The 70,717-nt window shown below is 40.6% G+C and overlaps 8 protein-coding genes across 9 annotated transcripts in view; 5 read left to right on the top strand and 3 right to left on the bottom strand.

Moving 5' to 3' along the window:
- LOC306735715 (carboxyl-terminal PDZ ligand of neuronal nitric oxide synthase protein-like) overlaps window positions 1-8,172 on the top strand; it is a gene marked incomplete at both ends in the record, with an annotated part of 13,024 nt that extends 4,852 nt beyond the window's left edge. Inside the window, 5 exons of the mRNA XM_079217236.1 lie at window positions 1,202-1,331; window positions 1,818-1,945; window positions 6,045-6,182; window positions 7,079-7,247; window positions 7,661-8,172. Coding sequence (XP_079073362.1) covers window positions 1,202-1,331; window positions 1,818-1,945; window positions 6,045-6,182; window positions 7,079-7,247; window positions 7,661-8,172 — 1,077 coding nt within the window. The remainder of the gene's footprint in view (window positions 1-1,201; window positions 1,332-1,817; window positions 1,946-6,044; window positions 6,183-7,078; window positions 7,248-7,660) is intronic.
- Window positions 8,173-14,105: 5,933 nt separating this feature from the next.
- ddr2b (discoidin domain receptor tyrosine kinase 2b) lies at window positions 14,106-21,791 on the top strand. Its single transcript, XM_079231788.1, has 15 exons — window positions 14,106-14,200; window positions 14,549-14,786; window positions 15,559-15,706; window positions 15,904-16,006; window positions 16,232-16,415; window positions 16,862-17,102; window positions 17,264-17,329; window positions 17,837-17,973; window positions 18,643-18,853; window positions 18,943-19,166; window positions 19,441-19,568; window positions 19,672-19,890; window positions 20,161-20,395; window positions 20,799-20,948; window positions 21,144-21,791. Exons 1-15 carry the CDS (start codon window positions 14,121-14,123, stop codon window positions 21,276-21,278), a joined length of 2,499 nt encoding a protein of 832 aa, XP_079087914.1. The 5' UTR covers window positions 14,106-14,120; the 3' UTR covers window positions 21,279-21,791.
- Window positions 21,792-22,813: 1,022 nt separating this feature from the next.
- Window positions 22,814-26,873, top strand: LOC306734279 (3-keto-steroid reductase/17-beta-hydroxysteroid dehydrogenase 7-like; the record flags this gene model as incomplete). Its single annotated transcript, XM_079215634.1, has 9 exons — window positions 22,814-22,848; window positions 23,507-23,710; window positions 23,825-23,917; window positions 24,066-24,180; window positions 24,599-24,793; window positions 25,484-25,588; window positions 25,687-25,743; window positions 25,823-25,921; window positions 26,124-26,873. 9 exons carry the CDS (start codon window positions 22,814-22,816, stop codon window positions 26,202-26,204), a joined length of 984 nt encoding a protein of 327 aa, XP_079071760.1. The 3' UTR covers window positions 26,205-26,873.
- Window positions 26,874-28,521: 1,648 nt separating this feature from the next.
- serbp1b (SERPINE1 mRNA binding protein 1b) lies at window positions 28,522-36,134 on the top strand (the record flags this gene model as incomplete). 2 transcript variants are annotated; one of them, XM_079228400.1, is made up of 9 exons in its annotated part: window positions 28,522-28,777; window positions 29,580-29,769; window positions 30,556-30,702; window positions 31,114-31,185; window positions 31,609-31,683; window positions 32,610-32,787; window positions 33,450-33,515; window positions 33,818-34,078; window positions 35,834-36,134. In XM_079228400.1, 9 exons carry the CDS (start codon window positions 28,522-28,524, stop codon window positions 35,891-35,893), a joined length of 1,305 nt encoding a protein of 434 aa, XP_079084526.1. In that variant the 3' UTR covers window positions 35,894-36,134. The 2 variants fall into 2 exon arrangements, with proteins under 2 accessions (XP_079084526.1, XP_079084525.1); XM_079228399.1 differs by having other exon boundaries at window positions 33,815-34,078.
- Window positions 36,135-38,219: 2,085 nt separating this feature from the next.
- Window positions 38,220-41,513, top strand: LOC306744417 (nucleotide sugar transporter SLC35D2-like; the record flags this gene model as incomplete). Its single annotated transcript, XM_079227043.1, has 13 exons — window positions 38,220-38,395; window positions 39,252-39,285; window positions 39,375-39,461; window positions 39,574-39,641; window positions 39,723-39,794; window positions 39,879-39,947; window positions 40,047-40,149; window positions 40,239-40,331; window positions 40,442-40,509; window positions 40,597-40,675; window positions 40,768-40,850; window positions 40,935-40,987; window positions 41,111-41,513. 13 exons carry the CDS (start codon window positions 38,220-38,222, stop codon window positions 41,119-41,121), a joined length of 996 nt encoding a protein of 331 aa, XP_079083169.1. The 3' UTR covers window positions 41,122-41,513.
- A 229-nt stretch (window positions 41,514-41,742) lies between these two features.
- mier1b (mesoderm induction early response 1b, transcriptional regulator) lies at window positions 41,743-47,406 on the bottom strand. The gene is made up of 11 exons (XM_079229927.1): window positions 47,290-47,406; window positions 46,908-47,093; window positions 46,643-46,772; window positions 46,466-46,533; window positions 46,002-46,074; window positions 45,742-45,893; window positions 45,426-45,507; window positions 45,198-45,292; window positions 44,741-44,868; window positions 43,968-44,089; window positions 41,743-43,547 (listed from the first exon to the last, which is right to left on the bottom strand). The coding sequence occupies exons 1-11, from the start codon at window positions 47,389-47,391 to the stop codon at window positions 43,234-43,236; spliced, it is 1,452 nt and encodes a 483-aa protein (XP_079086053.1). The 5' UTR covers window positions 47,392-47,406; the 3' UTR covers window positions 41,743-43,233.
- A 3,875-nt stretch (window positions 47,407-51,281) lies between these two features.
- Window positions 51,282-52,530, bottom strand: dynlt5 (dynein light chain Tctex-type family member 5; the record flags this gene model as incomplete). Its single annotated transcript, XM_079219721.1, has 4 exons — window positions 51,282-51,485; window positions 51,584-51,708; window positions 52,140-52,231; window positions 52,418-52,530. The coding sequence occupies 4 exons, from the start codon at window positions 52,528-52,530 to the stop codon at window positions 51,282-51,284; spliced, it is 534 nt and encodes a 177-aa protein (XP_079075847.1).
- A 3,827-nt stretch (window positions 52,531-56,357) lies between these two features.
- Window positions 56,358-64,846, bottom strand: sgip1b (SH3GL interacting endocytic adaptor 1b). Its single transcript, XM_079214058.1, has 20 exons — window positions 64,819-64,846; window positions 64,102-64,274; window positions 63,958-63,969; window positions 63,410-63,421; window positions 62,911-62,935; window positions 62,346-62,409; window positions 62,145-62,215; window positions 61,953-62,027; window positions 61,787-61,855; window positions 60,931-61,701; window positions 59,160-59,281; window positions 58,902-59,052; window positions 58,690-58,746; window positions 58,260-58,371; window positions 57,825-57,980; window positions 57,536-57,668; window positions 57,238-57,440; window positions 56,878-56,948; window positions 56,583-56,741; window positions 56,358-56,472 (listed from the first exon to the last, which is right to left on the bottom strand). The coding sequence occupies exons 1-20, from the start codon at window positions 64,829-64,831 to the stop codon at window positions 56,450-56,452; spliced, it is 2,472 nt and encodes an 823-aa protein (XP_079070184.1). The 5' UTR covers window positions 64,832-64,846; the 3' UTR covers window positions 56,358-56,449.
- Window positions 64,847-70,717: the final 5,871 nt, after the last annotated feature.

Genomic DNA, 70,717 nt, shown 5'->3' with positions numbered 1-70,717 from the left:
GTTGCTATTTCACTGGATTGAATTGCTTTCAGGCTTGACTTACCTTGACATATTGACTGAATGCCTCGAGGCAGGATCATCCTCCAGAGGCGGCTGACAATACATTCATTGCAGCTCTCACTTCTGCCACTATTCAATATAGAAAACACAAAAACTCATCTTTAGTGAGATTGGGCGAGGACATAGACTGCATATTACAGCTTGAGAGTGCTGCTGTCTCAAAGGTCACATTGAATTTACTTGCCTGTGTGCCTCATTTAAGCCAGTACAAAAAAGATATATTCAATCTATAATACTACTAATAATATTGATGACCTGATATATACAGAACCTTTAAAAGCCATTACAAATACAATAAAGACAATTTAAACACATTAGGACTGCAACTAATGATTATTTTCATTATTGATTAATAGTCACAATGCCCTAAACGCCAAGGTGACGTCTTCAAGTCACTTGTTCTGTCTGACCAGCTACCCCAAAGACATGAAGAAGCTGTAACTAATGTTGGACATAATTCAATCATTAAAGTAGTTGATTTATTTTCTGTTAATTGACCAATCCATTCAACTCTTCAACACAAGTTAAACAAGCCATACCTGATAAACATACACACAACTACAGCGAGGAAAGTACAATACATGTTGATGGGAAATATGGTTATTCTGTAATTTTAAGTAAAAGTGTACTAATTTGTTTAAGTTATTGCAAGTTAAACTGTCCCTAATTGATGACCTGATGCTGCTGACGCACCTACTGAGCCTCCAGCAATAACAACAAACTCAATCTTCACTCCCTCTGCATTCAAAGTTACTTGCCTCTGAAATAGACCAATCCATCACTATGACAGCAGAATGTATACAAAGCAGATAGACAAGGACAAACTGCTCGTAATATCTTCTGATTTAAATTTGGTCTCGATCTCCCCTCCTCTTTTTCCCGTCGTCTTCATTTTTCACCTGCCAGTCTGCACAGTCCCCATTTCTTCATGCTACTATTTTTCATATTTTTTCTCTGAACGTGAGCACACACACACATAAGTTCATCTATCCACTTCCTGTGCAGCTCTTCTGGCATCTCATTTTCTCCCCAACTGTGCCCGTTCATTTATGCATCCTCCCTTGCTGTGCTCCGGCTGCTGCTTCCCCCGCCCTGCTCTCAACACCCCAATGCACTTTTTCTCTGTGTCCTCGCTTTACAGTCACAGGCCATGAGGATTGTGCGGACGGTGGGGCAGGCGTTCGATGTGTGTCACCAGCTGACCCTGCAGCAGAAAAGCGATGACCAGGAGGATGAGGAGGGGAAGGTGGAGGAATCGGAGGCAGTGCCAGGTGACACACACACACACACACACACACACACACACACACACACACACACACACACACACACACACACACACACACACACACATATTTCATCCACAAATCTCCTTCAAACACAATCTTATTTCATCTCCTCACACAGCAACACACAAACTTCCAAGGCCTTCTCTTCGTCTCTCTCTCTTGCTTTCTCTCCATCACAAACAAAACCCTGAGCGCCTACAGAAACATGGAGTGGCAACTGAGCACACGAAAAAAGATGTCATTATGCCCCACTGCCGATCTTCTTCTTTTTTTTTCAGCAGCTGCAGCTGTGTTTTGGTGGGTCGGGGCGATCCATTGATTAAAGACCTTACTCGTGTGTGGGCTTCTGCCAGCTCTTTGCCTGCTGCTGTGATTGTCACTGCCTCTAGATATGTTGCAAACTACAAAGCCAGTCAAAGAAAGAGCTGCATGCAAGTTCTCCTTTATATGTATCTGGTCTCTCTGCAGCAAAGAAGAGGTTTGCATTGTCAGAAGAGACCGACCTTGAAGCCACTACAGAGGAGAGCATTGAGTGTGTCTCCTCATCCGACCTGGAGAAGAGCAAAAAAGACGAGGCCCTCGGTAACAATGAGAAGGTAGAGCACAGAAGTCCTTTCAAATCATTCCAGTGTTTCTTTTTTAAAGAGATGAAAACCACCCTGCAATGTCTAATTGATGGATACTTATGTCTCCACCCTGTGTGACACAGCAGCTACATGTCTGCAACAAACACATTCGTATTACCAATTATCATTAATAAGCGCCCATTTATATTCTAAATTATTCAACCAATCGTTAAGTCTAGAGAGTGGAGATAGTTAAAAGATGCCCTTCATAATGTCCCAAAATATAACTTTACAAAATCAGTTGTTTTGTGCGACCAACAGTCCACAAACCAGTCTTCCATATATTATCATAACAAATACTATACTATATATTTCTAAACAAACCAGCCACCACTGTCCAATATGTAAAATACTAAATAACTGGAGTCTCCCTTTTTAAATGATTAATCAATTACATGTCTGTCGACATAATAATTCATTGACTAATTGTCTAATTAAAAGTCCTGCTCCTGAGCTGCCTCATTGATGCTCCCTCTTCCACCCCAGACATGACACAAACAAGTTAAGAGATCCGTCTCGTGGTCCCTGCTGCATTTACATATATTCATTCCTTCTGAGGAAACATCTGAGTATTAGCAGGTTGTATTTTGGCAGCGCATATCATCCAATATTCTGGAACATTTTTGATCTATAAAGTCAGAAATGTCCCAGTAATAAATAATTCAATGGTGTCTTTAAGGCTTGTTTGTGAAGAAAATATTGATGTGATCATATGGTTTATTAATTAAAAGATAGCAAGGCTTTCTAGCATCGCTCTGCTAACCCTGAGATATTGAACAAGCAGCTATCTGCTCTCTGATAACTGTCAGACTGTGCCATTTTCAAACCGAGTCTCTGTGGCGCTTTATAGTTTTGTGTTGGAGGTTTAAATTGATGGATATTTTGTTTAATTAAATGGTTACCTGAAAACAAGAATGCATGCCTTTATTATTTCATTATATAAATAACAAGACTATTATAGAATTCTGCCACAGTCAAACAGCAGTATTTCATATGTCAAGTTCTCCTATGCATTTCATCCCTCTCCTGTGTGTAATCTGAAGGTCAAGTGTCCTTCACAGTCAAAGATTTATGACAACTGAGTCCACCATATTGATCTCCCATCTCCGATATATAACAGAGATAAGTCGTGTCATTCAGGGCTGCTCTTCTCATAGCAGCACTCTAACATAATTGTGAGTCATAATACCTGTCCAAGCAGCAGCCCATCCAGTCAATCTGTAGATCTATTTATAGATTAAATCCCCATGAACACACCATCTTCACAATTAGATTAAATTATGCTACTCTGGACCAGAGATTAATTTGACATGATGAGAGCAAAATAACTGACTTGTCATGCTTGTGTTGTAGATCCTCAATCAGTGCCCATCTCTTAAAATGTTACTCTCAACAATTAGAACTCAACTTAAAGCTTCTGTAATCAATAGCGTTATATTAACAATGGATCAAATGGCAACATGCACATGAGAGGAGTCCCTTATAATTATTTTACAATTACTCTACACACCTAGCATCAGACACTGTTAGAGGCTTGCGGGTGAAGAAAGTGGAGCATTTAGCATCTAAAGAGCAAGATGTTTTCACCGGGGGTATCGAGACCAAAACAGAGGTAAAATGAGTAAATAAATAGTGAGTTAATATTGTAGATCAATAAAATGTGTGTCACGTCACATTTTTCCACTGTCCTTCTTACTGCACCTTCAATGGCAGCAGAAATTATTTAAAGGTCTGAAACAACAGTAAATGTCCATGTATAATGTACTGGAATACTTTAATCAAGTGAAATATCCCTTTAAAGACATTTTACTCAAGTCAAAGTAAAGTTAGTTGTGTAAAAAATGTAAGTAAAACAATAGGTCAGTTTAAATGTATGCTATTATGAGTAAACGTTACTGCTATAATGTTACACCTTTAAAAGTTATGAGGGGAAATAAAATATAGGATATATAATATTGAAGAAGGCAATTATGCAACATAATAGGGGCATTAACATTTCATCTTACATCGCACCACAGAGCCCTGAATTGCTTTTGTCCACAGACACATGGGAGCCTGTGCATACAGGTGATTATATATTATATATAAGTGTTATAAATAAGCTCATATAACTTATATTATATGTAGGCAGGTGAAATGTAAGCTCATTAGTGTTAAGGCAACACCGAGGAAGGAGGTTGTAACCGCAATACGACAATGAACAAGTATGAACCACAATAAATAATTATGGATACTACAGCGGGGGAGCCAAAAGAAATAATAGCCTGAGCCACATAAATTAAACAATCTGACAATTCTTGCAGACAACATCAGAGTGAAACATCACGGAGCTGAACATGTTACACACATGCCCACATTTGCACATGGGCACACACATCTTTGTTGCCTAGTACCCGCTGGCTTCAGCCATGTTTAATATCTATGGTAACCAATATTACAGCGAGCTCGTTGTACTCACCTGTCTGAAAGAGAGAAGTCCTTCTCAATCTGCCTCGGTTCAACTCCTCTGCTCCTTCTTTCTCGATCCATAACATATCCGGTCCACTCGGTCTCCGTGTCCCATTAGGCTACATCCAATCTTTTCTTGTTCCCTAAATGTAGGTACATTAATGGTGCTCAATCACGCAACTGTTTATTATATTGCATTTCTGTACTGGTAATAAACTGTTAGTCCCGGCCCAGGTGCCTCCTCAACACACCTCGTCACTCAGCCGGTGAAGTCTGCCCTCCTGTGGCTGCTGCTGCTGCTGCTGCTGCTGCTGCTTCTTCTTCTTCTTCTTCTTCTTCTTCTTCTTCTTCTTCTTCTTCTTCTTCTTCTTCTTCTTCTTCTTCTTCTTCTTCTTCTTCTTCTTCTTCTTCTTCTTCTTCTTCTTCTTCTTCTTCTTCTTCTTCTTCTTCTTCTTCTTCTTCTTCTTCTTCTTCTTCTTCTTCTTCTTCTTCTTCTTCTTCTTCTTCTTCGGTTACATCATGACTTTATGTTTCCTCATTCAAAGACAATATGTTTAATTAATCTGCTGCAGTTGCAGTTAGTTGGTCAAATTAGACCTACTAACGTTTTTTGGAATACACAAAAAAAAGTGTGTTCCAGTACCAAAAGTACATTTCATTCTTTACTTCCACCCCTGGGTGTCAGCCCCTCAAAGCCAAAGACCAAACTCTTATTCCTACACACACCTGACAGTTCAAGTTGAAATCTATGACAAAAGCAGATAGCAATACAACATTCTATTACAGCAGCCCTAATCGAGAAACCACAGTGTCTATATTGGTCTTCCTTTGGTGTGAAATACAACTAATCCTTCATTTAGTCTGTATTTATACCACTTGATATGCTGGATATAGCATTGATCTCTCTGCAGCTTTCTCCTTTAACTACATAGAGAACAAAGGAACCCAATTTTTGTGCTGTGTGATCTACCTAAATCTACCTAGTCCCTCCATGCAGGTAGCACTGCATGGAGGGACTAGGTAGATTTTAAGGATTCATCACAGAATGTCTTCTGGAAGGCCGTGAACATCAAGCAGTCCTGGTGATATCTAATTTGTGGATTCTTCCATCAGAATGAAAGGAGACAGTCTTGCTGCTGTCGGTGCAGCACATCTTCACTGCCTCTTTCCACAAGGAGCTCAGACCGGCACAGAGAGAGAGAGAGACTGTCAGCTTTTAAGGCGCTTCTTTAGATGTGTTACTATCCACACAAGCTTTTCATGATGTTTTACTTTCCACTGTTGCTACATTACTTCGGATTGTTGGCTATCTTACCCTACACTTAACTGTTCTTTTCTTTCCATACAACCCAAACACTGCCATATGTACTCTTACTGTGATAGTGTTTTGTGTTTACTTTATTTAAAGTTGCAATATGCAAAATACTTATACTATTGCCCCAGCAAGGTTAAAAAATGACATAGCAATCCATTTCTGGATTGCGATGGCTTCTTTTGTATTTCTCAGGATGAGTTGTAGTCTTGTGGGTGTTTGATCACTCCAGTGAAACAGAAAAGAAAACCTCAGTTAAATTCTTGATACCATTAGAAGTAGATCCACATTGACTGCCATCCGTGTTAGGTGTCTGGCGACCCGTCTCTCCTGCTGGGCTCCCCCATCCTCGGGACCTCTGTGTCGGGTCAGTCGGCAGAAGAGCTCCTGCTCCTCCAGAAACAACTGCAGCAGCAGGAACAACAGGCACTGGCAGCTTTAGAGCAGGTACTGATGGCAGTTATTGTGTCCTGTGGAACCACACCTGTGATGACATACAGTATTGGTATATATATATATATATATATATATATATATATATATATATATATATATATATATATATATATATATATATATATATATACATCCTGATGAAATGCCTAATGGCCTCATTTGTGTGTACAGTTTACTGGTTACTAAATGTATTCAAGTGCAATCACCAAAAACATTATTGTTCCTCCTGTGGAAGACATAAATGTGTGTAAGTTTGTTGAAACATTACACTAAAACCCACAAACGTTAACCTGCATAATCAGGGGATCATCAAAGTTAAAGGTATTTAATCTCTGGGAATCAAACATCTCAAACTTTCATGGCAATCCATCCGGTAGTTGCTGACATGACTTTAGGACTTCAGTGGTATTAATTAAGATGCATATCAAAATCCCCTAATTAGGATTCTTGGAAAACGCTGTGAAGCTCGACACAAAACGTTACAGCGCATAATAGAGTGATGCACTGTTTCCATTTCTAATCAGTGGTGTGTTTATTGGGATGTTTACATGATGATTACATTCTCACCTCTTTCATTCCTATGAACACATCAAATGAAATAGTCGTGGTGTCATGGCCTTTGAAGAATTGAAGCAAAGCATCTTTGAGTTTTAGAGTTTGCAGCTTACATTGGACAATCCCATTTACAGATGTTGACTTGTAATGCTAATTGATAGCTGCAGCATGTCTCCTTTAATATGGCCTCTGGAGAAATAAAAAGCCTTTTTCTTTAAATCATTTCTGTCTAAGGAGTGAAACTTTTGACCTTGCAAACTCCAAATTTAGGAGCCGTCGAGGAATTTAATGAGCAGGTTGCCTCATGCTGGTGTGTGTGTTGGCCTGTGCAGGTCCATGTCCTCCAGGAGCAGCTGTCTGTGGAGGTGTGTGCGCGGACTGAAACCCAGGCCAGAGTGCAGCGGCTGCTGCAGCAGAACACCGACCTGCTGCAGCACATTTCCCTGCTGGTCAAACAGATCCAGGAACTGGAGCTTAAAGCTGCTGGCCAATTAACATCTAGTGAGTGGAAATCTGCTTTCTTTCTAATTTACAGTATATATTTTATTTTCTTCGGTTGCCACAAATCATCATCTATTTCCAAGTTTTCTGATCTACAAATTTCTGTCATATATCGTGTTTTTCTTTGCCCTTCATCACTTCCAGCCTCCTTCCTGTCATTAAGGCTTCTTTTCTCATCCACTTCGGGCACGTAATTAATTTTCCCCTAGCAGCCCTCTCAGAGGATTCAGTAATGCTCTCTGCTACCGTGTAGTTATGATTTATCAAATCCTGTCAGCACAAACGACATCACTCTCACATATAATCTCATCGTCTTTTCGTCTCTCTTCTCATGTCTTGTATCTCTGTTTACATGTGATAACTCCCTGTGTTTTGTTTCATCTTAGACATTGGTATTTTCTCTCTGTCCTCAGTGGGCTCCCAGGACAGTCTTCTGGAGATCACTTTCCGCCCCAAGCCCCCCAGCTCTTCTTCATCTACGGCCCCTTTTGCAGCTCAAGCCCAGGTCCAGATTAGTGACAGTCCCTGGGTCTCTGCCCTCCTCGGGCCCTACTCTCCAGGCATCTTGGGCACCGACACCAGCCCTCTGGGGTTCAGCAGCAGTGGAGTTCGGCTCGAGTGCTTCCGCTTCTCCTCTCGCGGGCTGGACATCCAGGAGCAGGGCCTAGACACAGGGGAGACTCCCAGCGACGGAGCCCCGGATGAAAGCTCGCTGCTTGGGGAGCAGGTCTTGGGAGCCCTGGAGCTGCTACGGTTTAGGGAGTCAGGTATCGGATCGGAGTACGAATCTAACACAGATGAGAGTGATGACCGGGACAGCTGGGGTCAGGGGGAGGGAGTGGGGTCTGACGGTGCAGCTCGACTTTTAAACGTGCTGAACACAGAGTGTCTGCCGGACTGCTTAGGGGATGAGATGGCTGTGTAGTGGTGCTCTTGAAGCTGCACATTGCCCTATGCACCAGCCCAATGGCAAACAGCTGACATTCTGAATCTGAAGGACTTCATGATTGTGACATCAGTAAACTGCATCGTCGACTGACCCACTCACCTCCTGTTTGGATTTCCTGTGCACTGAGAAAATGTCCCACTTATATAAGTTGAGGGAGATTTGATAATAGAAACAGAGATGCAGAAAGTATAACTGAATTGATACATTTTATCCTATAATGTTTAAGTCTGTAAGACTCTAATGCGGCTCTAACACCCCCCCCAAAAAAATGTAAACAATCAGGTGTGCTTCTAGATAGGGATTTGGCCCAGTGCAGCCTTATTCAAACCTGTCAGAAAGTATAAACACTGTAGTGTTTCAGGCTCTGTCTCTCTGAAAACCTCTGCTGTCTGTTAGTATGTGTGTTACATACTGTGTGCGTGTCAGTTTGATGATTGTTGTACTTTACATCCGTTTGGTTTCCTGACTTGCCGGGCTTGTTACACTGTGGTTGTGTCTGTGTTCATGGAGTTATGACAAATCCGGTTTGAATGTGGTCGTTTTTGCTGTTTTCAAACGAAGATCTGTGAAAAAAAGACCCCTTTGCCAAGTCTGTCTGGTTATGCTTACACATTTTTTGTGTGAAAATGAAAACCGTACTCTGCTTGCAATGACATGTTATCTGTAATTACACGTGGGTTTAAAAATGAATATGTATCTCTCATAGTCTTTTTTTTCTCTTTTCAATACATTGTATATCGTTTGTTTAACTTATATGCATTGTATAAAATGCATGCCATGATTTAATTCATACTATTCTCAATAGTGTTTCATATTATTAAAAGACCGCTTTCTGATTAGATGATGCTGAGTCTCAGAGGCAAACATCTCACTGTGTGCAGGTACCACTTACTGTAAGTATTATTTGTTAATGCTGTACTGCGGCAACCATAAACTGCTTGGTCACTGTTGCTCCACCCTTCACAGGAATTGCTTGAAAAGTCCTGAAGTACCATTTCAGAGAAAGATGGAGACGTATGAGACTCCTGGACTCCTTCACATTCTCCTGGCCAGCTGTCGCAGCAGCTCCACCTCGCTGACTGTGAGCCAGATCTCTGAATCACTGAATTGGGGACGTGTCTTTGAGCTCTCTCCAAAATCGATTAATCTCTTCCTGGCCGTCCTCTCTCCCTCTTTCTCTCTCTCCCTCACTCACCTCTCCTCCCCTCTTTTCCCTTAAGCTTGTCACCTCTTCCCCGCTCTCCTGCGCTCACAATCTGTCTGCTGTATCCACATTCCTCTGTCATTTCTCGCCAAGTTGTGTCTGTTCACATGAAGTGTACTAAGAATTAAAGTGCACTTAAATCAATGTTTCTCCTTGTGGATTTGCATGCCTATTATCAAATGCTGTCTGCTGTCACGGGGTGTTCAGTGCATTTGGTGTGAGTTACTAATTGCTGAAATACATCTTTGGGTGATGTAATCAGACATATGTCGAATGATAAGCAGCAACAGTTCCTGGGCTGCTTATCATTTTTTTCTCATTAATATTGACTACTTAGAAAATGAGATGCGGGCATGCAGATAGTCTTTTGTGGGAATGAGGGCTCTCTCTCTCTATTATTGTCAGAGATACAACAGTGGTTGGTAAATAGGAACATCTCTCATTAGGCTTACTGTGTGTGCAGACCGCGGCAGCTTGATGTAACGCTGCAGATAAACTGGAAAATAAAAGAATAGCAGCCATTACCCACCCACATCCAGCCACAACACCCTGCAGGGCTGCTGACACAGATAGTGGGCGGCCTCCAGGACGCGGCCTCTACTTTTGCTCACTTGATTATAATAATAAAACATGTATATAAGGTCATTCTGCTCACACCCTCTTGTATTTTGCAGGTAAAATAAACATTGTCTCACATAACATTTGTAGTGCAGAGTCTATCCCTTGATTTGGTCTTTTTAGCAGACCAGCACTGTGCTGGAGAGATGGATAGGTGAGTCGGTTGGTCCACCACTTTAGTCCAGACTGAAACATCTGAACAACCGTGCAATGGATTGTCATGAAATGGTTTAATATATTAATAGCTTAATATCAAAGAATGAGTTGGCACAACATTTGTACAGACATTCATGGATCCCGATGCATTCTTATGTCTTTGGTGATCCCATTTTTTCCTCTAGCGCCACCATGAGGTGACATGTGATTTTGAGTGAATGTCTCAGCAAGACAGCAACTATTGTACATTTCATGTTTCCTTAAAACTAACTAATACCTGCAAAACTAATGGCATCCTATCAGCCTCAGCTGTACTTTGCTTAGTGCTAGATTAGCAAATGTTAGCATGCAAACACAAAGCTAAGAAGGTGACCATCAGAGTACACTATACCTGTAGCATTGTCACTGTGAGTATGTTAACATGTCGATAATATAGCGGTTAGCTTCACAGAGCTACTCCCTGTAGACTCTTATGCTTGTCAACCTGCTTTCCCAGTACATCCTTATATATTGAGAGCATGTCTGTTGTGATATATGTTTTGTCATATTGGCTTATCCATGAGAACATAAGGCATATAATATATGGTCATTGTGTAGGTGGAGCCAGCAACCTGTTAGTTTAAAGACTGAAAACAGGGAAATACCAAGACTGAAAGAAGGTAACAAAATCTGCACAGTATTCCACTCATATACACTAAATATGAAGCTGCAGGTTAGCTTAGTTTAGCACAAAGACTGGAAACATGGGTATGACCTATTTTATGAGATGTTATTTTATCATTACAAGTGCTGTACTTTTACTGATTAGCATTTAGCAGTCAGGGAGCAGATATACTGAAAATACTTAAAAGTTAGTAAATAAATAAGTGTATTATAAAAGGAACGTGTTGCTTTGCATGCACAGTAGTAGTGAAAGTCTTTTTTTATGTTTCTGTTGTCATTACATGTACACCTCTCTTTGTTTTAACACATAACATCCTGTGGAATATTTATATACTTGGGTTGCTACTGCAGCAGTTTGTAATGACTGTGAGTAGAAAATTAAATGTTTTTACAGTTCAATTCTGTGTTAAAACCAATGACAGTTGTGGTTAAAAACACAATACAATCTCTAAGTTTCTGTACAACTTTTTGTATTGTATGTCTTTGTATGATAACTGTAAGTGTTGAGTGCAATACATTGTTACGAAACATTTGCACATCATTTTCAATACATATTGTGTGCTTTTCCATACCAAACTATGTGATTCACATATTGATTTATGATAATCAGAACACGTTTTTGCCTCTTTTCTGCTTCAGCTGCTGTGTCCATTTTAATCCCAGCCGTGACTCATTTTGTTTGTATGCAGTGATTTTTTTTTTACATTACTAATTAGCAATTAAGTTCTCCTCTGAAGGGAAAAATGAACTCCAGTCTGTTTTTGTCAGTAACATGTGGGAGCTGCCAGAGACTGTTGCTCTGTGGGCCATAATTGAAACCATTTGTGGATCAGGTGGAATTCTGGGATTTTGGCTTCACCTCAAAATCCCAAAGGGTGTTATTTTCTCTGTTTCTTTCCTCCAGCCAGAGAGACTGTCACACCAGCCTCCGTTTCCTCTCTCTCTCTCTCTCTCTCTCTCTCTCTCTCTCTCTCTCTCTCTCTCTCTCTCGTTCCCATTCCAAGAAAGACCTTCCGAGGAATAAGAGGTCAGCAACTAACAGTGCTGCATGCATCAAGTCACAGTAGATGTGGAATATTCCCACAGACAGATGGTTTGATAATAACAAGAGAAGAACTTGACAAAGTAAGTCAAATCCGTATTTTTCTCATATCTATTATCCCCAGTGTCCACGTTGCACATTGAAGTTTGTGTCAATTCAGCTCTGTCTAGAAAGTGACATGATACAGGAAAAAAATTATACAGATTTCAAATAAGTTGAAGAAAAAGGTATATCTGTAAGCATGAAGGTGAAGAAAGGCTCAATATTTGTGCTTTATTTGCCTTTCATTTGTATAATTTGAATCTGTGCCTCAAAAATATACGGGGGAAAAGTTATTCCACTGGAAAGTTAGTCAGCAATCATGTCAGCTCTCCAGAAATGGACAGACAAATTCCTTTTCACTTCTAATGAAGAGTGGGCTAAGTTCTTGTAGACGACAGTGTGTTCGAGGCATAAGTCAGTGAGACCGTCACAGGGATTTTACAAGGTAAATATAATGCAGTACTGTGGTGGGAGAGTGCAGGACTCTGGGCTGAGAACTGTGTGTGCATTTGTTACCGCTGTGAGTGGCAGTTCAACTCTAGAGAACTATTTACAAAATCCTACTGTCCTGACTTAATTCGTTTACATTACACATATTTTAAAAAGTTTAACGTTTTTACTCTAATAATGTAATTCTTATTATTTAAAGCATACTAGTATTCTAGTACAGCTTTAAGAGTACGCCACCCTGCATTTCAGTCAACATATTGTGTGTGTGTGTGCGTGTGTGTGTGTTTGTGTGTGTGCGTGTGTGTGTGTGTTTGTGTGTGTGTGTGTATATGTGTGTCTGTATATGTGTGTGTATGTGGCAAATAAAACCTCTGAATCCTTCAAAAGATCTCAAATTTGCTGTGGAGAATTTGTTGACATGATATATGAATACAAATAATTTAATTATCTTGATGGTTATGGCCTCAAGTGTATTACTAATCTCATCCACTGATTTACAAGCTTTTAGGTGTGCAACTACGTGAGAAGAGGTGAGGGTCATGAAGGTTCAACTGTTCTCACACCATGTCTTCATTATCCTTCTGGCTGTGACTGTACGATCTCAAGTCAACCCAGGTAGGGGCTAAATATCTTGCTCAAGGACACTTTGGTAGGGCCTGTTGTCAGGCAATTAATGATATGAGTTTAATTTGATGTAAGTGTTGTTGTTTTTTTACATATTGATAAAGTATGAGCCAGTCAATGCGTCATACATAAGTTCAAAATAACCTCCTCATATTCCTGAGGGAGAGGCATGTTGACAAGATGGAGAAGGGAAGCAATTTTAGGTGGGTGGGCTTAGAATGCAATAATGTAATGTACTGTGTGTGTGTGGTGTGTGTGTGTGTGTGTGTGTGTGTGTGTGTGTGTGTGTGTGTGTGTGTGTGTGTGTGTGTGTGTGTGTGTGTGTGTGTGTGTGTGTGTGTGTGTGGTTTAATGGTCAGACAGCAAATATCCTCAGAACAGGCAGACCTTTCACAAGCAGAGGACATTCGTGGAAAAAAAATTGTAGGCATAGGTGTAGGTAACACGCACACACCTACACACGCTCTCTCACTCACACATGTGCTCATTTTGAGTTTCCCATTTGGAATATTTTCACAGTAAAAGGCTTATTTGTTCTGCTGCTCTCTCAAAGTGCATGTCAGGCATTCAGTGTGGGAAGGTGAATGCAACACAGACGTGCCTTAATTACCACATAGAGATGTTGAAAATAAACAGTGACACTCTGGTAGATGCAGTGAGCAGATGTACAATTTGGTCACTGCATCATATTAACACTATAACGTGGCATCTGTTGCTGCCAAACTTATCTTTATTACATAAGAGATAAAGCCAGATGCCAGAGCTTTAAAAACCCCAAATGTCTCTCACGTGGCTTGGAAAGATTATGAAAAAGGATGAAAAATGAAGAGCAGGCCGCTCAGAGGACCACTCCCGACTCATTTTGCTTAGACTGGTGCCGACACAGTGATGCCTCTGTTTGGCTTTAGAGGCCTTGCAGGGAAGCAGGAAGTGACTGTGGGGGGAGGGACTAGACCTGACCACTCCACACTCAACCCCTCACATCCTGCAAACAGAAATGATGAAAACTCGTATGGCGTGTGAAAGAATACAGGTCTCAGACTCACAAACATAATCATAGTGTGAGCAGCATGTGTATCATGGATGCTTCTTGTGTTCGTAGAGCTGTGTCGATATCCTCTTGGTATGACCGGTGGACAGATTCAGGACGAGGACATCTCTGCCTCCAGTCAGTGGTCGGAGTCAACTGCTGCAAGATTTGGCAGGCACGTCGCATGATGATTTATTTCTGATATCTTAACTGAATTTGATTTGCTTTGGGTAACACATTTATAACCATTAGTCATTAGTTAGTATGGCAGCAGACAACATGCAATGGGGTTAGTTCCAATACAAGCAATATATCATAGTGCTGTTTTAATAGCTGTTGTCCAGCAGCAATGTTGAGTAGTTAAATATGTTCTCATGCAAATATGAATTATGCATAGTGACTATATTAACTCACCTTACAATGTCTTCTTCCTCTATTCATATCATGCAACATGTATTTCCCCTTTTCATCTCTCCCTATAAATTGACATGCTCCTCTCGTCTTCTTTCTTCCACCACTTCAGACTTGACTTGGACAACGGCGACGGTGACGGGGCCTGGTGTCCTGACATCATGTCAGAGCCAGACGGCCTCAAAGAGTATCTCCAGGTGGACCTGCGTTCACTGCACTTCATCACACTGGTGGGCACCCAAGGTCGCCATGCCGACGGTATGGGTAATGAATTTGCCCAGCGATACAGGATCAAGTACAGCCGCGACGGCAGCAACTGGGTGGGCTGGCATGATAGGAAGGGAAGGCAGGTGAGCGTGTCTCAATATGACCATTTGTCATTGTTTCTCATTCCAGACGCACATGTATAATTACATTTAGGTCAACACATTATCAGGACATCTTAATGGCATCAGATGAAGGTGTATAGAGGGGCAGAAGCAGGGATGCCTTAGCGACTGGGTTGACTTATCACTTTCTATATATGACAGTTTTCAAACAGGACGTTACCACATTTATTTAACAGCTTTACTTTAAATCTGACGTATAAGACATATGATGAACTCATTACATTTTGTCCAAGGTTATAAACTACCCAACAATATTTAAAATGTAAAATATTCAAATTAACCCTAGCTTGACCAGCTACCACAGCAAATGTATACTTACAATACAAAAACAAAAAAGGAAAACCAATTAATGCATAGATTATACCAATCACATGGTCAATTTTTCTGAAATATGACAAAATAACCATAGACTGTATATACGAATAAATAACACATTTCACTATTACAACTAAGGTCCTTTTGCTATTACATATCATACTATTACTAGTTTCACTAAATTAAAGAATCTGATCTGAATACTTCCTCCAACACCGTTGGGAGAGGACAAAGAGATAACATCTTCTTTGAAGCAGACAGTAGCAGAGTTCATGGGAAATTAAGACACAGCAGAACTAGCTGCAGCATGAGATAAAGGATACCAATTGATTCACAGATTTGTCCAGATTTGAAAATAACGTATATGCTGACACGTTACATTCTTTCTTTTTGTATGTCATACACACTCCTTTGCCAGGTCATTGAGGGGAACAGGAATGCATATGATGTGGTGCTGAAGGATCTGGAGCCTCCCATCATAGCTCGTTTTGTCCGCTTCATGCCTGTGACGGACCACTCCATGATCGTGTGTATGAGAGTGGAGCTCTACGGCTGTGAATGGTTGGGTTAGTCATTGCTTCCCATTATACAGAGTGCAACATCCTCACCTAATTGCACTAGCAACATAGTTAATCTTTCTTTTTCTTTTTTATAATTACCAAAGTTTGAACACATTTTTTGTAACTTACCAGTTTATTATATCCTATCAGCATGCAGTGAGTAAATCAATCACAACCTCTGACCTTTGACCTGCTCCCTGTAGATGGCCTGATATCTTATAGCATTCCAGATGGGCATCAAATGATCTACAGAGGCCTGGATGTCTACTTTAACGACTCTGTGTATGATGGAGCATCAGCTGAAAGGTCTGGAATTTACTGCCACAATTAGGGCTTATGTTTCTTATATTATAATTTTTTCGCTTTCCCTGTGTGAGTGGCGCAGTAATTTGGTCCAAACTGATTGAAGATGGGATTTCATTTTAGCTGACATCGCAATTATGGAATAAAACATCTCTGCAATGCTCAGTGAATAGCATTTTAAATATTTGTGTTTTCTATCTTTGTTTCTTCCATCCATCTCTGCACTAGACTGACAAAGGGCCTCGGCCAGCTGACAGATGGCACTTGGGGTCTGGATGATTTCCTCCACAGCCACATATACGGCATGTGGCCCGGGTACGACTACGTGGGCTGGAACAACAAGAGCCTCCCCAAAGGTTACGTGGAGATGATCTTTGAGTTTGACCACATCCGAAACTTCACTTCCATGAAGGTAAGAAGCCGGAGAACTTCATTCATCAGCTAAATAGTAAAAAAGTGGAATTTTGCTGAGCCAACACTAAACAGACGCGTCATGCCAGACAAGCACCCATCTGACATATAGCCGCTGCAAATTTTATTGGAGGCATAAAATCATGCAAAGTAGCCTCACAGTGTAAAAATCACATTCTCTGTATAATTAGTCATGGGTACGTGCTGTGGCCAGAGATCAGAGATAATGTTTTTTTCAGCAGAGATTAGTCATCTCTACACCTGCTCCTGCAGCATCTTCCCCCTCCATTCTGACTGTTTGGAACACTTTTGCTCCCGTTTAGTCATCAATGTCATAGGTAGAGAACAAAATGCCCCTGTAGATATTAACAAGATAACTTTGCGAGAATTTGCGAGACACAGTTTTCAGTACTTTGATCATGCTTGCTACACATTCCACCTCTCCAGGTTCACTGTAATAACATGTTTAGCCGCGGGGTGAGGATGTTCAGACAGGCCACCTGTTACTTCCGGTCAGGATCAGACTGGGAGGCTGACCCCGTGACCTTCAGGCCCACTGTTGACCGCGTGAGCCAAGGCGCCCGTTTCATCACCGTGTCCCTCGGCGACCGCACAGCCAGCGCCATCAAATGCCGTTTCCACTTCAGTGACCTTTGGCTGTTGTTCAGTGAAGTTGCTTTCCAGTCAGGTAAGATGGGATCTGGAGTGGAACTTTGATTTGAATATGTATCCCGTTTTTTGGGGCTTTTGTCCACCATTAAATGTAACTGTTGACGAGAGCTACTGCACCAAAGCTCTCTCCTGCCTGAACTTATATCCTTTAGCTTTGTGTTTTTCTTTCTCACACAGGCTCAGCCGTGTACAACACTTCTCTGAGTCCTCGCAAACATGGACACCCCACAAACACACTGCCAGGTCAATAACTAAACCCTATCTGATTGTTTTTTGTGGTTGTAATTTTATTGAATTTGCTAATCAGGCAGTGGAGAAAAATGCTGGTGAGAGCGTGTGCAGGCTGGTTTGATATACGGCTGCATGGAAGCAATGTGGTGGTAAACAAAACACGGGCCAAGTATTAACTCCAGTCAACCACAAATATAATCAAAAACCTATTTATACTTACAATATCATTTATTTATGATTTTCCGTCATTAAGCTTGGAATGGTGTCATATAGCTTACTATAATGTATAGTGCTTCATTAGTGAAGGCAATTGCTCAGTTTCAAAGACGGTTTAACTAAAATGTTTTCTGGTTACACAGTGCCCTCTGCTGATAGCATCAGAAATTACCAATTATTGAAATAAATGACATTTCTTACTTTATTATGCAATGGAAATATGATTGTTATGGGATTTATTGTCATGTCAATTTGAGCTGTGGTGGATTTAATGAAGTCTCAATTCTCATCTGCTTTTGTTAGGAGAGGATCCTACTCATAAAATGGATGACAGCAATACCAGGATTCTGATTGGCTGCTTGGTGGCTATCATTGCCATCCTATTGACTATAATAGTCATCATCCTCTGGAGGCAAGTCTGGCAAAAGATGCTTGAGAAGGTGAGGAGAGAGCATTTTTGATTTATTTAATCCGTTTGTATGAGATCGAACAAGGTTTTAGAATATTCAGGGGACAGGGCTGTATGAGGGCGATGATTACAAGGTAATGTGATGAACACTATGGTCAGGTATACAATGAGATGCCAGTCTACTTCTATTGTGTTGTATTATGGATAGGTGGGAATGCAAGTGAGGCTTGCACATCTGATGCTGGTTTTATCTAAACAGATAATATGTGCCATGAATTATCATCATACTCTAAGTTTGATACCTGTCAACTATCAACACAATGTGTATCATTCTCACTTAACATAATAATACAAGCATCAAAGCACTGCAACCATAAATGTATTAAGAGCAAGGAGACTCACTTTTAATCTCAGACCAACTGTGGCCAGTAGAGAGCCTAGAGTTCTGCTGCAGGTCGTGCAAAGGGCTCGAACCTGAACTCAATCCCATATCAATAGCCAGGCTCCTCTCACATCCTGCTCCATCTCAGACAGCTATATTTTTGTCTGCATATAAATAGCCTGCTTCATGTTCACCAGGGAGTTTCCCTGATGAAGACCTTTTAGGTTGAAACGTTGCATGAATAAAACATTTTTTCGCAGATTATGTGACCTAAACGACAAATAACACACCTCCACTCTGGCCTACTTACTTCCACAGGCATCTCGTCGCCTGCTGGATGATGAACTCACAGCTCGTCTTGCGGTCCAGACCCAGGCCCTCTCCTCCAACCACTCCTCTCTGTCTAGCGAGAGTGGCTCCACCTCCAACTCCACCTATGAGAGAATCTTCCCTCTCTGCTCCGACTACCAGGAGCCTTCCCGCCTTATTCGGAAACTACCCGAGTTTGCTCAGTCCACCGAACACCTTGGTAAGATGGTAAAAACATAATTCAATAAATACTATTATTTCGGTCGCATATATAGCGGCTGCTGTGTAATTGTTTGTCTACCACATCAGGGCCGAGCACCTCCTGTAGAGCCCTTGCAACCAGTGTTTCAGACGGCGCCCCTCACTACGCGGAGGCAGACATCATCAGCCTCCAGGAGTCTTCAGACAGCAGCACCTACTCCATCACAGCTGTCAACATGAATCTCTTTGCTGGCACCGATTCATCCATGAGAGAGTTCCCCAGAGACAAGCTCACCTTTAAGGAGAAGCTGGGAGAGGGCCAGTTTGGAGAAGTATATTCTCTTTTGTAGCTCCAATGTTTGTTGGCATCGATTTGGTATTTTAAATATATTAGATTCATCAAGCTGCTCTCTCCTTCCTCACCAAAATTATCTTGATGTCTTCTTTATTGCTTTCATTTTTAGATAGTTATTGTTGTGTGGTAAAAGCATTAGTGTGAAATGCAATGGCTATACAGGGCATGCTGACAAATAGGCCACACTTACTTAAACAGTTGGTTTGTGGTGCCAAGTATATGATGGACTAACAAAGTGCTTTTCAAAACAGGTGCACTTGTGTGAGGCAGAGGGCATGCAGGACTTTTTGGATGAGGATTTGTCCACAGAGGGAAAGAGGGACTCACCGCTGCTGGTTGCTGTGAAAACACTGCGGGAAGATGCCAACAAGAATGCAAGGTAAAAGCAGTTTGTGCAAAAAAAAAAGACAAAGCTGTACAATACAAAGGTCTGCCGTCAATCAAGCAGTAAATTACAATAGTTTGTCCCTGCTGTGTTGAAGGAATGACTTCCTGAAGGAGATCCGAATCATGTCTCGCCTGAGGGACCCCAACATTGTCCGTCTGCTGGCCGTGTGTGTGGACACAGACCCACTGTGTATGATCACTGAGTATATGGAAAATGGAGACCTGAACCAGTTCCTCTGCAATCTCAGACTGAAAGAGGCCGCTGATGAAGACAGGGTGGACCCGGGGGAGACAGAGGGGGAGAGTATGGTCAGGTAGGCTCATATGTTGACATTAAATTGTTATGATTATCTTGGATTACTAGAGCCAACTAAATAGCCCTATATATAAATACACTATCGACCTTTTTAAACTTGACAACCTAAACAAACTGTGTGGGTCCCTTTTGTATTTCCTGTTGCTGTGTTTGTTAATGCAGTAGCTGACAGGAAGTAAACTTGGACCAAAGCAGAATGACAATGAAAAGGTCTGGATTGTACTTCTGACTGGTTTTCTCTTTCTTTGTGGTCTCTTCTGGTCTTCAGCTACAGTAAACTAATTGGCACGGCTGTGCAGATTTCATCTGGTATGAAGTACTTGTCCTCTCTTAACTTTGTCCACCGTGATCTGGCGACCCGCAACTGCCTGGTGGGTAAGAACTACACCATAAAGATCGCTGATTTCGGCATGAGTCGGAACCTGTACAGAGGGGACTACTACAGGATCCAGGGCCGGGCCATCCTGCCCATTCGCTGGATGTCCTGGGAGAGCATCCTACTAGTGAGCGCTGTGTGGAGCTGGACACATTTGGAACAGTTACACAGTCGATAAAAACATATTACAACACAGTTTCCATATAACAGTTTGCACATACACACCTTCTGACGATGGGGACATGTTGCACAACCCCATGGCCAACATCCTACATTACCTGTTAGTATTTAGGATCTAAATAGACGTGTTTATAATGGTGCTGCATGCTCTACGGGACCCTGGATCTTCTCCCAGAGTAAGAGCTGGAACTCTGGTTAGAAATTGGGAGTTGGATCTGACCCAATCCCAATGCTTATCTGATAATATACTTTATTTACAGTTTGCTAATAATTTTGCAGCTGTCATCAACCAGCATACACATGAAGTCTTTACAAGGTTGTATTTGGATTTAAGTTGTCTGTTCTCTCAGGGGAAGTTCACCATGGCCAGTGACGTGTGGGCCTTCGGTGTGACTCTGTGGGAGATTCTGACTCTGTGTAAGAAGCAGCCCTACTCCCAACTCTCTGACGAGCAGGTCATTGAAAACACAGGCGAGTTCTTCAGAGACCAGGGCAAGCAGGTGAGCATCATACATATTTAGGCTGACAATCCTCCAGAGTACAATCTCATTATGAACTCAGTTATGTTTTTTTTGTGACACTCATACAAAGTATCCCATATTTTCCCTGCATTTATATCTCATAGTGCCATGCTCACGTATACTACTCATAGACCTTTTAAACTTTAATGTTAATATTTTGTCTCGTGCTCCCAGGTGTACCTGCCAAAGCCTCTATGTTGTCCTGCCAGAGTCTACAATGATCTCATGCTGAGCTGCTGGAGGAGGAACGCCAAGCAGAGGCCGAGCTTTCAGGAGATATACACTCAGCTGATGGAGAGCCTGGCGTAGTAAATGGAACAGTTGATTTCACTCTGACATAAACCGTGACATTTGCTCCCTTCAATCTGGATCTAATTTGTATACATTAGGAGACAGGAAAACAAAATCTAACTTTTTTTATTAGTTTGAAACTGGCTTGCCACAATTGTGCTGTAAATAACAAGACATGAGGAGAAGGTATATACTTGAACAGAGCCTTATATTGTAGATGTACAAATTAGCACTATTCACACTTCTGTGTATTTATTAATTTCTTCTTATCTTCTGTGCTATGTTTATTTATAGAGTTCTATGGTAATAGGATTTGAAACACAATTGTGAATATTTGTATTTCTTTTCCATTTATACACCTAATTATATTGCACATTAATTATAGGATGTCAATACAGTTGTGTGATTTTTATTTGGTTTATATTTTTTGATTATAATGAACATGTTTATGTCCTTTTGCAGAAATGTATTAACTGTATATTGTTGAATAGTAGCAAAGAACAAACCAAGGATCCCTGTAAATAAAGACAATTATGGCTCACTGCTGTGTGTTTTCTTCATAGACTAAAATTATTAACAGTGGTGGAAAGTAACTATGTACATTTACTCAAGTATTGCACTTAAGTAGTTTGAAAATATTTCACAATACGAGAGAGACAGCAACAGGCTACAAGTTATCGTCAATGAAAAAGTGACAAATATGATGCGCCACAAATCAAAGTGCATACTGTCTGTTGCATGAAGTATGCATTCAATTAGGACACACTACTTCATCATAACACTGCACGTTCAACGTTGACCCTCTTGCTCATATTCTCTGTGCCATTATGTTGACAAAGGTTCTGCAACATATGAACATCAAAATTAAAAAAATGGTGTAACCCCCCTTGTTCATATATTGCTGATCAGAGGATTGTGGGTCAGAATAGCCAGAACAGAAAGGCTGTCTTGAAACTGCAAAATAGGACCGGATGCAGTAGGACAACCTGGTATGTTTGGCATACTGCATTTTACATATTACTCTTTTCCCAGCATACTAAACAGTATGGTAGTCTGGGCATTGCAACGCACAGCTGGTCGCAACTTTCCTCAGCGCTCCAATGACGCGGTGAGGCTTCAACCAATCACGTGTTCACCCTGTTCTTCCATCTAAAAACACGGTTCCCACAACTATTGTTTAACACAACTACTCTACCAGCGCTTGAGCAACACATTAACGACGACTAGCATGTAGTTGGCCACACGTGACCGTTTTGATGCTTTAGTCTGCCGTAGTATGAACATAGCATCTCATAGCTTTGCTCGCAACCGAAGCAGCGCTTTCAGTCGTTGCGCCTTTTCTTTCTTCCGTTTTGTGCCTCTTTGCTCTCCGTAGTGGGAGCTGATTGGCCAGTTGTTTGTTGACATTCAATCACACCACGTATCTGCTCGTGCACATAGGCTGATGTTTCACAGCGGAATCGGACGATGGAGCCACGGTTATATTCATAACTGGTTTCAGACTTTGTTCTGGTCCCGTCTTCGCCTACAGACGCTGCTAGCTCCGGTCAGACATGGAGAAAGTTGTTCTTGTAACCGGCGCGAACAGGTGGGTTACTTTAAACTGCGTTATAATGATGAATATACACTCGTTTTGTCACGTTTTATACAAAGTGACGCCTCTGACGAGCTAATAAACACTGAAGTTAATATGTGTTAACTTGACAGAAACATTGTAGCGTCACGGAGGGAGTGAATACCTCTTGATGAGAGATTAACTGTAATACCAAACTGTAATAATGCTTACTAGTTGAAGTTTCTGTAATCTATAATGTTCTTGTATGTGCCTCATATACATAAGAATAAATGCATATTATAAAAGTAAAAAACATTTGATATAAAATATATTAAAAGTGAAGAAAAATAAAACGTGTATAGACTATACACAACTATACATCATTTTACAATGTTGACAAGTTCAGTTATCTTTGAATGCACTTGCCTGAAATGTTTCGATAAAAATGATGTGCATGGCTAATAAGACATTTACAGTTCTGTAAATGTATCTCAGTGCATTAAAATAATTTAAAACTGGACACCAAATGTTTCTTATCTGCCTTTATTATGTCTTCTCCAAGTGTTACTCTAAACCCTCTATGTTTACTGTTGATATTATATACATTTACTGTACATTTGAGTAATGACATAGTTCCTTAGAGAAGTTTGTTTTCATGCCTGTGTTTTCTGCCATCATTCACTTTACCCAGCGGCATTGGTCTTGCCCTGTGTGAAAGGCTGCTGACTGAGGACAGCCAGCTTCGGCTGTGTCTGGCCTGCAGAAACATGCAGCGGGCCGAGGCCGCCCGATCCGCTCTCCTGGCCTCGCACTCCAAAGCACATGTAGACTTATTGCATCTCGACGTGGGCTCTGTGCAGTCAGTGCTCACTGCTGCTCAGGAGATCACGGCCAGGTACTGATACCAATATATATTGATGGCATGAGGCGGGGGTCCTACCTGTCCTTACCTGAACTATGATTATAGAATTGAGATTGATCTTTGATGCATATTTGTGTTTTTCCACAGATACAACAGAATTGACTTTCTGTATCTAAATGCGGGAATCATGCCCAATCCACAAGTAGATTTTAAAGCTTTGTTCAAGGGTCTGTTCTCCAGGTAAAGCCCCTAAGCCAGTTCCTGACTGGCTTTACTTTGATTGATTGATTTTTATTTCACAAATGTGTAATAAAGCATGATGGCTGTATACTAGTGCAAGCTGTATATTGTTCATGTTGTTGTGCAATAACGTATCCCCTGACTGCAGGAACGTCATCAACATGTTTGCGACAGCAGAGGGTCTCTTGACCCAACAGGACCGGCTCAACTCAGATGGTCTGCAGGAGGTTTTTGCCACCAACCTCTTTGGTCATTTTCTCCTGGTACACATGAAATCTAAAAGATGATAACACATTCTTCAATTTGGCATTATATATATATATATATATATATATATATATATATATATATATATATATATATATATATATATATATATATATGTCATCCTCATCATTATATGTTGTAACATTGTGTAGTAGTATATGCATACAGTATGGTATTGCAGATGGATTTAGTTTGTGCATATGCCTCCGCATATAGAACGATTCATTAAAAATAAAACTGTTGGGATGGATGATGTGGATAAAAGCAGCTCTCACTGTTTGAAAGAAAAACATCTTGCGGTGTAGTATATTTTATAGAAAATTCAGATGTCTGTTTTTGGCATAAAATCAATGACATGACAAATTATATTGATAGAAAAGTCTTGTCCCTAATGTCCTTGTCTCTGTGCTCTAGATCAGGGAGCTGGAGTCTCTGCTGTGTCTGGCAGGTCACACGTCCACGATCGTGTGGACCTCCTCGAGTAACGCCCGCCGCTCTGCCTTCAGCATCGAGGACATGCAGCACAGAAATGGGATGGAGCCCTACAGCTCTTCCAAGTATGCATCAGACATGCTCAGCCTGGCACTCAACAGACACAAGAACAGCCAGGTTTGTCAGTCACACAATCGGCAGATTATTGTTCCAGGAGTGACTACTTGTTGACATCCATCCAGATCCCAGAATTAAAGACTTTGCTCTTCCACGACCTTGTGAGATTTAGCAGTGTTTACTTCTATCCTGCTCTGAGTGTTTGGAGGATTTGCCAAAAGGAGGATGAAGGTTTGTTCAGAGGAAGCACAGAGAAAGCTTTGTATGTCATGCACATAAAATGCCCACATTTTCCTGTCACTGCATTTTCTTGTTGTGTTTATGCAATATCAGAATATTTTGCAATGGCAAAATAAAAAACGAGACAATTTGTTGTCAATAAATGATCATCTGATGCTGAGCAGCAGGAAAAAAGGGAAAAAAATATTATACCATGTTTTTTACAGAGCCCGCTCATTGTTTCTTTATTCCTCTTAATGTGAAGAGACCTCAAAAGCCAGGGCTTCATCTTTAGTATATAGTCGGTATGAAGTTGATGTTTTTGATGTGTAGAACACAGACATGGCTGCAATACATTTTTTAGCTCCTTGTTTTCTTGTTCCTTGCAGGCATAAAACAATCCTCCCCCCAAAAAATCAACTCACACCACTTATATGGCATGTTTTTTTATCAGAAAGTAACAGTAAATTAGGAGGAACTTAAACATGCATGTGTTATGTGAAATAAATGTTTTTTTTCTCTTTGTGACAGGGGCTGTTCTCCTCCGTTATATGTCCAGGACTGGTGATGACTAATCTGACCTATGGTATTCTCCCCTCCTTCTTCTGGACCCTCATCATGCCCGTCATGTGGCTGGTGAGTGAGGTGTTTACTCTACTCATCTCTGGTGATTGTTGGAGTTGCGTATGAACAGTCTCTTGTTATTGTGATACGTTTCTTTCTGTGCTGAACAGATTAGGATCTTCACCAACACATTCACGCTCACGCCATACAACGGAGCAGAGGCGCTGGTATGTTGTCGACACATTCTGTTAGCATCTCCTCAATGAATGCACCGTAAACACGAAGTCCTGCTCTGGCTTTTTACAGCACTGGTTATTTGTACAAAAACCTGAGTCTCTTGATCCAAGAGCAAAGTATCACAGTTTAACTTCTGGACTAGGAACCAACTACACTCAGCCTCGACAGGTGAGTAACCAGAGATCCTGCTCCACAGACATTATACTGCTCAAGTTTTCTATGTGAACCTCAGATTCAAATATTTATGAGTGTGATTAGGATCAGTTGAGATGCGTTTTATGGAATACCCAGCAGGAAACCTTGAAAGGTTTTAAACTGAAAAATGTGATCTACTTTAAATTCAAATCCAACATTTTTGTTCTTGTTTCAGATGGACATCGATGAAGGAATGTCTGAGGACCTCTATTCAAAACTTATTGAACTTGAGAAAATAGTCAGAAAGAAAGAGTGAGGAAAATGCTGACAAGGATGCAAATGGACAGTACTTTAGTGAGAGAGTAAATGTGAGACGTATACAAGGGACAGTTTTGCTTTTGGGAAATGGACAATTTGCACTTTATGATGAAGAACAACAATCCTGATATTATTCTTTTCAGTCTTGCAAGTTGTACCATTGCATTATGTTTCTTTTCTTTTCTATCTATTGTATTTCCCTCGACTCAAAGTATTTTTTTTTTTAAATGGGTCTTTGGTTAGAAATAAGGTTTCTGGTTAACACAAGCTGGAGAGATTTTAACATATTTTTCTATGATATAAAATACATCAGTAAATATCCCTCTCATGAATTTTGAAGCTTTTAATGTCTTAAAACAACGGTTGCTAACAAGTGGCTAAATCAGACTACAAGACATCATCATGCCTTCACAATCTTGTTGTGTAAACTCTCGCTAATGAGAAGGTTTGCTTCAGGTGTTTTCATTCACGCTTCAAAAATCATAAAAGTGGTGTTCATTTGTGACGATTATCTTGCTGAACAAAACATGCAAGTATCATAAACCTGTTTGCCTCAAAGTTTTTTTTCCTGCAATAATCTTAAATCCAATGGAAAAGTCTGATTGGCTTTTTGTCGAGGGAACCAGTGCAATGCTAACTTCCGGGGTTGGCCTCCAAAAATAAAGCATCCCTGCAACACTGTGAGCCTTTTTCATATTTGTATACATAAATACCAGTAATATATTTTGTATCTCTCTAAAGGTTGGTCATTCACAAATTTAGTATGCCCTGACCTCCCACTGTGGGTAGATCAATAACCAGCAGGAGTCTAACCGGTTTCTTTCTGGTTGTCATGTGAAACCACCGCCTGCTGCATCTTCACCTGATATCTGTATCATGTTTCTTCTACAACAGGCGTCAAACTTGAATTAGCGGTTTGTGTCTGGTGGGGTTTACTGAGGCCATCAACCGACCACCAGCACCGCCGTCAGCTGTCATCAGTGGTTTCCTTTACCACAAAGCATAAATTATGATGCAGTTAGGTGAAGAGAATGGGACGCTTACTGCTGAGGTCTGTAATGGAGCAAACAAAGTGTCAGAATAAATCAGATTTAAATGGCATAGTGTGATACAACCCTTCAGAATCTTATATGCACAGGCTTTGTTTTACTAATATCCTTGGAATGAAATTATAAATTGAACTGCTGTGGTAAAAGACCTTGCTGGATAAACAAGTTCCTTTAGCGTTAGCTGTTCCTGACATGCACAGCTGTCACACTAATTTGCAAGATATCTTCGACTCCTGCTTCTTTCTTCTTCTTTTTATTCGGATTAAAATATCTATTATTGCTTTATTATGGAGATAAAGATAAGGGTAAAGTAGAGAAAATGTACTTTGAAAGTCATTTCAGAAAAATACAACTAAATAACGTAACCTTTATCAGGGAAGTATTATAGCATTTATTATGCAATGGTTTCATTGCACCTCAGCATTTGACCTTGAGTGCAGTGCTGTTCTGTAAAGGGCTGAGGAGAAAATGAGCCGGGGGTCATAAACATCCTGCATGCCCTGGGCCCTCATGGGGTTTTATTATTGTATTTAAAATTAATTACACCCATGGCTTGAAAGTTTCAAGTTACATGAACAGGTGCCTGAATGTATCGGTGTGTGAAAGTGTTTTCAGTGCGCTGAGAGCTGCATGTGCAGAGGGCAGCTTGTCAGACATGTTACCACCAGCTGTTACTCAGCATACCCCTGCTGGCCCTCACCACAGAATTTGATGCTTTTTATTAACTGACAAATCCCACTTAATCTTATGCCTGTCTAGTATCAGCAAAGAGTTGTAGTTGCACATGTGTCACTGGGGTTTTTATGAGCAATACTTGTGTAGCATCCATTGTGACCTTACTCAGGCACTACGAACAATAGAGCTATTTGTATGATTTAAGAAAATATAAGATGCACTTCTTCAGGCAAACCATGGGTTAGTATGTTCTTACGTTATTGTGCTTTGTGCAGCATCATTTTTTACAAAGCATAACTGGTCCATCCTAATGGGAGACTATTGGAAGCTCATCTTGCATGTAATTTCCTCTCAGAAAATTAAAACCCGGATTAATTCTCGGAGGACATGACAGCAAATAGTTACATAATGTAAATAAAAACATTGCAGACACCTTGTGCTCAGATTGGTGCGCGCTGCGCGGAGTCCCGGATGGTGCTCGCACCGGAAGAGAAGGGGCAGCTCTCCCAGCCATCTTGTGGCAGCATCCAGCGATTTGTTCGCATCAAGCCTCGTAGAATCGGAGGTGAATCCCGCTGAAGGGGCGCCATCATGCCCGGACACCTGCAAGAAGGCTTCGGCTGCGTCATAACCAACCGGTTCGACCAGTTATTAGACGACGAGTCCGACCCGTTCGAGATCCTGAAAGCGGCTGAAAACAAGAAGAAGGAGGGAGCCGCCGCTGGCTCCGCCAAGACCGCGGCTCAAGCCGCCAAGCAGCCGAAGAAGGAGTCACAGAAGGACCGAAAGAACCCGCTGCTGGACAAGAAGGAGGAGTCCCAGGCTCCAGTCCCCCTGAAGAAAGAAGGTACACGCATCCACCTGCCCTCTTGCTTTATGTGCAAGCCTGGTTCATTTGTTATCTTTATTTCGCATCAACTGTCATGTGCATCTCCTGTTCGCTACGTTAGCGGATGCTGACCCGAGAGAAACACAGCGGGAGGTCAACCTGACCGACTGAGGTGAGCGAGGAGACGTCTGCACCGAGGAGGGACGCGGAGCAGCTCAGGTGTATAGCCCACCTGCAGGGGTTCGGAGCAGAGCCTGCGTCGCAGCCATCGTTTCCCCAGCATCCTCCAGGAAGGTGTAGTGCTACTGTCTGCTGGAGGATGCTGCTCCGTGCACTGGCTACGCAGCGGCTGCAGGCTTTGCATAACGAATGCGCAGAGATGTTCACCTGCGCACGAGACGCACGGCTCTTTGTTTGAGTTGGACTCCCTTCAGTGAATACTTTTTTTTTTTTTCTTTTTAAAAGCTTAGTCCTCTAAAATGGAGAGAGAGAGACTTTGAATGACAGTCTGCCCTGTATGGGACAGTGGTCCTTGACGAGGTGGGCGTATCACTCGGTAGAGTAGTTAGGAAGGGAGGTGGGTGTACCCTCCTACATATTTATGGGGCTTTTTGGCTGATGGGGGGGTAAACTGACTGAAAAAGAGGCAGGTATACCTGCATATATCCTCCACTCTATGGTTCCTGCACATACATGGTTTAAAACGGCAAGAGTTTACTATGAAGCAGCCTCAAAAGACTACATCAAGGAGTTATTTCTCTCATACAAATTACTGCCTTCCGGAGGTTTGACTCCATTTGTATGGTCCTGTCGTTGTCAGGTATCAGGCGAGTGGGCCGGAGACCAGACCAGCAGGGCCAGCCTGGTTCCCAGAATCAGGGTGGGCATGGTGGGCAGGGTGAAGGGCGACCTGGAGACAAGAGGCCGGACCGGAGACCTCCTCGCGAGCGCCGCTTCGAGAAGCCGGCTGAGGACAAGCCTGAGGGAGGTGGAGAGTTCTCTGCGGACAAGTGAGTAGCTGGGGTGAATGACAAAGAGCCTATTGAAACATGCTGATAAGGTGTGATCACAGGACCAATGCAGTGGTGTATGCACGTGTTTGATATAATCTTAGCTAACACCGCACAGCCAATTATACATTTTTGTTTTTTTAGGCTTTTTACATTACATTAGCTGATGCTTTTATCCAAAGCGACTTACAATAAGAAGTGCATTCATCCATGAGTACAAACTTGTAAAAGTACAATTTCTTCAAGAGCGCCAAACTACAAAGTACTAAGTACTAAGTACTAAGTAGTAAGTAAATGCCATGTGCTACTAAAGTGCTACTTTTTAAAAATGTTTTATTCCAGTTAGTTGTATTCTATTCTTTTGTGTATATTTAGAGAGATATATATATATGTTTATATTTTACTTTATTTTTATTTTATTTTATTTGTGTATATCTTTCATCCCTGTTGCTTCTTTATATATTTTTATCTTTTATCTTGTGTGTTTATTTGTATATTCAAGTTGTACGGCACTACTATGACAAGAAATTTCCCCTTGGGGATTAATAAAGTATATATCTATCTATCTATCTATTCAAGATATAGTCGGGAAAAGATAGTCTTTAGTTTGCGGCGGAAGATGTAGAGACTTTCTGCGGTCCGGATGTCATTGGACAGCAAACAGTCGTGACTTTTTACTGACATCATTACAAGCTCATGTGACAATCATGCAAATCTGCTCTTCAGTGCTGATCACGGTGAGGTCATATTTACGGTACACTTTTTTCTTTTTTTTTTTGCTTACAGGCCTTCTGGAGACCGGCCCCCGAGAGGGCGTGGTGGCGGACGAGGTGGGCGAGGTGGAGGTGGAAGAGGACGAGGCATGGGCCGAGGTGAAGGCTTTGACTCCCGTGGGAAACGAGACTTTGACAGACACAGCGGCAATGACAAATCGTGAGTCAGTCTTCATCCGAGACCTCAGCAGAGCAGAGAATATATATATATATGTATATATAGAAGCATCCCGTTCTTGAATCTGTATTTATTATCAAGAGGCCCCGTCTGGATTGCCAAAGGTTTCCTGGACCAGGTGGCACTTTTAACATATATGTTTATTTGAAACTGAAGTCTAACCAAACTAAAATGTTGAAAGGCAGTTATACTGTACACAGTTGTACTTGCATTGAATAACAGTCCGACACTAATGGCATCTTAAAGTGTTTCTTAATGACGTCTCAGTTAATCTACAGACTTGAGGTCAAAGGTTGTCTTTGTTTTTTTTAGAATCACTGTTCGTTGTGGGCTGTGAGTATTTTATTTTAGGCTACATATCATTGTTTGTGTTTTCCTTTGCGTTTGCTCCAGCAGTCAGAAAAGTGAGGAAAAGCGCAGCGGCAGCGGATCACACAACTGGGGCAACGTGAAGGAGGAAGTGAGGTGAGTTTTCCAGACCAGACACATGACCTGTTTATCTGAGCATTACTGTCTGCAGGATAATGATGCACCGCTGAAACTACAGACTTTGTTGACTACGTGTGGTCTATAGAAAGTGGCTATTTTTTTTTTTTCAAAAGTGCACTATAATAATAATAAACTAAAAGTTTTTAAAAAGAAGAAAGAAAAGTACACTAGTTTTAAAGGAACATTTTATAGAATAGTGTTTGGTACGTATCGTGTTTTGGGGGTTAAGAGAAAAATGCTGTTTATTTTTAAATGTTTACCGTAAGTTTAGCTGTTTATCATTCGAGTGTGTAATAACATTAGATAGAATGAATGTAGCACATGCAATGTATATGTGAATTCATGAGCTAGGCGATATATATTCATATTGACAAGGTGGCTGTGTGTCTTTGTTCCCAGTGAGGCTGAACAGACTGCTGCTCCAGAAACGACTCCTGAGGGAGAGGAAAATGCACCTGCCGGCTCTGAGAACAAGTGAGTATCCATTTCCTGTATGAGGTTCAAGTTGTAGGTGATATTAGGATGTTCAGCTAATAGTTGTCTTCTGTTTAACATCCCCTATACATGAAGTAGTTTGAAGTAAGGATCGAACAATGTTTGTTTTTTTTCAAGGCCGTAATCAAGGGAAAAAAAAATTATAATCTTTGATCATGAAGCTTGACAATTTCTGGTTTATCATTTAAGTGCACCTACCCTGCAGACTGGAGTCTCTTCTGAAAAACAGATCGAAGGCTGACTCGTATGAACAGGACACTTACAGAATTGAACATCTAATAACTACCATTTAGTAGCTGTGACTGTTACATTGCCAGTGGAAATTCTGGGTGTTTTTGTAAACTTCAGCATATTGGATTGTGATGTTTATTGCACCTTAAGTAAGATCTGTTTTATGTTTGACACACGGGAGCAACCTCGACCGTCAGAGGCCCACTATCCCTCAGTGGTGCTGATAGGCGTTAAATAGATGTTACTCGTGACGTGAAACCAATCAGATGGTGCTGGGACATTGAGTGAGACCAGGGTGGTGACTACAGACGTAGACAGGCAGCTCCATCAGAGCCAGAGTGGCGCACTTTTACATTTTTATCGGGAATCAAATTTATCCAATAATCTTAAAAATGCTGAACATTGCAGCGAATTATCGTCCGATCCCTAGTTTGAAACTATTAGTTATACTCATAGTTATTTCATCACACTGGCCGTTTCCTTTGCATTCTGCCAGTTGTGCTGCGTCACAAACGATATCTCTGCATGTGCATTTTCATCACAAAAAGTTTTAGCGCAAATAGGATAAGCATTGTCTCTGACCTTTTGGCCTCCGGATTAGAGGGCACATACAGAGCTAAGAGGATTGGCAGTTTGAGGTTTAAGGGCCTACATTGTTGCCGCTGGCTTTCCAGGGAGAACGAGGTTGAAGAAGTTAAAAATGAAGGCCCCAAAGAGATGACCCTGGACGAGTGGAAGGCCATGCAGGACAAGGAGCGCACCAAGGTGGAGTTCAACATCCGTAAGCCCAACGAGGGCGCTGACAGCCAGTGGAAGAAAGGATACGTGCTGCACAAGTCCAAGAGTGAAGATGTAAGTATGGTGATTTATAATATCATGGAGCTGTTTACACCCACACAGAACTCCATCACGCAAAGTCACCGTGATCTCAAACGTCCTATTGGCATTAAAGGTTGTGTAACATTGTAACCAGTCAAATGCTCTTTAAATTTGACAAATAATTAATTTGTGTATATTTATATTTTCTACGACAGAGCAAAAAGACAAGAGAAAATATAGATTTAGCAAACGGAGAATCTTAACCACTGGTTTGATTAAGGCTGCAACAATGTTATTGATTAGTGTTAATCAATTACCTAATTACCTATACCTCTGTTAATTGTTAAAATGTCTAAAACCACAACAATATCCAATAGTTATAGTTTGCTTTTATGTCAATTTAATCATTGTTTTTTTAATTGTGTATTTTGAGACCGCTAACTCGGTTAGTAGCTTTTGTGTCACAGAAACTTGACTGACTAGTCTGGATGCTGTTCTCCATCCATGCATGTCCCAAAGACTTTTTAAACATTATTACAAAGCTGACTACCCTGCTCTGCAGATTGAGGAGTTTCCAAAGAACATTACTACACCTAAGTATGGTGACTTTGGTTTTGTTTATAAATTGTCGTTGGTCTCGCCAGCTCTTCTGAGATGATTTAGATGAAAACCCCTCTGTTGTCTTTGACTGTCAGAGGCCTGTTGGTGCTGTGATCGACGCCGCAGAGACGGAAGCAGAGCCAACCCCCGTGTTCAACAAGGTGCCTGCCGCTCTCACACTACAGTCCATGAAAACAATCAGTGTTAAGTCTTAATAAATCCCACCTGTTAGAAAATGGTGAGTGGTTAAATACACCTTCAAATATTTGTGATATAATGATATATTGAATTTGGTTTGTTCATTTTTTATTTTGGGTGACTACAGAGGAAATGAAGAATCTAAAGAGTGTTGGTGCTATGCAGCTAAGCAACACATGTTCATTTAGTTCATTACTGGTTTCAGAAGAAACCAGTACAGAGCAAAGTTGATGCCTAACATACTTTCATGGTCTGTTTTCAGCAGCCGGGCACCCCGGATGAGTCCAGTGACCACCACTTCCGCAAACCAGCCAACGACATCACATCTCAGCTGGAGATCAACTTTGGAGACCTGGGCCGCCCCGGACGCGGGCGTGGGGGAGCTCGCGGAGGCAGGGGAGGCCGCGGCGGCGGCGGCGGCGGCGGCAGTGGCGGAGGTGGAGGCAGCGGCGGAGGTGCTGGTGCCGGTGCCGGTAGCGGAGGCGGAGGCACCAGGACAGCTCGCGGGGGAGGACGGCCTGAAAAGGTAACAATAAATGCTGTTGTTACTTTCAACAACAAAGATTTAGCGTCTCTCACAAAGGATTTACTTCCCTGACTAGGAACAGGCTGCAAAACCACTGACTTGAAAAACCGGCTGTGGAACCACTAAGGCCCTGAAATAACATGGCCATATGCTCCATGATGAACTGTCAGTTACCAAAAGCTGACATCAAATTCATTCACAATTGCCTCACAATTATTTACATTCTCAATCAATGTGACAGCTATTTTATCATTTAATCAGTCGAGTGTGTGGTCAATAACATAGTAGTGAACAATGCCCCTCACAATTTTCTGAAGAATATTCAAAATTCTTGTTTTGTTTGACCAACAGTCCAAAATCCAAATAAATTCAACGTACAAGAGAAAACTAAGAAAACAAGCAGAAATTCACATTTAGGAAGCTGAAACCAGTAAAGTTATGCGATTTTATGGTTGCAGACTACTTTTGTCATTCAATGCACTTACTGTTTCAGTTTTACTTAAATCGGATATTTACTGAGTCAAGTATTTGTACTAATCTCAGACTGTTTTTTGTGTTTACATTATTATGAGAGATTATGAGGAAACACCACGTGTACCTTTTCTAAAGTAAAATGCATCAATTTGTTGCACTTTGAGTATTTCCAATTTATGTAACTTTTTACCCCACTGCAGCTAAGAGGTAAATATAGTACTTTTTTACTTCTCTACATTTATTTGTCAAGATTAGTAACTAGTTAGGTTACTTTGCTGATTCAGATTATTAATACAAAATATAAATCAACAAATAAACAATGTGTTATTAAGTAGTATATAGCCTAATTATTAAGTATATTCCTGCTGCTGTCAGATTGCACAACCAGCTGAGCTCCCAGTAGACCACAAAAAACACTTCAATCACTTTTATCACGTCAACCTGTGCAATATAAATACACTGTGAAAAATTGTTATATTTATTCTGCCTGTATTTATAATATTCAGTTATTGTAGATTCTTTACTGTATCACTTGTTTTTTTTAATGTTTTTACTATGTCTCTTGAGTGCACTTTACCTCTTTTGCTGCTGTAATCCTGTAAATGTCCCCACTGCAGGATTAATAAAGGATTATCTTATTTTATATAAAGTAAAAAGTTCCAGCCAACACATTAATCAATGATTCAAAACCAATGATATTGACCTACCGAAAATATATTATTTATGCATTCTACATAATGAGTATATTTTTACTTTTGCTAACTTAAAGAAGGATTTTTTACTGATATATATGCAACAAGAGCGATAAAGTGACCCAAAGCATCGCAGCTGCTGGCCCTTCTTTCTGCAGCGTTTGCCTTTAGTAACGGCCAGAGTGTTTTCTTTCAATTCCTTATGAATGTGATTTATACTATTGTAGACCTAAAACAAGTTATGAAGCATGTGCTCATTTGTAAATGATAAACCACACCACATTTTGTATTTATGGAGCCATGAAAGTCACTGCAAATATTTCAGAATAAAAGCCCTGTTCACAGGAATACGCTGTATGGCTTTTATCTTGAAATCAACTATTTATAAGTCTGTGACATGTTCAACAGATATACCATGATGTCAATATACTGTTTTTGCTAAAACACTTAATTTAGGAACTATACATTTACCGATTGTCACGATGAGCGACACCTCTCGTATACAAGTAGTATTGCGATCCATTAATATAAAAATACTGATTTATAGCGCTCTTACTTTGTCCTGGTTTTTGTGTGTCCGTTCCTCCAGGCTAGTGGAGTGTCAGTCCCCAACGTGGATGATCCTGAGGCCTTTCCAGCCCTGGCCTAAAGGCTCATTTTCCACCACCAGCCCACCGATCAGCCCTTCCGGGCCCCTCCTCTACGAGGCTTGCATGCTTACATCTTCAAATATATAAGAAAACAGAGAAAAAAAAAGATTTTAAATGACAAAAAAAGACTCATTCCATACCACTCACACCACCAGAGGACTAATATTTTACCTGTTTTAAAGGAGAACAAAAGACAAAAAAAAGGCGAGAAAAGGACCTCTTGTTACACTGAAGTTTTGTATTTAGGAACATGAAAGCAAGGATGTTTTCATACCTTTTTTTTTTTTTTTTTTCAGAGATTATGCATACTTCATTGATCATTTTCTTTGTGCTGCTTGAATTACTGCATTTCTGCAATTAGGTTGAAGTGTGTGTGTCTCTCTTCCCTTGAAGCTGTTGTGCTTTTTTTCCTCATGACTTCAGCTCAGTATTATGCGCTCATCTTAGAAAATACTTTCTACTGGAGTTTTCCCTCCCAGTGATACACACTGATGTAGTAGCACTACACTACATAGGATATGTGTACTAGATATCTGAAGTATGGCTAAACATGCACTTCAAAATGTAATTACTCTGATCTTGACTACCCATCCCTTTGCGAGGCAGAAATGCAGGATGGGTAAGCAGGCAAAGGGACTTCCTACTAAAGCTTGGTATTTTTCTGCTTGTTGTGCAGTGAAAGTAACTGCCTCTTCCATTTTTTTTTGATAGCTTGCCTTTTATTTGGTGGACCAGTGGTTAGTGATGCTTTGTATCCCCTGATCCAGATGTGCTACCTGTGTTTTCAGGCTGTCCCAAGGCCCAATGTGTATATCTTTAGGCTGGTCCTCGTAGGGCATACAGACTATGCTACTTTTACTCCAGGACCACTACGCAAATAATGTATTTTTTGTGTGTGTGTGAGAGAGTGAGAGATTGTGTGAATTTGACAGCTAGTTACTTGGAAATTAAGTATTTGTCTGCTCTGAACTTTTCACTCAAAATAGAAGATAAGTTCTCAGCTGAAGTTGTTCAAACTGTCCAAGTGAGAATGATACACAATACTGTGGACATATCTTGCTTTTAAATTATCTCTAATATCTTTCTCGGAGCACTTGGTTTTATCGGCACCAGTCCTCTAAAGATTGTTTCCATATTTGCTTTTTTTTTTATTTAAATTTGATCATTGCAGCAGCATCAGTGCATAATTTGTCTGAAAGAAATGTTGTCTGTCATTGTCAACAATCACAAGCTCCAGAATGTAATGTAAGCGTACGGTGCTTTTAGCCACCTGTGTCAGCATTTCCAGTGAGCATTTTCATTTAATGAAGAGGGTATGTTTTACATTGGGAGGGGGGAGGGGGGGTGTATGAACAAGATGGGGTAAATTATTAGCTTTACATGCTGTTCTGCAAATACTTGCTGGTGATGCACTGATACAGACGGCTAGAGAAGTTTTCTTCTTGGACTGTTTGAGCCACATGACGGTTAAATGTTCTCTGCAAACATCCCTGTTCTAATAAATTGCTTTAGAGGTGTTACATGTATTCAGCCAATTGCTGTTGGGTTGCTTAAAATCAATACTGTGATTTTAAAGGTGTAAACAAATGTGCTGTGAATTCTTCATTACTTAAAGCATAAGGAAGCTGTGATGTTTCATGTTGATGCTTTTGTAATCCCATATAAACTTGAGGGTGGCATAAACAACCAAGAAGGGTTTGATTTGCACTTAGTTGCTAGTTTATTAAGTACAACTAACGAAGATGCAGTTCAATAGAGCACCCTGACTTTTATGTCTATATTGCAGAGGTTTAAGTTTGAGGTGACGTTGCCTCTTAAACTGTACGGGGAGATGTATATAATATTTAGACTTCCATTACATTGTTTTTGATATTATGACTTGAACTAGACAGCACCACAAACTACAGCCTCCAAAATTACTATACGGTTGAGTCTATGCCTCTAAAAAACTACAAACTGAACACAACTTTATGAGGGTGTCATTTAGAGTCGCCAACGTTAGATTTAGTGAGTTTTAACTTTACCCAACTAAGTGTTAAACCAACTGACAGTTGTGTATATTGTGTATTATCTGTAAATATAACTACATGTTAGGTTTCTTTAATGTGCAACATAAATAATGGAGTCTGTGTTTCCATTTAAAATAGATAATGGATATTTGGGGGTTCCCAGAGCATGTCTATACTGCCGAGGGTTCAGTGTATGTTGTTGGGTCAATATGGTTCACTCCTTTCCGTTTCCGTCATCGCCGACAACAATTCGCGTCGTTCTACGCATGTGCAGAAGAACTCTTCCGTTTTAACCGAATCGATAATCACGTAAACTATGGCAGCGCTCCACAAACGTCGACATGAGCTCGGCGACAGAAAGTTTCCGCTTCAAGCGTCCAACACATCCGGTGATGTCTCTCCGGTGTATCTGAAACTGTCCGCAGCGGGATTTTACGGAGTCAGCTCTTTCCTCATCGTTGTCGTCAACAAAAGCGTCCTCACGAGCTACAGGTAAAAGGTGCGAAGTCCAAGCAGCCGTGACAGGAGAAGCTTCGTGTCGGACGCTTGACCTCCTGCATGTGAGCAATGCCAGCAGGGGAAGGAGAATGTTAAACTCATTCATTGGGAATTTTATTATGCAAAAGCTTATTTTTCTCTATTCTTTTTCTTTCAAGCATTTTAGGTCTTCAGAAGGAATATGTTTCCTCTTACAAATGTATAGTTTAATTCATATGCAATAAAAACCTTTTGATATACACGATCTGCGATCAGTAGTTCACAGCGGTCATTTCTGTAAAACTAACAGTCATTTCACTGACTTCATTAACTAAGTTACACTATTACAACGAGTAAGCATCTTTTTAATGTTGTAGGTGATCTAAGTGGAGCCAATTCTAGTTATATAACATTGGATAACTGTCTGTGCATATTTGTTTTTTTTAAAGCGTAATCTTTAGTAGATTTTGGAGGACGATAGTAAATAAGACTTACCTTAATGGCCCAAAAAAAGCAAGTAAGTCGAAAGTAGCATCCTATCTGGTCCAGGCTGTAGCGCATCCCACATGGATCAGCACCTCCAGCAGGGCCGTGATGTCCAAGAAAGTTTAACAGGTCCAACCATTTACTCTTTAGATTAAAGATGTCCAGAAACTGAATTAAGATTCAAATGATCTCTTCCTACTGCCACTCACTCCTCTCTCTGTCCTCCATCTCTCTCCTTATAATAATAATAATAATAATAATAATAATATGTGTGACGCTAGAAGAGAATACTAAAAGTAAAAAAGATTTGCCTAAAAAACAGTTGTATGAGCATTTTTTAAGTGATTTTTCTTCTCATTTATACTATTGTCTGCATGCTTTACAGATTTCCATCGTCAACATGTGTTGGAATCGGCCAAGTATGTTTGTCTTAAGTTGAGTCACAGATACTTTCTGTTCACCCAAGCAGAGCCTGAAACACTGTCTCCTTGCTTCAATCACTCTGCAGATGTTGGCTACAATTGTAGTCCTGAGGACTGGGAAGATGTTGGGTGTTATCTCGTTTCCAGATGTGGATTTGAGTATACCACGCAAGGTGAGACCATGAAGTAGTTATCTCACTTGGAATTAAAACACATGTTATTTAGACGAACCTCATGAGGTCAAAAACACTGCTTTTATTATGTCGTGTTTTTGTGTCTTTCCAGATGTTTCCACTGCCTCTTCTGTATGTCGGGAATCAAATATCCGGGCTTTTTGGGACACAGCGACTCAAGTTAGTTTCTTTTCACCGTGAAACATAATGTCCTTCATATAAAACGGCAAAAGCACGTTTACCTTTTTTTCTCTCTCCTAGTTTGCCCATGTTTACAGTTCTGAGGAGATTCAGCATTGGTCTCACGATGCTGTTTGAGGGACTCCTGCTGAAGTAAGTTTCACTGTTTCACTAGAATGTTCTTGCCCCTGCAGATGAAGGGTTTTAATCTCTGCAGCCCGTTTCCTCTCCTCACAGGAAGACTTTCTCTGCGTCGGTAAAGCTCACAGTGTTTACCATGATCTTTGGTGCTTTTATTGCTGCCAGGTGAGATGGCCACTCACACAAGGACACCCTTACGCTGACATTGTCTGGTTCACGTCCTTGGCATGTGTCTCATTTGTTGACACGCTTTGCGTTTTGTAGCGCTGATCTAGCTTTCGACCTTGAAGGATACGTCTTTATAATGATCAACAATGTCCTGACAGCAGCCAGTGGGGCGTATGTGAAGCAGAAACTTGATTCCAAGGTGAGTGGAGCTGGCGATCACACTGTGTGCGATGCTTCTTTGCTGCATCGTGTCTTTAAAGATGGTTATGTACACTGCTGTTCTGACAGGAGCTGGGCAAATATGGGCTTCTCTACTACAACGCTTTAATCATGATTTTCCCCACTGCGGCATACGCATACTACTCAGGGGACTTGCAAGTGGTAAGGAATACTTTCTTTTTTTAACACAAAAATATGTTTATGTTAATAAATTAACGATTTAGTGTCCAACCACTTGAGAATGTCCTCTGTCTGTGTGTGTTTGAGTGCAGGGGTTTGAGTATAGTGGATGGTCCGATCAGCTGTTTGTTGTGCAGTTTGTGCTCTCCTGTGTCATGGGGTAAACTCTACATCCATCCTTGGTTGTTCCTAGATTAATATTCCACAGTGCTGCTCTTATCTAATTCCTCTTCAATGTGTTGTGCAGCTTTATTTTAATGTACTCCATCATGCTGTGCACGCAGTACAACTCAGCACTCACCACTTCCATTGTTGGCTGCATTAAGGTAACGTAACATAACACGCTGGTCCTGCCCTCTGTGGGCTGATAACATTCATGAATGCAGATGTGTGCGGTGACTGTCTGGGACTCCTGCAGAATATCCTCGTGACTTACATTGGAATGGTGTTCGGAGGAGACTACATATTCACCTGGACTAACTTCATGGGTCTAAACATCAGGTAAGACTCAGTTTAAACTGTGCTGTTGTGGAGCTGCTGTTTCTTCAGTCTGGGGACAGATTTTGTCCCGTGTGTGTCCCACAGCATTGCTGGCAGCCTGGTTTACTCCTACATCACCTTCACACAGGAGCTAACAAGTAAGAGCACTTTGAATAATGTGCATCAAAACCTCACGAGAATAAAAATAAATTAAAAAAGCTGCAATGTATGCACAAATTGAACCTGCTGAATGTGTATTATAATTGTATTAAATTTAACAGAAAAGGCGTAAACCATGGAGTCCCGACCCGACTTTGAAGAACTGCGAATGTTTGTCTTTTTTTTTAAGCAGTCAAACTGTTTGACAAACATTTCTGTATTTTGTCAGGACATGTTTTTGCTGCCATCAAGCAAAGTCAAATTATTCCATTTTATGTCTTTAAGACAAATTTCCTTCACCTTTTCATAATATTTCACTGATTTAGTCATGAGCCTTTTAATATTTGACAAATCAATAGATTTAAAGGATTGCAATTTTTGTAATTCTATTTTAATACAATACTCCTACAGCCGACGCCAGGCTCAGCAGAAAGTGGTTATCTTCCGAACTTGAGTGTGTAATCAGATTATTATGGGTTTTTGCTCAAGGCCACTATGTCTTTTAATATATATATATAACACTGCTATATATAACACGCTATATATATATATATATATATATATATATATATATATATATATATATATATATATATATATATATAGCATTTGAATATTGTAATAAAAAGATCATTTTTAATCAAATGAGATCTTATTTTTGTTTAAGTGTGCACAGTTTGAAAACTCATACAACACCTCAGACTTATTAATACATTTATTAAATATAGTCAATGTTATTCCATTCATAGCCAGTCTTGGAATACACTTTTATTCGTCGCCGTTTACAGAAGAAAAAAAAAAACATCTTTGTCAACAAAGGGAAAGAAAAGACTACATGGATCAACAATATTATCTTAATTTGTGAATGTAAGTTCAAAGCTGGAGTAAAACACGTAAGCATCAAGCTGAACAGTACTACTGTACCAAAAGAAATTAAGGTCTCTCAGGTCACATGCCAATGTTAACCTGGTCTGTTTCACTGCTGGAAATCCAATTGCTGAGAAGACAGGAACTATTGGTAGAAACTAAGCACTTTGAGTGAGCGGAGGCTTCAAACCAAAGGCAAACAGCACACTCAACCACAATGTGGAGCTTTTTCTTTGCACAAAAGATGCTCTCTGCTACAAACATTTCGGATTGAGCAATAATTTGTTACACAGGAATGGGAAGTGTTGCCAAATAGGGAGGGAAAGAGGAATGGCTACTTTTTATTTCATTACATCCATCTCAGAGCAACACAGGCGAAAGATTTCTAAACAAAAAGCACAGCAGCCTACAAGGAAGACCTGAACATACAGAGATGAACAGACAGTTATAAAAAAATTTACCAACTGCTCAAGGTAAGAAATCTATACAAACTTTACATTAAAAATCACGGACATTCTGTCTAGTAAAAACAAAGCGTTGAGCAAAGCACCGACTATGAAAATCCAAAAATACAGCGATCTCCTACATGATGAGTTATAATACAGGACATCACTGATGTCAGCGGCTTTACACAAACAAACCTGCAGGGGGGACTAACCCATTGGTTTATTTATCAGAATCAAACAAACAGCCGTGAGAGGCTGGAGCGGGTTACGAAGAGGAGTGAAAATGTAATTCTGCTGGGTTTTCGACACCACTCATCAATAAAGATGAGAAACATACAATCAAAGTGCAACTAGAAAGAGCCGGTGGCAGCACCGGCCTCACTCTTGTTTTCGCCTATTTGACCATTTAAGCATATAATCGATTAAAACGCGTGTCCCCGTTTCATCAGATGTATGTTCTCAAATAGCTTGAACAGCAGTTACTTATCATAGTTTTCTTTTGTTAAAAAATATAAATATCTCTTGTGTAAAAAAATATCACAGGTGATTTATTTTCTATGAGTACAAATAGAAAAAGGAAATTCGGGGCAAAATTTGTCAGTCAGTCTCCAAAAAGTGAACACAGACGATGGTTAGAAGATGATGTTGAGTAGGAGATGATGGAGCTGTGGGACTTTGGGAAGAGCTCTGCGGGCCGTCTGTTCGTGGATGGGTTGGTGGGACGGGGAGGCCACCTCCCCCTCATAGAGGACCAGCTACAGTTTGGTTGGCTGCGTTCGTCAGTGACCTTGTCAGAAAGTGAGTCTTTGCTCTCAGGAGCTACTGCGCTCACGGGCCAAGCAGGGCCCATCTTTCCTCATCTTCTTCACCCCTTACCTCGGGGGAAGTTTCCCTATAATTCAGCGTCTATTAGTCTACATCCCTGAACTCCTTCAGTCCTCCTGTGTTCTGGATGGTTCCACCTCACTTTGGCCCAATGGCTCTGCCTCCGTCCTGCATCTCTTGGCCAGCCTTTCGTGTGCTGTTGCCGTTTCTCTGTGGTCCAGCAAAGGCTCCAGAGAACCATTTTGGTCGTGGCTGGGTGCACTGGGTTGGCTGCAGCCGTTGGAGTTGTCTGAAATGGGAGCAGGAGCTTCCACTAATGGCTGGGGGGGACCGTTGGACTGAACGGACTCGGGTTTGACTTGATTTATTGGGGGCAACGCAGCGCCATCCACTGGGTGACTTGAGGTGTGGCTTACAATACCTGGCAATGAAACATTGAAAGTGAGTGGTTTGAGACTTGAAATGTTGGATAACTCAAATTACAAAAAAAACATTAGTCTCTGGCAGCCAAATGCTTTTGGATTTACTTCCCCAGGTTCTTAGATATTAGTGAGCCAGATTTCATCCTTCATCTGAATACAGTGGAGGTGAATGAGATTAAAGACCAAAGAAATTCTAATTAAGTTGATTTAAACTCCTCAAATAATCACACACTTTAAATATTCTGTTAACCAGAGATGTGCTTTTAAATTTCTTGGAAATAAGTAATTCAGCATGAAAAGCAAATAAAATGACTGATCAACTAAAGCTGAAGATCCAAATGGCCGATCAACAAATAAGGGGGAAGGCCTAAATTGTATTTAATTTGTGCCATATCGGTACTTTGTATTCATCAGCTCACCGTTCTGACTGCTGCTGTCTTCCCTCTCAGAGTGGCTGGCGCTGCTGCTGGAGGGAGGCGGCGACGCCGCCCTGCTGGACGTGGCGCTCTCCGTTTCGTCCAGTAATCTGTCCATGTAGTCTCTGATGACAGAGCAGCACACACGCCGTTACACACAACTACCACTTATGATATGGTTAAAAAAAAAAAAAAACGTAATATTATGTTAACGAGACAAATGATTTTTTTTTTTTACAAATTTATCAATATAAATTGCAACTATATCAGGTCTTGACTCCCGAGTGCAGAATGTCAGAGTACATTAGACTTCTTGTGTTTCCTCGCATGCAATAGAAATACATTTATATGGGATTACTGGAGTATTTCAACAGAATAAAAAACAGATGGATATATATATATATATATATATATATATATATATATATATATATATATATATATATATATATATATATATATATATATATATATATATATATATATTTTTTTTTTTTTTTTTTCTTAAAAAGGGAAACTCGCCTCATATTTCAATAACTTAAGATCTGAATGTTTGAAGTATAATTTGTGTCGGCAAAAAAGACCAATCAGCTGCTGAATTAAGAATCTGTTTAGTAAGTTTGATGTTTGTATTGTGGTTTTGAATCACAAAACATCTGCTAGAATATTAAAAAACAACCAACATGACCAAAAACATTAACATCAAACAACAATACAATTTCTTCCATACATAATTTACACAAAACTGTAAATCCTTTTTTTAATTTTTAACTTACGTGACACCAGGGTGAAGGTTGTATTTCCTTTTCCCAAGTCTGGTTTGCTGTGCAAAGAAATCATAACGCTCAGACTTCTTCCACATGTAATAAAAGGCCACACATTCTCCTACAGACCTAGTTCTCACCTGAAAGATTTAATTCAGCAGACATGAAATAACCATTATTACCATCGTCTGAAGAGATAGATTCAGTACAATTTCAAGTTAGAGACAAATCAAATTATTGTTGAGACTCTGACAAAAGGTCAAACGATCTACAAACACTTAAACACAGAAATTTGATTTGTCTCCAAATGCAACAAAGTTGATTCCAACCCTGAGCACACAGCAAACACATCGACATACATTTGAAATTAATGTCATGATTATCTTAATGGTTTTTAATGTCATCAGTACATACATGACATATTAATCAGAAATGGTTCAATAATGTGACTTTTAAACACTTCTCTTACCTTGTTGGCCTGTATTAAATGAAAGTCTTTCCCGTAAGCTTTTAGTCCTTGTTCAAAATTTCTACATTCCTCTTCCGTCCAGACAGATAGCTCCTCTGTTGCAGAGAGAATAAGTGTTAATCTCACATCTGCAGTGTCTTCTTCAGATGATCCAAGTACAGAACATCACCCCAAACATGCTGCAGCAAAGTCAACTGAAGGTCAATAAGAGCTTGAGTGTCTACTTACCTCTGGCTGCTTTTACATTAAACCTCAGTCTTCTTAAAGCTTCCTCTGTGTCAAAGTCACACTTCACTAGTTCATACAATGCCTAAAAGGGAAACAAATCATCCAACATGTTCAGCATGACTCATTTGAGTTAAAGCAGGATGCTGGTGTAATTTGACCTTTTTTCTTATTGTAAACAAACAAAAAAAGAGATGTTACAGAGATGTAAGTTAGAATCCGGCTTTGGAGACACAAACAATAGAAACAAATGACTTTTACGGTTTTGGTCATGGGATTTGTTCAAATATTGGCCACGCTCTGGATATGTTGCTGTCACCTGTTCATTGTCTTTGATATGGGATCCCTCTGGGATTGCATCCACTCCTTTCTCTTCTCCCGTCCGCCTTGATGCCTCCGTCAAGAACTCCACCACTTTGCCTTCAGGAAGACACTCGGGGTTCCACAACAACTGGTCATCATTTTCATAAACTACAGGACAAATTTATAGAAAACGCCATGTCAGCTTGTTGTAACAACTTTAGTGTTACAGCTTAAATATGCAGATTTTAGCAGTGAGACAACAAACATCCAGTTTACCTTTTTCATTGTCTTTATATTTACACAGGCCAGCAGGAGTTTCTGCCTGATACATTGAACCCACCATAATTTCCTGTTGGGAATAAAACACATTTAGACTAGCTATTCCTAATGTATCAGAAATATGAAAGCTGCTTGCAATTTCAACTGTGGTTATTTTCCTTACACCATTAATCCAGAAGTCCTTCCTGCTTAAATTTCCATTGTAAATGTTTCTGATTGTTCCCTTGAACAATTACCTTTTTTTTGTTTTATTTAAAAAGATTTGACAAACATGAAGTGACACTGCAAATGAAAATGAAGAGGCGGAAGTCTGTCGACAAAATCATTTGATCAAGGCATTTAGCATTTAAGAGAAACTGATGTTCTTGTTCTGACACATTTCTTTGGCAGTGTAGTGTGACTCAAGCTCCAATCAAGCAGTACAAGTGTCTGATACTCTGATAAATAAAGTTCCTACACACCTTTTTCCAGTCTTCCGATGGAACATAGTCCTCATCTTCATCTGACTCATCCTCTGCATCATTATTACCTGAAATATAATGTCACATCCATTTAACCAGCGAAATATAAAAAACAATCTGCATTTATTTGTAACAAGAAGGAGAAGAAGAAAGAAAAAGAGGTAAGATGGCTCATACTTTCAAAGTACTTGAGTTTCTGGGGGCGAATGAGTTCTGCTGTGCCGAGGGACCTGACTGAGCGTGTGCGGACCTCAGAGGTTGCCTGGGCATCATCCCCCTGTACCGATGAGATCTTAACACCCTCAACCTGAAAACACACAAACAGACACAAAAAGGATGCAGCAAACAATGCTGAAATTACAAAGAACAGTCAACACAACAAAATACATTTAGTTTTGTTAAACAACATCACTGTCAAGAGACTCAAGAAACCTTGACATACCTCATTTATTTTTAACTCGCCAGTGCTTCTGCTGCTTTCATCATTGTCGAGTTCCTCTTCCTCATCATCATCCTCATCATCCTCCTCTTCCTCTGGTTCTTCCTCCTCTTCTTCATCATCATCTGCTGGTGAACCACCCCCATAACCATAAAGACTCAGCAGCTCATGAATGGGCATCTCTCCCTCCTGTTGAAAAAAAGACAAGTTTTTCTAAACTGTAAAATAAACTAACAATCTGATGGCGAAAGAAATCATTTGGTCTCAATGGAAAGACTGAGACCCATGATTATTCCCAAATTGATTGAAAAGACTTTCCAGATTCTGAGCTAGACAGCATTTATATAATAGACAAAACCAAATATGATCAAAGCCTGAAGCTCACCCGTGCAAGATCTTCAATCTCGTTGGCATTTGTCTCATCTGATGCCTCCAACATTTCTTCTTCCTCCAAGGTACGTTCATCATCAAAGTCATGGACAAGCATGTCTGCTGATGGGTCGAAATCATGGTCAACGGAACCTGCTGAACCTCCTAGAAAAGTGACCCCAAAAATTAAAGCAATATTGCAAAATGTGACTGAAAATATGACTGAATGAAACAGTTATCAAAGCAAATTATGAACAAATCCAATAAGGGTCCAGCTAGTATTTTTTGTTTGAAAATATATGTAGGTGATGGATCAAATCTTCTATTCCGGTCCATGTAATTATATATCTGCAACATTAATATATTAAAGGATTTTTTTAAATAACAAAATTCAATTAAACCATGTTTACTAGCCTAATGTTCAACCGAGTTGACGAATCAAAAAATCTTTCTATTTTTGGCAAGTGAACTGATTAGCAATAATCGTAGTACTTCTTCCCACTGATGAAAACATATTTTGAATCTAACATTATCATAAATATATAATATTCATTGATTTACAGCATTACAATCCAAAATATACATTTGGCATTTTTCAATCTTGATGGAGTTGTTTTTGGAGATATCCAAAACTAGAGGCAACTCACACCAAAACAATCTGGATAAATACATTGCACTACAGGTATGAGGAAAGATATGTATTTTGGGGGGAAATATCTCTTAAATGCAGCCAGAAATAGTAAAGAGACTGATACCAGGGTATAAACATGATGGAAAAATCTCTGATGGTTGAGATAATCTTATAGCCTGAGTAGATACATTCCAGATGTTTGGTTATATTTAAATAACCATTTTTTAAAAGTGTTTTACCGTTGTTTAGAAACATTACAGGAGACAGATCATAAGAGAACATTATAACAAATAGTTAACAAGTGTAATTTATTGTTGTTGCGTTTGTCGTTGTCAACAACTTCATAACAATAAAATAATTTCATGATTTATAGTCTTGGTCATTAAGTCCAAGACTATAAATCAATTTGGAATTTGTTTAATTTGTTCCACTTCCCTTTCTTTAATTTTGGCCCAAATTGTGGCTTTACGAAACAAATGTGGACATGTGACATTAAATGTAGGTTTGAACAATGGAGCTGAAACTTTTTGCCATGCACACAAACAACACCACAACTACAGCTTTAAATACCTGGGCTCGAATTCCCGACGGAGGGCTGGAAAACGGAAAACATGAATAAAGTTATTATTCAGCTTCAGGGGCACACATCTCATCTGATGAACACGTAGAGAGGGTTAGCCGCTGCACAACTTCACACAGAGAGTTTATCTGGCAGGGGCACAGAGGAGAGCGGAGGGGGAAAAGCGCGCTCGTATCCTCAAAGCTGACTGCAGTTAAAAAAAAAAAAAGAAAGAACAGAAACAAAGAGGACTGTCTCCACTTCCTGTGGGGGAAACGTATGAAGCGCCTCAACAGTCCCACAAGGGTTCAGAGTCAAACGCCAGCGTGCGACCCCAGTTAACGTTAACAGTTAACGAGCTTACGAGGGGATCCGCTCCACTGGCTAATTTACACACACAGAAAGCTAAATCTCCGTTATAGACATCGAGCTAACGCGTCCAAGTTAGGCTTGGGACGAACCGCCTGCGAGAAATGAGCGAAAACCCGCACACGCACAGTTGCTGTTAGCACGAAACTCCCGCCACGTATCCTGTTCAAAACGTCAAAATAGATAGTTCAGTATTCTTAAAGAAAACCTCGAAGTGCCCTCGCTAACGCCGCAGCTACCTCCCGTCAGGGCTCGCGCAGCTAACGTTAGCTAAACCCGAAGTTTACTAAACATGCTCGTGTCAACAAATGGCTCTAATCGAGCAACGCAAACGTCGGATTCTTCATTTCGTGTGTTAAAGCTACGGTACTCAAACCATGTACGCATCGGACGAAACAAACTATTTTTGCAGTATACATTTATTTCCCCCCGAATATTTATTTCACTTTCTTACCTCCGCCATGTTTGCAATCCTGCAGGGTCACGTCAGGGGTTGCGGTTGTTCCCGGATGTAGGGCCCCGCCCACCTGCAGTATCAAGAGCATCGTGCTCCCAAAAGCATGGATGATGCAGTTATCATTATTAGGTACGTTATGTAATATTGTATTTATAAAAAACAATATCACTTTTATATGTATGCCTGAAGTGTGTACTCTGTGTTAAAAACATACATATTTAGGCTCATTTAAATTAATGAAATGCAATGTTTTGATATGCTTTAAAAATGAAAAAATCATTAGCAAGGCATAGGTAAATGCAACATTTAAGATGCCTAAGAGAAGTCAGGAGTCCAGGAAGCTTTTACTTTAAAAACTGAACCAATAAATACAAAAAAGATCAAAGAAGAGGACAAATCTATTCAAAGATTTAAAGTTCATAACAATATGAGATTCCAAGAAGACTTCATACTTCTATGTTATGTTGTTTATAATGTAACATCACATGTCCATGTAAAGCTGATTACATGGGCAACACTGCATGCTGCTTTATTTCCAGATTAGGCGTACACCCAAGAGAACCCAACAATGATGTGTATGAACATGTAACATGTAATATATTCAAACATTGAACACATTATGAGATTTCTCAATTGGAATTGACAAATATGTAATCTTATTAATCACACTTATGTATTTCCATCATTAAACTCTATCTGTACTATGGAAATGGTAAATGGTAATGGTATGCAAAGGTAAATTCAAGATGCAGTTATATCACAAACTATATATGTTTTATTTTGGTTATGCCTGGCCCCACCATTGATATCTCGGTCATGACTATTTCATGGTCAACTTGATTCCATGACACAGTTCAATTTGTGTAGTGGTTAATGCAACTGTCTCTTCTCGGAATCACTGATTTATGTTCATGATAGTGGGCACACAATTCACTATGTTGCTATGCAGAGAGCCATCATCTCAGTTTGTTGTAGGATGGATATCTCAAGCGATCCATTAAACTACACTTAGCCAAATCTATGGCAATAAAAACCCGGCAGTTTGGACATAAAAGAGCAATTATTTCTCTTAAACATTTACGAAAATGTAGTCAATCAGTGATCATCACGATGGCCTAGATTCCCACACATATCCTGCATGACCAGACTGACATCCGTTGCTAAAAGCCAGATGGTTATCAAAGATAATACGCAACATTTACACAGGTATTACCTGAGGATGTCTTGGGAAAATCTGTGACATCACTGGAGACATAAAAGGCTTTGCCAGGACCATAGACTGTATAAAATAGTCAGGACAGATATTTTCTGAGGATAAACGACATGAGATCCCTACTCCTGCTTGCGATGCTGCTGTGCATGGTGTGTGTAGCACAGGTTCAGACTGAGGATAACAGGAACACACTGAGGCTGTGTGGCCGGGCATTCGTGCGAGCCGTGGTGTATACCTGCGGAGGATCCAGGTGGAGAAGAATGATGGGAGAAAAGGAGGCTTTGCAAGCCGGTAAGGAACTTGAAATTGTCTTTGTAGCTTTGGGGTTAATTTCACAACTAATATATAAATAATTGATCGGCTGATATCTCTTGGCAGGTAGCAGGGAGCCAAAATTGAAGACGACAGATGAGCCAGCAATAGACCGTCATTGGCGGGACCAAAACCAGGCACTAATATCAGTGTGCTGTCAACTAGGCTGTCGAAGGAGGGACCTCTCCATGCTCTGCTAGACGGGAACATACCAAGAGGGTCATCATCAACCTTTCATTCAATAGCTTAAAAATAAAATCGTCAGAACATTATTAGGATAATGTGCTTTCATTTTCCATGCAACCAAAAATTAAATAAAACACCATAATTGTTGCTTACAAATTCTTGTTTTATCACTTTTTACATGGCAAAATACACAGCATGGATACAAAACTCTTCAACAGCAGCATCTTTTTCTGCATCGAGAAAAGCATAACCAGTGTGAGTCTATTCAATGTCTGCCCAATTCACTCAAAGTAAACAGCGTACACAGTTGCCAAACCAAACAAAGAGCTGTTCTTGAAGGAGTAGGAGGCCACGGTGTCATGAGATGCATCCCACAGACAGCGGCTGCTGACTTGCATGCTCTGCCCGGTGAGCTGGCCGATGTGGACCAGGACGACAATCTTATACCGGGGAATCATGAGGTCTTTCACACGGGCTCTTATCACCTGAGGGGGGGGGGATCCAAAGACCAACACTTATAGAACAGAAATGAAAGGTATTCAAAACGGTGCAGCATGAATGAGCTTTTTAAAGTGTTATTTACCTCACATATTGTTTTTGTCATTTTTTGAGACCATTCTACTTCATATTTTTCCTCTTGAAGGTAACTGGTAAGTACATCCTTCAGTATGTCTGTGACAGCAGTAACGGGGATGTGTTTGTAAGGTTCTGTTCGTCCAAAAAACAAAAGACAACAATAACATGGCAAATACGTTTGACGTATGTGCAGTTGCTTTGGTTAGTAAACAAAATTGTGATGCATTGATCTGTAAGCAAACAATCAAAATCATAGTTGATATTGCATTGAAATGCCAGCTGCTTTGACATGTTACTGATCTTGTTCCATCCATTCCTCCCGAGCATGTAGCACGTTTCTGTAGTCAGAGGAGGCTAAACTGTTACCTAAACATGTCATTATTGAAGTACTGAAGTAGCCAAATCAAATAAATCAAATACAAGTTTTGCCTAAATATGTTGATGTACTAAATTTCTTAAAAAAATCAAATCCCTGTTCCAGTATCGAACTGTTCCAGTACACTTGTAGTGGGTGATGCTGTGGTGCAGCAGCATGTCGACCATGGAGGTGAACATTATCTCACCCATCTGGTAGGTGTTCTCCGTCGTAATGACCATCCGGGCGTTGTCATCATGGTGTGCTAGTTCATCTAAGTATGACACAGCACATATGGAGCTGAAAGACATGATCCGGTTGAAGGAAAAGTCAGCAAAAAGGCCTAGGTGTGTACACAGTGTGGCTGACTGACCTCATGTGGGTGACCAAACATATGCCAGATAGGTATGATTGATTAAGATGACTGACAAAAACACAATGATAAAAGGTGGATATCGGCCCATATTATCAGCAGAGTCTACTCACTCTTTAGTCCTGCCAGCTGTGTCTTTGCCTCTGAGGAGATGGCTTCCCTCTGAGGGCACCTTAACCGTCCGCTTCTCTCTTCTTTGGGATTTGAGCAGGTGCAGGTCAGACATGGCAGTTGTCCCTTATTGCCTGAACGCGACCTTGTCTTTACACGACGACGACGACGACCTGCATGTATTGACGTTAATAAGACCGTTATTATATCGGTATCAACACATACAGTGGTCACGTCACTGCGGAAGTTGAGCACGCGCATCAAACACAAACACAACACAAAGCGTTGACCGTTAAAACTATGCAAACATTTTAGTTTTGCTCGTCCCAGGAGTTGACGTTACGCTCGCTGTTGATTTTACAGATTATGTCGTGTAAAATTGGTCAAACAGAAATTTAACTCGTTTTTTTTACCGGCTTCCGGACGTCTTGAGCCGAGCAGAACGAAGTAGGGCTTGATGTTGCCATGGCAACTACGAGCCATGGCCAGTGGGCGGAGTTTCCATGCTGTCGGCCTTCCTGCTGCTGAACTAACTACACGTGTTTGTTTGTTTGTTTGTTTGTTTACACTATTTTACTGATATATTATTCATAACTGCATCTGCTGACAGATATGTGGCTGAAAGCGATTAAAGCTCATAAAAAGCAGGTTAGTGGCTCTAAATTCAGGTAATTCTGGACCTTGGAAACAGCAGAAACAATCTCACAGCTGTTTATCTTGGATTTGAAGACGTTCACATTTCTTTTTTTTTATCTGAGCACTTCTCCAAGGTCAATAATTAACTTTGGACCTCAGCTTCTAAGCCAACATGGATATGAGGGTTAAGTCCCCCACAAAATTGACTAAATGGACCTTGCAGTGAGATTGTTTTCTCAACTAGCCGAGTAACAAAAACCCTCTCCTGTCTGATAACCCATATGGCCGAGTTGAGGATTTGTGCAACCTAGAAATTAATCATGAATAATAATAATAATAATAATAATAATACATTCCTAATTTAACAATATAAATCCAGTTGAGAGATATAATCTCGCCAATTTTCCCAAAGTACTTTGAACAAATGAGAGGGATATAAATGTCTCATATTTCCTCTTCTTTATTACCAAGTAAAACAGGTATTACATTATATTGATTTTTACATATATTTACTTTGAAAATCTTTGGATGGGAAATTTACATGACATGTTTGCATATTCTGTGTCTAATGCAGTGAAAGGAATACAGCCAACACGTTGTAGAAAAAATAAACTTAAAGAAACCCTCCCATATGGGAGGACTTGATGTATGCTTGAAAATAAGGCAAAGAAAAACATAAATACCATTAACAGAAACATTGAGAACTGTTGTTCTCAATTCACTGAAATGACCATATTATAATTTCTATGTAAAATTATTTTCAAAACTAAATTAAATAGTACACCTAGGCCCAAACTCTGAGTCAACACATTAAAACATTCTGTAAAATGTGATGTTCCAACACATACCCACATGTGAATATGTGACATGAGTCCATGAACTGTTTTATTATTGAAATCTAAGGTGTGTTTTGTGTGCAAGTCAAACACAGGAGAATGCCAAACACCTATATCAGATGCATGGAATGGGAATATCAATGAATGCATGCCAAATTTATTGACAATGATTTTCTGAAGGTGCAACAACAGCAAAACAGAGAGTGGAGGTTTAAGTGAAGGCGAAAAGTCTCCTCTCATAACACGATTATACAATAACACACGTATCAGGACCTTATTGAAATGGATAAATTGGTATTGTGTTGATAAGACTGGAATGGAGAAATGCAGATTTCATGCGGCAACGTTTGGAGTTATTCGTCAACAGCAACACTTTTTTTTGGTACAAGAAACCCACATAAATAATAGATGAAGAGTGTTGTTACATAGGACCTAATTCATCATGAGTGCTGACATCAATAAATCAAGAGACAATCACAGACACATCCATATGCCCAGAGAAATATTTGAAACATACCTTTTTATGTACACTTTTTACACTTAAATATTGCTATTAAAAAATGATAAAACATTTATTATTTAACATGGTGGAAAAGGAAGAAAATAAGACAGGGACATGAATAGCGCTGTCATTTCTTTTCATTACTCTGTGATGTCCCCAATAATCTTTGTCAAGACCTCTATCAAAGATCATGGTCAAAGGAATTGGCCAAGTTTTTAAGCAGCATCAAAGGCAACTCCTACAATCGTCCGCCCTCTTTATTCATCCTGAAACTTAAAGCCCGTTCTCGCCCCCATATGGCACTCACGTCTGGCTGTGTATGCATCTTACACCTTAAGGCCCTTTCAAACACAATTTCTGTGACATTAACAGAACAAATGAACTGAATCCAGTGAAAGTAGCAGCTTCTGTCATTCACACAAGTATCGCTTTGTTACACAATTTTACCACTCACACACCACCACAAATACGACACAAGTATTGTGTCTAGTCCTTTGATGTGGAAAAGTGTATGTATCTCAGCATTGCACACGCTCATAGTGATAAAGTAATGCTTTTGTTCTTCAGAAGGTCAAACTTCTGTAACTGATTTACTTACAGTTTCAACTCTCTGCTCACATGACCCGTTAACGGCCATTGAAGTAGTGGTAAAGGCTGCATGTGTAAACATTTAGCGTTATGTGTGCGTCCATCCTGATCGCAGGACGGGACAAGATGTTTTTTTTTTGCAAGCACATTAATGACGTTTTGTCGAGAAATTATCATAACGGAAAAAGGATTTCATCTGAGCAAAAGAAAATCTATTCTGCAATTAACAACATAAGCGCACCCTAAACATGCAATTTGATGATTTTTTTGGCAGCGGAAACCGTCTGTGAACACAAAACGGACATTTGATCTTTTAAGATGACATGGGGAACTTGTTAGCAAACAGTTGCACACATCAAGCAGACACTCAGTAGCAAGAGCATTTGTTTGGTTTCATGTTTCTGGCCACTGGATGAATGTAAGTCAAATATTTAGTCTCCTTTTAGGCCTGTTTTACTCCTGATGGAAAGTCTGCCTTTTGTCACTACGAGCAACCTCATTCACATAAAGCAATGATGTGATCCAGTGTTACTATATAACATATTGATTGTAAACTAGAATTTAAATTTAAGATAAGGCAAACAAGTAAAATAATATATCTGCTCCAATTAGAGTATTCTTTGCATGACAATATACAAAATATAATTACTTTTCTTGCAAACAAAGTTTTGGTGTGCTCAAAATTCCCCTTCATGCAATCCGATTGAGACACAAATACAATTCCATATAAAAAAGCTCCTTCAGATGAAGAGTGCTATTTGAGCACTGTGGGACATTTTAAACTATGAACTGACCAGTCACCTTTAATCACAAGACTGATAGAAAGGGCATGTCAAAGGCTGTCTACACAGAAACATCCATTCTGCTTCGACAACGATAAAGATCGTTGTTCACATGGTGGGGGGGGGGGGGGAAATCTGATTTGATGTGGCAGTGTAAATCAGATATTACCATGGAACCTAAAACTTACTGAAAATACAACTGCAAAGCAACTCTAAACTACACTGATTTTTTTATTTATTTTTTGCATTTTCCAGCCTTTTCCACCGTGTTTAAGATTGTTTTAATATTATATATTCTATTCACATTGTCTTTTACAGTGCATTTGCAATGACGACCAGTTAGACAAAAAGAACTGCAATGAATAAGGCTGGATCACTGTATGAATCCACAATTAAGTTAACGAGAACAAAGAATCAGGGTTTCCCTATGCTTTACTTCATATTTCTCCCAAGTGCACAAAACGCTAGATTTGTATTTACTTGCATAAACTCAGCAGCAGTCAGTCTACTGAATATGATGTTAGGAAGTCAAATATCATCTGTGTGTTTTCTGTTATTCTGTTAAATCTCAACCATTAATTTTAATGGTTGCAAAAGATAACGTTTTAAATGCACTAAACATGGGATGGATCCATAGTCTTCACAGTCTTAAGCCATTGATTCTTTTGGTTCCGTTCACAAAAAGGTCCACTAATTATCCGCCAAATATTTCCCTGTGAAGCAAAACGAAACACGTCAGAGAAGCGGAGATGTTCAGAGTGTCTGTGTGCATTTAGATGATTACACCAAAGAGGGAACACAAATTTCTGATACTCAAACTGACCTGTAGCAAATCTCTTCTTGATCAGCGATAGCCGGTAACCAGTCCCGACCAGCTGGATGTCGCACCCTGACAGAGTGCACCCCTCACTGCTGAATTGGACTGCCAGCTGTGAGGGTTTACAGGGACCTTCTGTCATCTGGAACCGGCCCAGAAGAGCCCCTACTCCTGAAGGACAAAGATGCAGTATTGATAGGTTTGTAACTGGGATTTCAGTCCAGTCAAATTAGAGAAAATATAATGAGATTGATTCAACAAGAACAAGATTATAAAAACATGAATAAACGCAAAAATGAACACTTGCCTCCATTTTCAGATCTATGAGAGAGACTGGGGATTTTCCACTGTATCGTCTGCTGCTCTGGATTCCTTTATGAGAAAGCAATTCCACATGACAGAGGACATGTTGCTGTCTGATATGCATGAAGCCATAAAAAACCTTTCTGCCTAATTCCATGTCCACGCTTATACAGAAAAACTTGAAGACATATTCAATATTTGGTCTAATGTGGCATCTGTTTGATTGAAAAACATACATTTCATACTTGCAACATATCATCCATCCAAACATCCCATAATTTGGGCCAAAGGGTGAGTAATGGTGCTATGTTGGCCTTAGCCCCTCTATATGAGACCGATTCTGAATGCATGCCCTTACCAGGTGGCGGGGGGGATCATGGCCTGGAGTTTGGCCATGCCTCCATCCACAGGAACCAGGAACTGGAGGTTGTGTAGTGGCACGGGGGCGGTCATAGCCTCTGTGTTGTATTTGTAGTCTATTCTCAGGTCTGTGCTTGTGAGATCGCCTCTCCAGCTCACCGCCAGGTTCAGAGGAGTGGACTGGACCCCCTCTGTTGACACCTGAGACACACAGAAACACAAGACGGTGAGGTCCATGGATGGATGGATACTAAAGTTAGATCAATTTGATACATAGTTAAAGGGATATTTGATACCTGATATTTGATCATGTCCACGTTGTAGTATGTCGCCTGAGGCTTCTGTTCAGCCACTCTTTTCAGATGGCTCATCAAGTTTGGCATATTTACCCAGAACTCCTTGGTGTCTACACTGTCTATTATGGAGTCACTGAGGAATGAGAGGTACGTATTGGATTCAGACAATCCCAACATCAACTCCATCAGCCACGTGAGCATCATAATTACATACTAATACCATGTATGTATTATAAAAACAAAGACCAGTGATACTGTATTGTGTGTTTGCCTGAATTGTCATTCTTACCAGCACAACAGCTGTGGATTGGGGAGAACCTGCTCCAGTCGGCTGTAGTTGCTGATGCAAAAGGTGAGGATGGGTTGAGTTGGGTGGCTGGCAAAATGCCTGGTTATGCCCGCAGGGAAGGATAGCACCATCTCCCCTGAGATCTTCACAACACATCTGGGACGGAGGCAGGGAAAAGGCAGATCTCAGAGATCATGTTGAACAAAAACACACACACACTCCCAGAATCCCTTTGATGTCAAAACTGAAGTGCAAAGTCTTTTTGTATCTGCCAGGAATGTATTCACTTTATTGGTCTATAAAATGAGACTCTACATCTTGCTACTCATAACAAAATTAAAAGCTGGCTCTGTGTTCCACCTTTTTTTTAATTTCATCAATGGTCATTAGCTCAGTAATGGTCACACTGTCCAAAACAACAAAATGCGGGCCTACTTGCTGGGGTCTGCGCCTTTGAAGTAGGCATTGATAGTTTCTGTGAAGGCAGCCGCCACTGGCAGAGTGTCTTGGGGTCCCATGGTGAGTGGACTGGGTCCTCTGGAGCATCCTGTTGATAACACACACATTAAATACACCTAATATACACGTAGATTATGTATAATGTCTTTTTCCGTATATGCTCAAATATTTAGCTATGGGTGATATGCAAAGGATAGGCGAATATAAACCAAACAGAAAAACAATTCAAACTCAACAATCCATCTAGAAACCAGATTGCAGGTGAGTGAGCGGGACATAGGATGGGATGGGCAGCAATATTCTGGCTCAGTGAACATGAACATGGAGAGGACTGCGGGTAAAAGGAGGGCAGTTGCTTTCAGCCCATGCACTAGTGGGACTACAGTAGCAATCTGGCTCAACTCACCTTCAAAAGCTAAATAAAACCTGCCGTGGTCAAACCATACCAGAGGCTGTGAGGCCTCTGATTGAGCAGAGACATGAGGAGGAGAGAATCATGGAGAGGGACAAAAGTGTGAGGCAAGAACACGATGATGAGCGACAGACAACGTGGACACAGACTGAGATGTGAGGCTAAAGAAAAACAAGAAGAGCAAGATGACGATGCTGGCAGTGTACCTGCGGAGGACATGTTGAGGTCCCTTCCTAAGGTTGGAGTGGATGCTGCACTCTGTAAAGTAATGGAGGAAATTGAGGAAGAGCTCTCTGCCCGGGCCAGGGGGGCGAAAGGTGGGGGGCTGCCTGAAACCGGAGGACTGAAGGGCCGAGTCTGGACACAGCACATAACAACAATTTAACCTATTTTATTCAAATAACAGAGAGACTGTCATCAAAGGAGAAGAAGGCAACCAGAGACAAAGGACTTTTGACATGTACCGGGTCTGTGATTGGTTTCCCTGGGGGCAGCTTTGGTCGCGAGGACGGTCGAGGAGGAGGAGGCGGAGGACCCGGACTGCCTCGAGACTGAGGTGTAGCGGGACGAGCTGGGGACGAGGGGCCTGCGGCACATACCAGTGTCTGGGGTTAGCACTGCCTTCAGATCATAGTGAGAGAGATTATCATTCAACATCAGCTCAAACATTACCACTCATGTCACTTTCACAGAGCGAGCACTGTTTGCCCTTACCGGAATGTTCTTTAGCCTGTAACTTGTGGTCAAAATTCAAGACAATTTTGAGGAGTTGTTTCTGAATGTTACCATATTTTACTTTGACAAGTAATAAAAAAAACAATCACCTCTTACTTCTGACTCTTTTCAGTAGCAAAAATTAATGAGGATAGCTGTCTGTCTGGTTCTGGGATTCCACAAAATCACTGCAGAGCCTTTTGGAGGCCACTTCATAACTCCATTGACCACAGGCACACATTGACCCTGTAACATAGGTTCTTTGTCGGTGGTCACCTTGGAATTGAACAAGTATGCGAACCTCACAGAGTTACAGTGCTAAGGATAAGGAACACAGCGGTTGTTTCCTCACAATCATATCACTAGTTAGAAACCCATTTACTCAAAATTAGCACTGACACTGACATGTTTACTTATTTTATGTGTGACAGACAACATTACACGTTTTCTCTCAACAAAATTGGTTTGGTAAGTTTGGATTTCTAAACTGAGGGAAATAAATATGTTACATTATAACGGGAACAGTTACTGCGCCTCAATATGTGAGGGAGTCGCAAACGGTAGGTTTCACGGTTTGTGCTCATGTCCATAGTTACCTTTGGCAGGTACAATGAATCTGTCACATTGTATTCCTAAAATTGTATTTGAAAAAAAAAGTTTTGTTTCATCATAATCAGTGTTGCTTATGACATTATGAATACAGCTTTGATCAGTGATTACAGAATAGCTTCAACTACATTACGTTGAAAAATGATGTGTGTTTCTTTTAGGTCGGCATTTTTGTAATGAAGAACTCTTTCTAGAAGAAGTGAATTAGTCATCAGCCAGTGTAGCTCAAACTAACGAAGCAATTATGAAAGTTTCCCACAAAATTGAAGATAATATGATAAAGTACTTTGAATAGTTACATCAACCAGCAACTTTGACATCAAAAGAGGTTTTACCATTATATTGATGATGTAATGATTATGTCTAATATTGAAATTAGCATATTCTTTCCATCCTTACAAATGACAAAAGAGTAGTTTGCTATTGTATAATATTATCAAGCGTACATACATTACGAAATCATTATTTTTGGTGACTGAATGAATATAATGTTACACTATTCACTATCAACGGAAAGTACCTGGCAAAATAGAGAATTTAATAAATTGTGTCACTATCGTGTGCTTGTAAAGCTGCTCTGGAGAAAGCTTGCTACATAATAAATGAGTCCGCTAGTAGCAGAAATACTTTTCCCTGTGTTTATATGCAAAAAATCATAACGATATGAATGTTTACATTTACTGAAAAAAGATACTGCTGTTCATGAGATGGTGATGACTGTTCTATAGCTGGTTCAGATTACATGACAAAAAAAGAGGCATTTCAGACATGTATGTATGGCATCGTCATTCTCCCTTTTTCAAACCAACCAGGCTAAAGGACACTCCAGATTTGAAATAGACTGCTCCAATCTTAGTGTGCAGGCAGCTTATTTATGATGGAAAACATTGAGAAAGAGACCAGTGTACTCACTGCTGCCTGAGTAGGGCCCTGGGGAAGACATAATAGACCTGTACGTGGTTGGAGGGAGAGGAGGTGGCGTGCCCCTGAAACTCGACGTCAGCTCTCTGGGTGAACCCACAAAGTCTGGGATATCATCTCTCAGGTATGCTCCCTCTGGAGTCCTCTTTCCCCCTACACCCCCCAGGACCAGAGGAGATGTGACCCCAGGCCGAGGAGACCTCCGCTCTGCAGGCAGAGGGGGCACGGGGCTGGTGGGGGCAGGGGACGAACAGTACTCTGCAAACTGCAGCACTTCTTCATCGGTCCCCTCGTCGTCGAAGCACAGAGGAGGCGAATTAGAGGGGGAGAAGTTGGGAGGCAGGGGAGGGGCTGGTTCATCCGGCGGAGGAGGTCCGAGCACGATGGAGGGAGGTGATTCTGGTGGCGTGAAAGGAGGAGGAGACCTGGGTGAAAGCGGGGAAAGAGGTGGAGGCGAAGGCGGGGGCTCATTTGGCGGCGGTCCTGGAGAGAGGCAGGGGGTGGAGGGGGTCGACGAGGGCGTGTCTGGAGCGGGAGAGTCCGGTGGCGGAGGAGGTGCGGGTTCATCAGGGGGTGGGGGTCTGTCGCTGGTGAAAGTAACCCATCTGGGAGACACTGTTTCTTCACTGGTGCGGGTGCCGTCCGCGGGGCCGAACACGTCGTCCAGGTCAGGGGCCGGGGAGCCTCGGTAAGAAGCAGGAGAAAGTACGTTCAGGTAGATGGGGGCTGACCTGCGAGCTGCCCTTCCATTGGGTAAATTAGCTGCAAAGATTATGAGGTTGCATTTTGATCAAAACTCTCAAGGGATTTAACTGATAAACAATGCGGTTGTTAAAGATACATTTACCAGCAGAATCTGGAGCAGAGTCGTAATGACTTCTTGATGGAATGTTTTTTGGAGGAAGTGGAGGGGGAGCTGCAACAAGCGTGACAGTTCAGTCCAGTTCAGCACGACAGAGGACAACATTTCGAATATCTACTGATTTTACTGAGGTTCAATCATGCCAACTCACCTCCCGTTGGGAAACTTCTGCTCAGCGGTGATTCTGAGCGTGGTCTTGATTCTTCCCATACATCAGTCGGGACCACTGTGATTGGATTATGACAAAGAAACAATACACGTCACCTTTGTAATATGCGTCTGCTACTGCTACATGACGTGCTTCGAATCAATTAAGGTGATGTCATATCGATAGGGGACAGACCATCATATCTGGCATATTTGGTCTCTGACGGCAGCCCAAAAAAGGCGGGAACGTTCTGCGACAGCCTGTCACTGCAAGAGAGAACATACAATCGAAAACAAACTCTATCTCTGACATTATTCAAGGCTCATCTGTAGTGGTATCAATCAAATATAGAATGACGGTCAATCAGTGGTCAGTAATGCTATAACAGTGACAGACCTTGGCGTCTCAGGGGCAGGACTTGGTGTGGGGGTGGAGCGTCTGGGTCTGGCAATCTCTTCACCTGAGGAACACAATTAAACTCAACTGTTGCTCTATATAGCACTTGTATGTATTTATATTATTTAGCTTATTCATAGCCAATCTAGCGGTGAGGCTCTCGGGATGGCAATGTCGGCCTGTTGGTTGGTTCACCACTTTGGTCCAGACTGAAACATCTCAACAGCTATTGGATGGTTTGCCACAAGGAAGATCTCGGCCTCGCTGCATAATTTGATACAGACAATCATGTTCCCCTCTCAGTCACTTTGGTGATCCCTGAACTTTTCATCTAGCGCTATCGTCAGGTCAAAACTTGTCCAACACTTTGGTTGATGTCCAACACGTGACTAACTGACATCAGCCTCAACTGTACTTTGTGTTTAGCACTAATCGGCAAACATGTTAACTAAAACCCGGGAACATGATACACATTTTACTTACTCAGTGTCACATGTTAGCATTGTCACTGTCAGCATGTTAGCAATTTTTGTTAGCAAAATCCGTTAGCAAGAGGTGTACTTACAGGACAAATTCCTTTTCATCTGCCCCTGTAAAAGATAGAATGCAAACAATAGATAACATGAGGATAAAGACCAACAATATATTGTGACAATGGACAGTACAAACAAACGTCCATTCTAAATAATTGTTTTATTTATCTTTAAGAGTACCAAAGTAGTACCAAAGCAGAAAGATTAAGTGCAACACCATACACTTTTTTAGACACTGTATATCTGAGGCCCAAATATATATTTTCTAAATAAGGCAGATCACTTTATTCATATCAAAAAAATATATATTCATAGAAAACAAAAGTATTACATTTTTCACTTGTTTTAGGATGTTAAATACTTAGAACTACTTCATATTAAATCACGATTGACTTGTATTATTCTTATTTGATGTATATTATTTTACTTTCTGCACTGCATTTTTTTAAACAGATCAGACAGCAGAGATTAGAAAGCTGAATTTCAGGCTGTCTGCTTTGAAACAGCCAGCAGATGGTGTAAGACACTCACCGGGCTGCGTCTCTGAGACCAGCAAAAAGGAAGAGAGAACAGACCTGGGTCAGAGAGTGAGTGAATAATCAGTCAAATGGACACCAACTAAAACAGCACACATCGCACCTCTTTACTTGCACTGCAAAGCCTTCATAATGCAACATGAGTCATAACACCTTTAAGATTATGAGGACAATACCAGCAACACACACGGCGTTACATGTGATAGGTTGCTTGGCATGTAAGCTCCAATGAGACCAAATCAATAGGTTTGGAGCTTTGTGTGTGTGTTATGTTTATTTTGCATTATGTAACACAGACACTTTGCCAGACAGCTTCAAGTAAAGCTGTAGCTAAACAGAAAAAAAAGAGGTGAGGTTTTTTTAAGGCCTAAATATGACAGGGTGAGACACAAACTGCATGCAGAAAAAAGAGTGACGCTATAAAGACGTTTCATCAATGAACTATCAAGCGGAAGAAAACTTTCTCTAGCATCTCAAGTGAATTCATTCCATGGAATCCTCTGCTGGTGGTGATACAGATGTGAAAATGAATGAGAGGCTTACCGGACTTCTCTTCTACAGGATGACAGCAGAAAAGAGAGAAGAAAAGAGAAACACAGTAAGACATAATCCAACAGCTATTACAATATATACATTGCAGCATGTGTTCCCTTCAGTAGAACAAGAGTGTTGTTCAGCAGCACTCACCAGAGATGGAGAGAGTGCTAGGCCTCCCACTGAGGCTTTTAGCTCGTCCATAGATGGAGGGACACACTTGACACTGTCCGCCACCAGCGGCTTGATCTTAATTTTAAACTTCTTTTTGCTTTCCTCGTCGTCCTCGGATTCGCTGGAGGAGAAAAATTGCTTCCCCTTGGAAGCTGGTGAACATGTGTCAAGGACAAGGTCAAATATAATGAAATATAGTGGCTAATTCAATCGGCAGCATTATTTAAGATCACATATCCTTTTAAATGTCTCGAAAGAGGAGGGAGATGTCCGCTCTGTGTCTGTCTGCTGTGTCCCAGTTAACTATAATACACCTGCTTTAACTGACACTCGGTTAACTCATCGTGCTCGTGGGTAGTCGCCTTAATACAGCTCTCTATGAATCTATTTCAAACTTCTGGCTGCTGACACTTGCGATAGCAAAAACTTAAAAAAAAATTGAGCCGGGGTCAGTTGTTAATGAGAACTGTGGCTCAGTGACAACTGGAAAGCCAATCTGAATGTAATGTGTCTGTCCGGCTGACCTCCTGCTCCTTTCTTTTCTTTTTTTGCAGCTGCAGGGACATACTCATGTGATGTGATGTGGCAAGAGTGGGAGAGAGTATTGATTTGGCCTAGTTAATGCGGAGAAGCACTCATCCAATGAGTCACTCAGACAAACAGGTCAATAGTTTTGCAGGAGCAGAGTCCCAATACTGCTTTCTCTCATCACTGAAAGGATATCATCGCCCTCTTCACCAGGCCGGAGGCTGAAGCCCTCCTCGTCCACGTCGGGAGAGGCCTGGAAGAGTGAGAGGAGAAAGGTGATAACTGTTTCCAGTCTGTCACACACTTTAACAGAGGCATCGCTGAACTCTTCCCTGTAAACAGCTCTGCATATCAGTGCGGATCACATGTCACAGATGTCTTGCCTGAGACGTTCAGCTTCCTGGCTGAAGCTCCTGCTGACTCAGAAAGTGCATGGTAAGAAATGGTCACCATTCGCACTGTAATTTTACACCTTGTGTTGCGTGACACTGATGGCCACAACGCAGTCCAAGTATTTCATCATGGCAAAGTCGCTGCTTTGTCAGAAACATTGAAAAGGAGGAGTAGCAAGTCGAACAAGGAGTATACTTACATATCGGTCCCAGTCAATCTCCCCATAGAAACCATTTGGTGCTCCATTGGCCTTTTTCTAACAAAGTGGAGAACAGATGGAATAAAGAAAGGAGAACTTCATAAAGTCTCCAACTAGTTAAGTCAATCTAAAAGGCAAATTTTCTCAAACAAGAGTCTGGTTTATTACAATTTGGTTAATTACTGTTCCTATTCCTATAATTCATAATGGTACAAACAACAGTATTCCAGTAAATTATGGCAAAACATTTTTTTTAAAACAGAGCAAGAACTTTGAACAGTCAGATTAATAGACAATGTAGCTAAAACGCCAAAGTTATGTTACCTTATTTGGAAGAAAAAACAAAGACAAACAGTAAAATCACACCACAAACTGGTTGAAAACATCCATTGCAATTTATACTCTAGTAGACTCTCTAGTCTTTCTAGTTTAACTGTAACCTATATTAGTTGATGTTGTTGTGTGCGATGAGGGATCATTTCTGACATTTTAGATGCGTTCACTTTTGTTTTTACCAATAATAAAGTGGTTTTGATTCAATATTGGCTTGTTTACTGGCTGGTTGAAAACATCCATTGCAATTTATACTCTAGTAGACTCTCTTGTCTTTGGGTACATCCCAAGTCTCTAAATTGTCGTTTCCTCGCTCCTCGCTCCTCGATTGAACCGGAAGTGGTTCTGCGCCGCCATCTTGACGGCCGTCCCAAAGCTCTTATTCTGCTCGGAGAAGCGAGGAGCAAGGAGGGAAATCGGAGGAGCCATGATCGAGGAGCCCCGAGAGCGAGCTTCCAGAAAGTGTTTTAACGCTGGACACGCCCCCTCGCTGTTCATCTGTTATGTGATTGGACACTGCAGCTGAGCGGACTGATCGCTGGAGTTTCATACCAGAGTGAAGACGATCACAGATTAAACTCAAGTTATATATTAGATCTGTTTTCTTACTCACCATCTGGTTAAAATATGTTCATTGTAGGTCTGAACAACAAAAGGACCTCAAACAACTGTCTTCAAAGATTTTATCTGTTGTTTCCCTCAATAACTTATATTATGTATGTCATTAAAATCAGAGAGAGCTGGAAAGAGGAAACACTTTTTACAACACATAATGAAGAGAAAACATATTTATATTGTGGGTTATTTTATAGTGATGTCACAATCAGAATTTCAAAACATACCGACCTAAATAATGGATCCTGCGCGTATAAGCAGGACACATCACAGTATATAAATACTCAATGCAGTTTATTAAACGGTAACAGACGACAGAGAAAACATCTCCACTCTGACACTTATGATAACTTTGTCTTTATTAATGTAAGTAGTAGTTTAACACCATTAAATCAACTGAAAACATTTTTATCAATATTTTAAGTGCATTTTTATTGGAATGTTCGCTAAAAACTCTCTGGACAAAACTCCGTCGGCTATTAAAGCGACTGACAGCTGATCAGATTTGATCAGCTGTCAGTCGGCCGCAGTCATCATAAACCGACGTCGCTTCACGTGACGCTTCAGAGGAAAGGACGTCTCATGTCTATTAAAACATATTTCCTCGCGTCTTCTCTCCCTGCTTGGTTTCCTACTGGGACTAAGACGCAAGGAAAAGACACAAGTGAGGGAAACGGGGATGCAATTTAGAGACTTGGGATGTACCCTTTGACTGTCTTTGTCATTGACTTGACATCATGTTTCTAAATCTCAGAATGGACTGCGGTGACTCCAATGTTTTCATAACAAAAAAAAACATTATTGCCAAAGTTGTAATAAAGAGAAGCGTTGTTTCAACACACTGTTAAGCAGTAGAGGCAGTAGTCCATAACAATGTCCAAAAGTATCACTTCATCACTTCTGTACTTGGATGATGTCTTTTAAATATAACTATATCTTTACAAACAATGAGAGAAGGAGTGAGAACAGAGAGGAAAAGTCCCACTTTTTTCACTGAAAACATTTACTGAAAGATTTACTTACATTTCCTTTCTTTACGCTTCCAGTTCCTTCTTTGTCAGGCGAACTCCTGTTTAAACAACAGGGAAGAAGAAACCCATTATATCACAAGACTAGGGCAAATTCAATATTTGAGGTTTGGTTCTGATACAATCTTATCTTGACTAATATAAACAAAACAAAAAAGGACAACCTATTTGACCCATTTTTCACATATTATAAATATATATAAAATAAAATATAGTTTTTGACACTCAATGCTGACAACATCATTTGGACCATAAGACTTTTTATGTTTGATGCCCATCCCTCTATTAATTCAGATTCTCAAACTTCAAATCTTCAAGCTGTTTTAGAATTGGGTGGTTGTAAAACTCGGCATGTTAATTATGCGCCTGAGCAAACTCACGTTGCTTCTGCATCCTTGTCTCTCTTTCGTAAGCCCAGGGCTTTCCTGGTTCGGTTTTTCAGTCCTAGTGCAGAGAGAGGGAGAACAACAATCATGAAAAATTAATTCAATGCTTTGGAGCCTAATATAAAGTTAACTGTCTTGTCATTAAAATACACTTAAAAGCAAATAACATGCAAGAGTAACAGGCTAATGGACAGTAACTTGAGGAGGAAACTGTCCTAGTGGATACACAGGAAACACCGGAACCCCAACAAGTTGATATAAATTGTGTTGATGTATCGATTTGGGACTCACGGCCTGCCATCTGGAGAAAGTCTCCATATAGAGTATGTTAGTGAAGCAGCACAGATCCCCTTAGTTGTCCCCTCCTGACTGTATAAAATGGAAAGAAAACACGAGCAAAGGCTGATCAAAGTGTCCACTTTATTAGCGAGATTCAGGGGCGAGAGGGGAGAGATCTACTACGCCAGCAACCGTCAGCCGAACTGGGTGCCAGGACCCCTGCAGCCCTGACGGCTGGCACCACACAGCGCTCCAATCAGGACGACTGGAACCACACAAAAAGGACATAACTCAATGCCTGCAAAGCCTGAAGGTTTCTGCATAAGTAAATATTGCTTGGTGTAATTATAGAGTAATGCTTCCTCTGTGTTTTTAGTTACTGGCTAGCATTATGGATGTAACCGCGAAGACTTCTGAAACTATTAGTGGACCGACAGAAATTGGGAAAAATATTTATTTTGACTGATTGTTTCAGTTGGCGGTTTACGGTCTCTCACATTTTAGGATTTGCCTGTTTTTATATGTTTCCATCTGATGGTAAATTCCTTGAGGTTTCTGGACATATTGTATTCCATAATATGTTCCAGGAGTAACACAACCTTATCCAAAACCCTGTTGACATGTGTAACAATGCTAATAACTAAAAGGAAAAAAAGACGCTGTGTGGCTCGCTTCATATGTTTGGATAAGAAAGTTGTTTTCGTGGCATTTGAATACCAACAGACCATGAGCTCTAGACCTGGGCCAAACATCACGGCAGGACAAAAGAGGAGAGTTGAGGGCGCGGTGCACCCAGACATGTCTGTGATAACAGCGGGACAGAGAGGAGAGAACACCGCAAAAGGTCTGAGGAAGCAGAGATTATCAACTGTAGTTGTTGTTGTGCACACAAAGGTAAAATTACAAGTGTCTAAATTTACAGTAGCAGCTGCTGAAGAGGATGTTGATTTAGTTTTCGAAAATGAAGAGTAAACCTCAGGAACATGCTTCATTTTCTAAGAAAGACTGATGAAAGGAATGCTGAATAAGAGATTGCATTGAGTAGCAAAAGCTAGTATCACAAAGGCTAGCGCAGATGTGACTCAATTACGTTGTTTGTCTATTAGTTTAGTGTGTTAGCATGTTAACAGTTGCTAATTAACACAAAACACAAACCACAGCTGAGGTGAGAGAAATTTCACTGGATAAAAACTTTGACCATCTTGTGGCCTCCGGCTTTCCTCAGATGTCAAATGTTGTATTTAACATGTACCCGTGTGATACCGCTGAAAAAAATGACCTTTTACCGTATTTGTAAAACACAATAAGAAATGAACAACAGCTTTCTCTTTTTTATGTATTGGCTGTGTAACATGTTTTTCCCCCCAAAAGAGACATGTTTGCATAACTGTGTTTTAGCTGACAAGAGAGCACAGTGGATTCTTACATCCACACAAGAGCAACAGGGACACGGGATGGACAGTTGGGTGGGTGAACATTGTGTGCTGCTGAGAGGCAGCTCAGTTTCTGGTCATGATATCTTTTTTTCATTTGTGAGATGTGTTTAAAAAAACAGGAACATAATGTACTGTGTGCCCTAAACAGGCGTTTCGCATTGTGGAGGTCTTGTTTTGTATTTCAATCAAATATTTGAAATGAATACAATTTAAATATAGAATCATGTACGGATTGTTGTATTTTGAAAATCTGGTGCTTAGCGCCCTTCATGTGGGACGGAGCTCTCCTGGGTACTGAAGGACATGTCAGGGCCTGTGATGTATTAGTAGCTAGCTTGGCTGCTCAGTAGCACAGATTATTCCTGCATCATGGCTCTTTATCTTGGGAGACAGCGAGCCTTCTGTCCACTTCCAACCTGCATGTGTCTTCTGTGATACGGAGTAAAAATAGCGAATCAATCCTGACATTAATATCTGGTGAACTTGCTGAACAATACAATACCTACTGAGTGCGCACAAGCAGACCTAACCAGTGTGCTTGTGCTCCCTCAGTATGTAAGTCTGTCTGAGAAGAGCAACACACATTAAACAGGGTAACTAATTATATTAGCTGTAAATATAAGGTACGTTCTTCATTTTACTTCTCAGGAACAAGATGTTTGGACACATTTCAGCTAAACTCTTTACTAGGACCATATATTGGTATGTTGTGTTACCCTGCTAAAGCATACCGATTTTCACATCTCTAGCAAGCCATGTGTCCCTGCCCATTTCACTGTGGTATGAAAATCATTGAGACGCTCTAAACTTGACTAAATGTTCAAATGTTTCTGGGAAACTGGAACATCCGAGACGTGATACCCGGTCATGGAACAGCAACCTTTTTTAATTCAAATAACACACTGATTCAAAACATCCAACTTGCTTACTTTGAGAGAAAAACTCTCAACTCAAGGTCCACTTACTCGAATTATATTCGCCATAAGATGACAGCTCCAGAAGAAGTAACTGATGTGAGATTTCTTCCACAGCTTTCCGCAGCATTTGGTCAGTGCATGGAGTTTACAACTGAGCAGATATGTGCAGAGGAAAGCTACCACATGCAACTGAAACCTACAGAAGAAATGTTTTGTTTTTGTTTTATTTATACTATTATTTCTAAAGTCCAAAATTAACCCTAAAATATAACTTTCTTACTGTTTGTTCTCCAGGTGTGGCTTCCTGACCAGCTCATTAAGGTCACTCTTTTCAGCAGCTGATGATGGAGTTTTAGACCAATATCTGAATAATAATAATAATAATACAATTTGACATAGCACTTTTTTAAGTGCTCAATAACAAACCTTTTAAATAAACCAGCAAGAAGAGTTTTTGTAAATTCCTAAAACAGACAAGCTG

Source organism: Taurulus bubalis (assembly GCF_910589615.1).
Source record: "Taurulus bubalis genome assembly, chromosome: 1".
Classification (NCBI taxonomy): Eukaryota; Metazoa; Chordata; class Actinopteri; order Perciformes; family Cottidae; genus Taurulus; species Taurulus bubalis.
This window is presented reverse-complemented; position numbering and strand designations above follow the sequence as displayed.

Coding starts and splice junctions, on each gene's coding strand:
- sgip1b (XM_079214058.1), bottom strand. Junction 57,441..57,535: donor TGGACATGATCAAATATCAG/GTATCAAATATC, acceptor TGTGTGTCTCAG/GTGTCAACAGAGGGGGTCCA. Junction 56,949..57,237: donor ATGATCCCCCCCGCCACCTG/GTAAGGGCATGC, acceptor TTTCTCATAAAG/GAATCCAGAGCAGCAGACGA.
- mier1b (XM_079229927.1), bottom strand. CDS start 47,391: ATGCTTGTCCATGACTTTGATGATGAACGTACCTTGGAGGAAGAAGAA. Junction 46,773..46,907: donor GCGAGTTAAAAATAAATGAG/GTATGTCAAGGT, acceptor GTGTGTTTTCAG/GTTGAGGGTGTTAAGATCTC. Junction 44,869..45,197: donor ATTTAATACAGGCCAACAAG/GTAAGAGAAGTG, acceptor TAAATCTTTCAG/GTGAGAACTAGGTCTGTAGG.
- ddr2b (XM_079231788.1), top strand. CDS start 14,121: ATGACCGGTGGACAGATTCAGGACGAGGACATCTCTGCCTCCAGTCAG. Junction 16,007..16,231: donor GATGGAGCATCAGCTGAAAG/GTCTGGAATTTA, acceptor TCTCTGCACTAG/ACTGACAAAGGGCCTCGGCC. Junction 18,854..18,942: donor TCAGTCCACCGAACACCTTG/GTAAGATGGTAA, acceptor CTACCACATCAG/GGCCGAGCACCTCCTGTAGA.